General features: G+C 45.1%; 4 protein-coding genes across 6 annotated transcripts in view; 1 reads left to right on the top strand and 3 right to left on the bottom strand.

Moving 5' to 3' along the window:
• Nucleotides 1-3,852, bottom strand: part of LOC121103527 (aurora kinase C-like) — a 5,976-nt gene extending 2,124 nt beyond the window's left edge. The window contains 5 exon segments of the mRNA XM_040634376.1: nt 309-334; nt 336-404; nt 407-504; nt 740-983; nt 3,772-3,852. Coding sequence (XP_040490310.1) covers nt 309-334; nt 336-404; nt 407-504; nt 740-983; nt 3,772-3,852 — 518 coding nt within the window.
• A 3,362-nt stretch (nt 3,853-7,214) lies between these two features.
• Nucleotides 7,215-10,595, bottom strand: LOC103677270 (aurora kinase C). Its single transcript, XM_008706541.2, has 6 exons — nt 10,222-10,595; nt 9,792-9,983; nt 9,321-9,459; nt 8,426-8,574; nt 7,678-7,852; nt 7,215-7,506 (listed from the first exon to the last, which is right to left on the bottom strand). The coding sequence occupies exons 1-6, from the start codon at nt 10,398-10,400 to the stop codon at nt 7,336-7,338; spliced, it is 1,005 nt and encodes a 334-aa protein (XP_008704763.1). The 5' UTR covers nt 10,401-10,595; the 3' UTR covers nt 7,215-7,335.
• Nucleotides 10,596-22,627: 12,032 nt separating this feature from the next.
• LOC103677271 (zinc finger protein 264-like) lies at nt 22,628-40,548 on the bottom strand. 3 transcript variants are annotated; one of them, XM_040633738.1, is made up of 5 exons: nt 40,112-40,548; nt 38,833-39,016; nt 38,374-38,500; nt 30,017-30,112; nt 22,628-25,727 (listed from the first exon to the last, which is right to left on the bottom strand). In XM_040633738.1, the coding sequence occupies exons 2-5, from the start codon at nt 38,866-38,868 to the stop codon at nt 24,103-24,105; spliced, it is 1,884 nt and encodes a 627-aa protein (XP_040489672.1). In that variant the 5' UTR covers nt 38,869-39,016; nt 40,112-40,548; the 3' UTR covers nt 22,628-24,102. The 3 variants fall into 3 exon arrangements, with proteins under 3 accessions (XP_040489672.1, XP_008704765.2, XP_008704766.2); XM_008706543.2 differs by lacking the exon at nt 38,833-39,016; XM_008706544.2 differs by lacking the exons at nt 38,833-39,016; nt 40,112-40,548 and adding an exon at nt 30,572-30,715 and having other exon boundaries at nt 38,374-38,504.
• A 127-nt stretch (nt 40,549-40,675) lies between these two features.
• DUXA (double homeobox A) lies at nt 40,676-65,400 on the top strand. Its single transcript, XM_008706545.2, has 7 exons — nt 40,676-40,753; nt 46,111-46,257; nt 54,159-54,313; nt 54,949-55,057; nt 55,977-56,122; nt 61,200-61,317; nt 64,956-65,400. The coding sequence occupies exons 3-7, from the start codon at nt 54,170-54,172 to the stop codon at nt 65,006-65,008; spliced, it is 570 nt and encodes a 189-aa protein (XP_008704767.1). The 5' UTR covers nt 40,676-40,753; nt 46,111-46,257; nt 54,159-54,169; the 3' UTR covers nt 65,009-65,400.
• The last annotated feature ends 5,077 nt before the right edge of the window (nt 65,401-70,477 follow it).

The following is a 70,477-nucleotide window of genomic DNA, read 5'->3' as shown; positions in this document are numbered from 1 at the left end:
TCAGACTCAAGACCCAACTCCTGATACTATCACAAGTGACTGATCACACAAGGGGAAAATTGGGCTGGGACCAGAGTAATAGCAGCCTGATACTGGAGTGTGTGAGAGAATGGGAGCAGGCATCAGGATTTTGGTGTCTGAAACATGGAGGATTACACGGTGTAAGTGGAATGAACTGGGAAAAAAAAATCTTCAAGATGGTCTATTTGAGGGTAGTTTGGGGGAATGCTGGGTTCAGATGCCAGAGATGAAAGAGAAAACAGAAGAGTAAGAAGCCAGTGCCGAATTCTTGTGCATGCTGTCCTTACTGTAGATGCGCCTGGATTTCAATTTCTCCTGCGCAGTTGGTGCTCCAGTCCTTCCTTTTCTATCTGGGACTTGAAGAGGACTTTCAGGGCTACGCATAAAAATGGCTTTCCTTGAGCCGAGCCAGGTACACATTCCCAAATTTTCCCTTTCCCAGAGGACGCCCGATTTCAAAGTCATCAATTGCTGAGGCGCCGCCTGAGAGGAAAGGAAGAAAAGAGCCTTAGTTTGATAGGTGGGTGAGGGCATTCAGGGATTCGAATGCTCACCTTCCTCTTTCACTTCAACCCCTCTGCCCCTTGCCCTTCCTCAGGGGCACCAGGCTGTTCGGTCAACAGCTCTCAGTCCACGAGCCAACACTAGGCACGTGCAGCTTGTTCTTCACTTTCGCCCCACTGCCTTTCCACTTCCAGACACAGCGCGAGACACTCACACGGGCGGGATGCTGAGTCCACGTGGCCTGCTGCAGCTGCGTGAGTCAGACAGACAGAGGTCGACACTTCCTTCGGTGCAGCCTCCACCCCCGACGACGACACCAGCCCTTTGCAACCTTTCCTCTGGTCCTGGGTCCTCTCCCCTTCACCTGCGGCATGAACACCGCCCGAATTCATCGCAGCGTTTGGGTTTCCTGAGAAGAGACGGTGACAGGACGCCTTCCTAAGCCCTTTGGAAATGTCCTGAAAAGGGTGAAGGTAGGTAACAGTCAGGCTGACGCTCCTTGATGCCGACCTGCCCCTACGCGGCCTCCTCCGGGAGCGCCCACAGACACCCGGAGCTTCCCCCGCCCTCGAGGCTGGGACCCACCGAGCCCACGGAAAAACCTGGGAAGCCTGGACTAGGGCCTTTATCCTCATCGCCCCCTCATTGGCTGAGCCAGCAGCTCCTGACCGACTCCCCTATTGGTTGAAACTTCGATACGCGTAGGAGGCAGTGCCCAATAGAAGAGACAGAAATGGGAGCTTCCGCCCACCCTTAGCCAATGAGATTGCAGGCGCGGAGACCTGCGGGTCGCTGGGGCGGGGCAGGGTCCGGTTGAACACGGAGTCTGGGGCCTCGAGAAGGAAGGGAACCTCAGAAGACCGGGACGAGCAGAGAGCTGGGCAGGGCACGATGCCAAGAGGTCTCAATGGTTGAATACTACATAAATCCGTGACTGTGAGAATACATGAATGAACCGACAGTCGTGCACGTGGGAGTGAATAGACACCGACTGCAGGAAGCTGCCGGGTGCCCCTGCGGAGTCCCGCAAACCACGTGCTGCGCCCCGCCCCCCCCCCGTCCCGGTCGTGCTCACTTGGGCCACTCCACAGGGCCCTCCTCCATCACGCGTCTCCCCGAGAATTCTGAGCCTGCCTCCCCCGAACTGGTCTTGCAACTCTTGCTCTCCCCACTCCACCCCACAACCCCCGGAGCCTCCCCCAGCCTAGGACTTCAGGCCCATCACGGCACGATTACACAGAGCCGAGTCACCCCCCCATGGTTGGACCACAAAATGTTTACCAGCAAAAAAAAAGTTATTTGAAATAACAGAGAAACACATTAGGGACAAGGAAGCTACAGCAAAACCATAGGCTAGTCCCTCAAACATGAGAGAGGAACACTTTTATGGAGAAAGAAATTTGGGAGCAGTTGTTTTGAAGGAAAGTCCATTGGAGAAAAGCACAGATTAGTAAAAGACAGTTTCTTATCGGTTGAGTTGCAGGGGCCGTCGATTTCTTGTAGGAACAGCATGTATGTACATCTTTCCTCCTTGGAGCCTATAATTGATGATTCTTTCCTGTTGAGGATCTTCTGTTAGATCTGTAATTGACATCCATAGACAGCATGTGAGAGCTTCCCCTGGCCTGCCTGACTCCATTTTAGTGAAATTTCCTTTTTATTCACAGACCCTGTAATCAGTTTGCATTTGGGGTCTCCAAATAGTAGAAACAATCAACATGTCTATTTGGCAAATACAGAAGTTTCAAAAAGTTTTAAATGGCATTCTTTAGAAAGGTAACAATATAAATTGCTGGAGAAATAGAATTTAACAAGAAAAAATCTCCGAACCCAGGAAACCTCTCCACAAAGATAGTAGAGAAATAAAAAGTTTATTACTGAATGAACCTTAAAACCAGAATGTGAGGCCATATCACAGATAATCACTAAGAGATGGCAAAGTCAGAAAGATACCCTTCATATAGCCAAGCAGATACCAGTTTCTCAGTGTCTCCCATTACATATTTTCAACATAGGCAATAATTAGTCCTCAAGTGAAAAAACACGACAGCACCACTTGTTACACAATTCATCCTAAATTTACCTAGTAATTGGGTAGCTATCTGCTGCTACATTGGCTTTCATAAGGGAAAAAAACTTCTCATTACCTGAGGGTGGAAGGTAATGTTGACCTTAAAAATAAAAAGTTATCTTACCAGCAAAATGGGTTTATTCAGAAATAGCATAGAATTGCAATCACAGATCATGGAAGCTTAGTGGTAAAACCACAGGCAATCCAACAAAGAGAAAAGTTATTTTATGGAGTGAGGAGGAGGAAGTTGCTTTTGGTTGTCTTGAAACATAAACTCTTTTGGAGAAAAACAGTTGAAGGTGACGACAGTTTCTCATTGGCAGAGTTGCAGGGATGGTTGACCCTTGGTGGTATGCAGTATGTCTGTATTTTGCTGGGGCCTCTATAGTTGACAATTTTTCTGAGATTGACTTGAGATGGCTAGGTGAGAGGTCGCTACGCCCTTTAATTCCTCCTTTGGTTTGCACTGCAGCTCCAGGTCACCTTCCCACGAAACTGAGGTAGGGATGCTATCTTGCTTGATGTTTGCATTTCAAAGAGTTCAGCTCGAGGTCTTTGAGAAGACATTCTGGTTGGGAGAGCATGGAGTGCCCTAAGGAAAAGAAGGTTAGTGTATCTAGGCTGCAAATGCAGGGGTTCATGGGATGAAAGGAGTGTGAAAGGTAAATGGAGACAAACCTGTGTAAAACTTTGTCAGCCTTTGTAAAGAGGTTGTAATATTCCTCTAGAAAGTGTTCTAAAACGCACTGTTATTTGTTTAATCAGATATAAGGCTGCAGACCTGAAAGTGATCTCGGTCATGAAGGAAGTTATGCTCCTCATCCCTACATACAAGAGTCAGGGAATTCTAGCATTGTATGAATGGAGACCGGTTCTGATTCCCCATGAAAGATTTACGTGGGATCCATCTCAGATAGACAGCCAGAAGGAAGGTAGCAAGCACAAAGCAGTTTTATTAAGGACAGTACACTGTCAAGGGAGGGAGAGCAGGCAGGCCCAGAGGTTGACGGCTCTGATGGGAGTCTACTTCCAATCATTTGGGGACTCCTCCCAATTGCTTGGAAGGGGTAGTTTTGACCCCAAGATGTACCCAGAACCCTTCTTGGCAACCTTTCCCTTTGGGTGGAGGGACAAACCGCAATGCAAATGAATTATAATGACCCCAGGGCTCTTACCCTGGTGCAGAGGTGGAAGCGAGAGAGCAGGTTCTGCACCTGTGGCTCTTGGTCTGTCAGCGCTGGGATGTTGGAAGCCATTCAGGGTGTTGTGACCTCCAGGTTTCCCATGTGTAACCTATTTTATCACCACCCTGCCTCCGGCTCATGTCTGTCTATTCGTATCAGGCATACCGCAATGCTAAGTGTGTAGGGAGGCAAGAAAGAGTATAGAGAAAGCATGGCCCAGCACATTTATTGTGTTTTTTTGAAGGAAAGGCAAGGCAAGAGGGGTAAACAGTTAAGGATTGACTTGTTTGAATATAATATAGACTTTGGAGCATTCGTGTCACCCCCTGATCTGGTAACTGGCCCTGGAGTTTCAGGGCAGAGGAATGCTCCTGGAGTTTAGTTGTGCCAGAGAGAGGGGTTAGTTTGAATATGAAAAGGAGGTCTCTGGAAAGTTACCTAGTCCTGGAGGGGCAGTGTCTCTCCAGTCAGCAAGGCCCAGATGCCAGACCACAGAAATTTAAAAAATATATAGTTAGTACCCTGTGAGACAGATAACCGTCCTGAGGGTTTTGAGCTGAATGGTAATGTAATCTGATTTGTGAATTAAAGCATCTGGGTATTGTGTAGAAATTAAACTATAGGAAGGGCAAGAAAAGGGCTCTGTTAGGCTGTTTTCCAGGATGGGTGAGGATGCGACTTAAATTAAGGTAGTGACAGGGGAGATGGTTTATCACCAAGTACAAAGCCAGTTGACCAGAAGACAGGTTATCAAATTAGTAATGGACATGAATGTAATGGCTTCACAGTGCGATTGTTGTTATTGTATCTACCCCCTGCCCCACACTGCCTCCTTCACATGGTAGCAGATTTCCGGCCGATACTAGCAGCGCACCCTCACAGCAGTGCTTTACCTGCAGAGAGACGCTCAGGCACAGATCACTGTTCTTGCTGTCAAGAGCCGGCTGCAGTGGCCAGCACGGGGACTGTGCAGCAAAGTGTTCACTGAACAGGCTTCTGGCTGCTCAAACGCTGCGCATCGCCCCAGAGGAACTGGGCCCTGACCTGCTTCCTAAGAGACAACCTGAGTCCTTGACAAACATCTGGCCTGGTAAGAGTGACGCAGGGGCCTGAGTCTGCAGGCCCGCGCTGCATCAGTCTGACCTGCCTTTGATGCCAACAGTGTGACTCTCACAGAGAATGGTGGGTTTTGTATGCCCGAGGCTCTGAGCCACACTGTATCTTTGCCTTGTGCGACCCCACCGAGATCCGGTGGTCGTCAAGCGGGGACTGCATGCCTAGGAAGAAACCCTGGACACTGAAGCCTGGTGACTTCCTCATTGGCGATAGCGTGAACATACTCGTTAACATCTGTGCCGAGAGTTAAGCTAGCCCCTGTAGTCAAGCAGGAGGGAACAATCTGGAAGCTTAGCCGGCTTAGTTTCCCTGGACTTTTACCCTGTGTGCCTTTGCCCTTTGGACCTGACCCAGTGCCTCCATGTGCTGTCACAGACAGTAACTGTGAGTACAACAGCAGTTCGAGCTCGAGCAACTCCTTAGCAAACCATCAAGCAGGAAGGTGGCTTGGGGGAGCAAAGAACCCATGTATAACAGGTATGATCTAGAGGTGCTGGACAGGTTCCCTGAGGAAGTGCTATGTAGAGAGATGGGAGTGGCTAAGCATGCCCCTAAATGGGCAAGGTGGGGAGGGAAGAGACCATAAAGTAGGTGGGAAAGTGGAGGAAAGGGAACCGGAAGTGAAGAGAGACCAGAGTTAAAAAGAGAAAGGTAGTAAATTAGGCAATCCCACACCAGGTTAAGGTCCATGGATGGGCCATGTTAAGGATTTGGTTTTTGATCCCAAGATATAGGAGGTGGGACCTACGGTCCACGCCACTTTCTCCGCTCGGGCCTCGGAAAGGTGCCCGGCCCACCGCTCAAAGCCCCACAGCCGGGAGAAGACCTGCCCGGCACAGGCGGATGATGTACGCCTTATTGGGACCGGAAGTCCCGCCCAGCCGGTCCGGGCTGAAGGAAATGCCCCTGGCCTGGGCAGTCATTGGCCCAGCGCCCGCGCAGACACGCGGAGCACAACCTTCTGGGTAATGTGGTTTTTTCCTTACAGAAAATGGGCGGTGGGGGCACTTTCCAAGCGTGTCTTCTCCGGAGGAGTACGCGAGGTCCAGGGACCGCCTCAGACCCTCTTCTTCAGAGTGGGATCAAGGGGCGGGGCGAGGCCGTCCCTCTCATGCCCGGGGAAGTCGAGGCTCAGGAGGCGGGGACCTCCGCCCGGGGTCAGGACACGTGCCAGTTCTCGTAACCAGGCCTTTGGCTCGGCTGGTGACTTGCCCCGTGCGCCTCACCTCCTGGAGATCCTACTGGAGGGAAGACAGCTGCTCTAGCGGTAAAGTGACCGCGGAGACCAGGATGTCGGAAGCCCCCTCCCACGTGGCGAACGCGCCCCGCCCCGTCCCTCCTGGGCCTCCTCTGGGCCAGCGCCAGCGCCATGGGCTGCGGGGCCTTGACGCGCGGAGTGGGCCCCAGGAGCCTGAGGAGCGGTGTGCGAGCCCCCGAGGCGGGGAGGCCGCACGTGAGCGAGGCTGGGGGGAGGTCGGGACTCCAGTCCGGAGCAAGGGCAGTTTCAAGTGCCTGTTTCCCGTGGGCACATCGATCTGTGTCTGAGGGCCGGCAGAGGGGTCGTGCGTGGACACAGAAATTCGGGAGTTGTTAGCAGATGCCGCTATCTCAAGTGTCCACAAGAGTGAGACTAGGTGGAGAATGGAATAGACAGGGGCGAACCCTGAACCAACCCGCCGTTAAGAAGTTGCAAACAAGAAACCAACAAAATCATGTCAGGAATTCTAATAATCCTTTCAGAATTATATTAGGCAAAATCTTATAAGTCACCATCAGTGACTTCTTTTTTCTTCTCATGACTATGAAAGTGAGAGAATAAAATCTCACTTCTAATGAATTGAGAATACATATGGTTATGCAAATGGAAACTATGCAGAAATGCCAAGAGATTTAATTTTACGGAACATTACTGAGCCACGAGAATGAAATTTTGCCATTTCTAACAACATAGATGGAGCTAGAGTGTATTATCCTAAGCAAAATAAGTCAGAGAGAGTAGCACTGATGAACAGTGAACCATTTTGTCACACAGATGGTAGCATGCTGGGTATCAGTATAAAGAGGGTGGACCTCTGGGTTGATCAGAGTCCTGGTTTACAAATGGCATACTCCTGAAAACATGGGGAACAGTACATGGAGTCTAGAAGCAAATGTGGTAGGTGGTAGGTTGTATACCACCAGGGTGGTTACCTGCACAAAGTAGTAACTAGTTTTCAGGGTAGTTGAGTCACTATCCCTGAGGGCCAGGAGGGACATCATCTTGAGACACTCTCTTNAAAGAGTGTCTACAAGAAATAAAGATTCCACCCAGTCACACATCAAAATGATTCCACTTTTATTAATTAGCATCTTGCATCTTAGAAGAAACAAAAGACAGATAAGATAGTAGAGCCAGGAGAGCTCCCCAGACAAACACAATAAAACAGGTGCAGTCAGGGCTCAAGAAGCCATCTGAACAGATGGAGGGAACACCCTCTGAGAGTGGGCCCGGACCCAGGGGTGCTCTAGGATCTGGGCCAAGGGCAGCCGCTCGGAAGGCTGGTATCTGAGAAGCCTGGAGATCAAGTCCTGGGCCCCCAAAGGTAATGATGAGGGAAACCTTACATCTACCTGATGAGTCCAGAGAAGAAAAAAGAGAATGTGGTTAATTTCTGTTCTGTTTTCTCCATTCCTTAAGACCCTTCAAAGCACTGTTCTGGATCTTACTAGACAATCTTTGTGTGCACCCCAGGCTCTGCAGCCCTGGCTCCCTAGCGAATGCCCGGAGTGTAACCATCCTACCTTGAGGATGCGTCTGTAGGTCTCATTATGGGAAGGGCTCTCAAAGGGTGGATTTCCCACCAGCAGCTCATAGCACAGCACTCCAATGCACCACAGATCAACCTTCTCATCGTATATTCTTCTTTCAATCATTTCTGGGGGCAAGTAGTCCAGAGTCCCGCACATTGTCTTTCTCCTAGATGACAGCAGGGAAGGGAGCACTGTGCAGAGGCCCAGAAGAAGGGCAACCCTCCTTTTCTAGATTCCAGTGAGATGGGAGACCCTAAAAAGCCTGAGCAGTCCCCTCCTGAGTATGGGAATTTGGAAACACTAAGTTTTAATAAGGATCAAGGTTTAGGGAAGGCAAATATTGGGACCCACCAATTCCGTATTTTGGTATTATTCATACAGTTATGTAGCTGATGATCCAGGATGTTTTCAGAATATTTTGGGCATCAATAGAGATTTTGAACAAACTGATGGTGCATCAAGAGGGACCAAGTAAAATACCTGGAATTATGGAGCAATGATTCTTACTTACATGGAAACTTACTGGGAAAGTTACGTGTTAACAGAGATCAAGAGATGAAAGGTAAGATTGAGCCACATTCTTTCAATCTACAAATGCACATTAAATATATGCATATGAAAAAGTCAGTACTCAAATACAAAACCAAGTTTGTATCTGGGTCTTACACATGGAATGAATTAAATTGGATCATTCCTAAGTGGCACTCAGGGCCCATGCCGCCGCCACCACCTGACCTACCTCAGAGATGGGGTGTGCACAGACCAGCCAAAGTCTGCAATCTTCACCTCACCCCTGAACCCCAGCAGTAGGTTCTCCGGCTTAATATCCCTGTGAATCACCTTTTTCTCGTGGCAGTAGGTCAGAGCATCTGCCAATTCCTCCATTATCTGAGTGAACAAAGAAAAAGCCATCTGGAAATGAAGCCTGCCACAATTTCATATGAGATAAAATACTCCTCGTGCATTTTATAGTTGTAGTGGAATCTTTTAGTTCTTGCTTACCGACCCTGTTATTTCCTTAATGCCACCACAATTCTTGGTGGGGGAGGGATTCCTCTCCCCATTTTATGTGGTCTTATAGGAAGGATGGATGCTGAAGTAAACAGAACTGCCCTTTTGCCCTAGAACAGCAAGTAGCTCGACACAGGACCTATGCTGAGCTAAACAGATGATCTCCCACAAGACTTGAGGCTTGAAGAAAGGACACAAAAGCAGGAGGAAAATTGCAAGGTCACTCATTCTGACAGCAAGCTGACCCTGGGATAATTGTTGCTCTGATTTCCCATCCGAAGCCCTCTAGAAATCTCTTGCTTCTTACAAGCCAGTCTACTCACTTGTTCAGTGAACTTCATAGGCTTTTAACATGCTTCTCTGCATAAGGTAGTGGAATTAGACTGTCTTGTTTATAACTAAAGAATCAAAATTCATACACACTAATTATTAATATTGTGGGGTAACTAGGGTATCAAACTGTGAAGTTATGGGCTGTATGTGTCATTATGTAAAAGGTACAGAATTCAGAAATAAAGAAAAAAAAGAACCTGGACAATAATGACAGCCACAAGCAGTGACCCTGCCCCCCACCAGTCCACACTAAACTCATGGGCCCGAGAGCCACCAGGCCCCCAGCTCACCGTGGCTGTGTGCTGTTCATCCAATGTGTGGCTCTTCTGCAGCTTCTTGTAGAGCTCACCCCTTGGAGCATATTCCAGAATCAGGTACACGCGGCGGGCATCATGGAAATAGTTGTATAGGCGTAGGATATTGGGGTGTCTGGAGAAGAGACAGAGGAAGGGTCAGACTCAAGACCCAACTCCTGATACTATCACAAGTGACTGATCACACAAGGGGAAAATTGGGCTGGGACCAGAGTAATAGCAGCCTGATACTGGAGTGTGTGAGAGAATGGGAGCAGGCATCAGGATTTTGGTGTCTGAAACATGGAGGATTACACGGTGTAAGTGGAATGAACTGGGAAAAAAAAATCTTCAAGATGGTCTATTTGAGGGTAGTTTGGGGGGAATGCTGGGTTCAGATGCCAGAGATGAAAGAGAAAACAGAAGAGTAAGAAGCCAGTGCCGAATTCTTGTGCATGCTGTCCTTACTGTAGATGCGCCTGGATTTCAATTTCCCTGCGCAGTTGGTGCTCCAGTCCTTCCTTTTCTATCTGGGACTTGAAGAGGACTTTCAGGGCCACGATAAAATGGCTTTCCTTGAGCCGAGCCAGGTACACATTCCCAAATTTTCCCTTTCCCAGAGGACGCCCGATTTCAAAGTCATCAATTGTGAGGCGCCGCCTGAGAGGAAAGGAAGAAAAGAGCCTTAGTTTGATAGGTGGGTGGAGGGCATTCAGGGATTCGGAATGCTCACCTTCCTCTTTCACTTCAACCCCCTCTGCCCCTTGCCCTTCTCAGGGGCACCAGGCTGTCTGGTCAACAGCTCTCAGTCCACGAGCCAACACTAGGCACGTGCAGCTTGTTCTTCACTTCTCGCCCCACTGCCTTTCCACTTCCAGACACAGCGCGAGACACTCACACGGGCGGGATGCTGAGCTCCACGTGGCCTGCTGCAGCTGCGTGAGTCAGACAGACAGAGGTCGACACTTCCTTCGGTGCAGCCTCCACCCCCGACGACGACACCAGCCCTTTGCAACCTTTCCTCTGGTCCTGGGTCCTCTCCCCTTCACCTGCGGCATGAACACCGCCCGAATTCATCGCAGCGTTTGGGTTTCCCGAGAAGAGACGGTGACAGGACGCCTTCCTAAGCCCTTTGGAAATGTCCTGAAAAGGGTGAAGGTAGGTAACAGTCAGGCTGACGCTCCTTGGATGCCGACCTGCCCCTACGCGGCCTCCTCCGGGAAGCGCCCGCACAGACACCCCCCAGGAGCTTCCCCCGCCTTCGCAGGCTGGGACCCACCGAGCCCACGGAAATCCTGGGAAGCCTGGACTAGGGCCTTTATCCTATCGCCCCCCTCATTGGCTGAGCCAGCAGCTCCTGACCGACTCCCATTGGTTGAAACTTCTGAGCGCGTAGGCAGCGTGCCCAATAGAAGAGACAGAAATGGGAGCTTCCGCCCACCCTTAGCCAATGAGATTGCAGGGCGCGGAGACCTGCGGGTCGCTGGGGCGGGGCAGGGTCCGGTTGGACATCGGAGCTGGGGCCTCGAGAAGGAAGGGAACCTCAGAAGACCGGGGACGAGCAGAGAGCTGTGGACAGGGCACGATGCCAAGAGGTCTCAATGGTTGAGTACTACATAAATCCGTGAGTGTGAGAATACATGAATGAACCGACAGTCGTGCACGTGGGAGTGAATAGACACCGACTGCAGGAAGCTGCCGGGTGCCCCTGCGGAGTCCGCAAACCACGTGCGCGCTGCCCCGCCCCGCCCCCGCTCCCGGGTCGTGTCACTTGGGCCCTCCTCCACAGGGCCCTCCTCCATCACGCTCCCCGAAATTTCTGCCTCCTCCCCGAATGTCTTGCAGCTCTTTTTTTTTTTTTTTAAAGATTTTATTTATTTGACAGAGATAGAGACAGCCAGCGAGAGAGGGAACACAAGCAGGGGGAGTGGGAGAGGAAGAAGCAGGCTCATAGCAGAGGAGCCTGATGTGGGGCTCGATCCCGTAAGGCCGGGATCACGCCCTGAGCCGAAGGCAGGCGCTTAACCGCTGTGCCACCCAGGCGCCCCGATTGCAGCTCTTGCTCTCCCCACTCCACCCCACAACCCCCGGAGCCTCCCCCAGCCTAGGACTTCAGGCCCATCCGGCGCGATGACACAGAGCCGAGTCACCCCTTGCCTCCGTGTATTTGTTGGACCAGCAAAAAATGTTTACCAGCAAAAAAAAAGGGGGGGGGCTTATTTGGAAATAACAGAGAATTACAATTAGGGACAAGGAAGCTACAGCAAAAACCATAGGCTAGTCCCTCAAACATGGGAGAGGAACACTTTTATGGAGAAAGAAATTTGGGAGCAGTTGTTTTGAAGGAAAGTCCATTGGAGAAAAGCACAGATTAGTAAAAGACAGTTTCTTATCGGTTGAGTTGCAGGGGCCGTCGATTTCTTGTAGGAAACGCAATGTATGTACATCTTTCCTCCTTGGAGCCTATAATTGATGATTCTTTCCTGTTGAGGATTCTTCTGTTAGGATCTGTAATTGACATCCATAGACAGCATGTGAGAGCTTCCCCCCTGGCCTCCTGACTCCATTTTAGTGAAATTTCCTTTTATTTTCACAGACCCTGTAATCAGTTTGCATTTGGGGTCTCAAATAGTAGAAACAATCAACATGTCTATTTGGCAAATACAGAAGTTTCAAAAAGTTTTAAATGGCATTCTTTTAGAAAGGTAACAATATAAATTGCTGGAGAAATAGAATTTAACAAGAAAAAATCTCCGAACCCAGGAAACCTCTCCACAAAGATAGTAGAGAAATAAAAAAGTTTATTACTGAATGAACCTTAAACCAGAATGTGAGGCCATATCACAGATAATCACTAAGAGATGGCAAAGTCAGAAAGATACCCCTTCATATAGCCAAGCAGATACCGGTTTTCTCAGTGTCTCCCATTACATATTTTCAACATAGGCAATAATTAGTCCTCAAGTAACAAAACACGACAGCACCACTTGTTACACAATTCATCCTAAATTTACCTAGTAATTGGGGTAGCTATCTGCTGCTACATTGGCTTTCTATAAGGGAAAACAAACTTCTCATTACCTGAGGGTGGAAGGTAATGTTGACCTTAAAAATAAAAGTTATCTTACCAGCAAAAATGGGTTTATTCAGAAATAGCATAGAATTGCAATCACAGACATGGAAGCTATGGTAAAACCACAGGCGAATCCAACAAAGAGAAAAGTTATTTTATGGAGGAGGAGGAGGAAGTTGCTTTGGTTGTTTCGAACAAAATCCTTTGGAGAAAACAGTTGAAGGTGATGACAGTTTCTCATTGGCAGAGTTGCAGGGATGGTTGACCTTGTGGGAGATGCAGTGTCTGTATTTCCCTGCTGGGGCCTATAGTTGACAATTCTTTCTGAGATTGACTTGGAGTGGTGCTGTGTGAGAGGTCGCCCTTCTGGCCTCCCAGCTGTTTTAAATGTTTCCCTTTATTTTCAAGTTTTGCAGCTTGGAGCAAGGTGCCCCAAAATTAGGCCTCTACCTTCCCACAGAAACTGGGAGGTAGGGATGCTATCTTGCTTGATGTTTGCATTTCAAAGAGCTAGCTCTGAGGTCTTTTGAGAAAGACATTCTGGGTTGGGAGAGCACGGGGTGCCTAAGGAAAAGCAAGAAGGTTAGTGTATCTAGGGCTGCAAATGCAGGGGTTCATGTGGGATGAAAGGAGTTAGAAAGGTAAATGGAGACAAACTGTGTAAAACTTTGTCAGCCTTTGTAAAGAGGCTGTAATATCCTCTAGAAAGTGTTCTAAAACGTACCTGTTATTTGTTTAATCAGATATAAGGCTGCAGACCTGAAAGTGATTGTCATGAAGGAAGTTATGCTCCCAGATCCCTACATACAAGAGTCAGGGAATTCTGCATTGTATGAATGGAGACCTCGGTTCTTGGATTCCCCATGAAAGATTTACGTGGGGATCCACTCTCAGATAGACAGCCAGAAGGAAGGTAGCAAGCACAAAGCAGTTTATTAAGGACAGTACACTGTCAAGGAGGGAGAGCAGGCAGGCCCAGAGGTGACGGTCTCTGATGGAGTCTACTTCCAATCATTTGGGGGACTCCTCCCACTGGTTGGAAGGGGTAGTTTTTGACCCTACAAGATTTGTACCAGAACCCTCTTGGCAACCTTTCCCCTTGGGGGAGGGGACAAAACCGCAATGCAAATGAATTATAATGACCCCAGGGCTTACCCTGGTGCAGAGGTGGAAGCGGAGAGAGCAGGTTCTGCACCTGTGGCTCTTGGTCTGTCAGCGCTGGGATGTTGGAAGCCATTCAGGGTGTTGTGACCCCAGGTTTCCCATGTGTAACCTATTTATCACCACCCTTGCCTCCGGCTCATGTCTGTCTATTCTATCAGGCATACCGTACAAGGCGGTGTAGGGAGGCAGCAGCAGTGATAGAGAAAGCATGGCCCAGCACATTTATTGTGTTTTTTTGAAGGAAAGGCAAGGCAAGAGGGGTAAACAGTTAAGGATTGACTTGTTTGAATATAATATAGGGACTTTGGAGCATTCGTGTCACTCCCGATCTGGTAACTGGCCCTGGAGTTTCAGGGCAGAGGAATGCTGCCTCCTGGAGTTTAGGAGCCAGAGAGAGGTGGTTAGTTTGAATATGAAAAGTGAGGTCCTGGAAAAGTTACCTAGTCCTGGGAGGGGCAGTGTCTCTCCAGTCAGCAAGGCCCCAGATGCCAGACCACAGAAATTTAAAAATATATAGTTAGTACCCTGTGAGACAGATAACCGTCCTGAGGGTTTTGAGCTGAATGGTAATGTAATCTGATTTGTGAATTAAAAGATCTGGGTATTGTGTAGAAATTAAACTATAGGAAGGGCAAGAAAAGGGAAGCTCTGTTAGGCTGTTTTCCAGATGGGTGAGGATGCGGACTTAAATTAAGGTAGTGACAGGGGAGATGGTTTATCACCAAGTACAAACAGTTGACCAGAAGCGACAGGTTATCAAATTAGTAATGTGGACATGAATGTAATGGCTTCACAGTGCGGATTGTTGTTATTGTAATCTACCCCTGCCCCACACTGCCTCCTTCACATGGTAAGCAGATTTCCGCCGATACTACAGCGCACCCTCACAGCAGTGCTTTACTGCAGAGAGACGCTCAGGCACAGATCACTGTTCTGCTGTCACAGAGCCTAAGCCAAGGGCCAGCACGGGGGACTGTGCAGCAAAGTGTTCACTGAACAGGCTTTGGCTGCTCAAACGCTGCGCATCCCAGAGGACTGGGCCCTGACCTGCTCTAAGAAGACAACCTGAGTCCTTGAACATCTGGCCTGGTAAGAGTGACGTTAGGCCTGTATCTGCAGGCCCCGCTGCATCAGTCTGACCGGGTAATTTATGCCAACAGTGTGACTCACAGAGAATGGTGGGTTTTGTATGCCCGAGGCTCTGAGCCACACTGTATCTTTGCCTTGTGCGACCCCACCGAGTATCCGTGGTCAGTCACGAAGGGACTGCATGCCTCAGGAAGAAACCCTAGACACTGAAGCCTGGGTGACTTTCCCTCATTGGCGATACGTGAACATACTGTCACACATCTGTGCCGAGAGTTAAGCCAGCCCCTGTGCGACCGCACTGGAGGGAACACCTGGAAGCTTAGCTGGGCTTAGTTTCCGCTGGACTTTTTACCCTGTGTGCCTTTGCCCTTTGGTGACCCTGACCTGTGTCCTTGTGCTGTCACAGACAGTAACTGTGAGTACAACAGCAGTTCTGAGTCGAGCGAATCCTCTTAGCAAACCATCAAGCAGGAAGGTGGCTTTGGGGAGCAAAGAACCCATGTATACAGGGTTATGATCTAGATGGGTGTGCTGGACAGGTTCCCTGAGGAAGTGCTATGTGAGATGAGATGGGAGGGCTAAGCATGCCCTAAATGGGCAGCGTGGGGAGGGAAGAGACCATAGCAGAAAAATGTGGGGAGGGGGGGTAGGGGAGGGGGGTGGAGCCCTCCATGATCAAATCGGAGCCATATCTCCAGCTTCAGTTTGGAGAATCGACTGGACGGTAAAAGCGGAAGGTAAAGCAGAAGCTGGTGTCAGATGATGTTTGGATGGACCAGGGAGGGGGCAGTGGATTGCACAGTAGCAAGGTCCCACATGGGAAACTTCACAATGACAACACCTGCTTGACATAGACACAGACACAAGCAGAATAAACAGGGACTTAACAACAACAACAACAACAACAACAACAACAACAACAACAACATCCAGCAGCTAAGGACAAGGCCAGGAAGTGGAACCGGGCAGTCTGACTAGAGGGCCCACGCTCTTGACACTCCACTGCTCCAAGGAAGGCGAAAACCCAGTTGCCCATTTACAATTTAGCTCCCACCATTCACTTGTGAGATGTGTGACCTACCTGTGAGCGAGCAGATTACAGGTCATTAACCCTCAGAACTCAAGGATGACATCATCGAGCATCCCCGCATCGCACAACTGAGACAGGAAAGGCTGTCTGAGGGCAGGAGTGTGAGACCAGAGGGAGCTGCGCATAATCCCAGAGGCCAGAGTCCCACAGGCCTCCAGCATCAGGTCTCTACGTAGAGGGCTCTCCCAGCTGGAGCCCAACGCTCCCACTCCCTCCCGGTCACTCCCTCTGACAGATCCGTCAGCCTGACAAAGCCCGCAACACACTAATCCCAAATTGGGGTAGCACTGAATGATGCCCACATTCAGTTTTCTATTTGTTAAAGCCAGAGGCTGAGTATGAACAGCAGGAACAAAGATGAGAAATTGTTGACATGTAGTATAGAAAACACACTCAATCTGGCCTTTACATTTTTATAGATAAAGGTGATAACGGGTATATTTGCAAGTCAGACCACGTGAAGCCATACACACACACACACACACACACACACACACACACACGTAATACACATTATCTATCAGGTGTATACTTACCTATGTGTGTATATATTGAGTCCTAAGTGGAGTGTACAAACACATACACACACACAATCGGTATTTGGAAGAAGCTAAGTCCTTTCTCAGAGTCCTTTCCCTGTACCTTGTCATCAGTAAATTAAATCCTGGCTAGTTTCTAAATTCTACTGTGGCTTAGCGGTTTTTTGGTTACAGTGGTTATGCTCATAGAAGGCTCCAAAGTTATGACTCGTACTTGTCGCTGTAGGAACTGTATTTGCTTTAAGTTACAGAAACTTAATCAGCCTTTCAGTACCATTTCAGTCTGTATAAGGAAATAACACAGCAGGCCGGAGAACTCCTATCCTTTGAGCTTGCAAGGTTTGCCCTTGGCTGGGGTTTGAGACCTTAGATGTCAACAGGTTTTGCACCACACCTGGAACATGAGTGTCTCAGTGACATTTATGTAGGGTGTGGCTATAAGAGAAGGGCAGAGCTCACTGGGCATGTGAGGCAGAAAGTCAGAACCAAGATTCTGGTGTATCCTAGCGGAGGAGCCTGATGTGGGGCTCGATCCCAGAACGCCGGGATCACGCCCTGAACCGAATGCAGACGCTTAACGACTGTGCCACCCAGGCGCCCCCCCTAGTAGACTTTTTAAACTACTGTCATAACTGCTTGATGGAGCTCAAATTAAGCATGTCATGCAGGACTTCCCGGAGACAGGACTCTTGAAGCTTGTCTCTGATGTCCCCTGGCCACCTTCAGTCCTCATACCTCATCCCTTGGCTGAGTTCGCTTTCTATCCTTTTGCTATAATAGATCATAGCCCATGAGCATGACAAAATATGGAGTCCTGCACGTCTTCCAACTCAATCACTGAAACTGGGAGTGATCTTGATGATTCCTGACACAATCATTCATTGTGATTTCTAAACTTCTACCGATCTGGCCTTACAAGCCTGTGCGGATTCTCTTCAAGATCACCATGTCACATACCGTACCAACTATATAAACAGCTTGGTGTGAACACTCTGCGAGGGACCCAAACATTACAATAAAAAATCCCCTGCTGTGTGTGGCCATTCACTAAGACATACATATACTGAGTCTATAAGGGGGAGAAAAAGTTAAAATGAACATAATGGGACAATGGCTGGAAGAGGGGGTAATGAAAAATGGCTGCAAGCTGTCTGACTTGGGCAACAAGGCAGAAGACAGTGACATTCACTGAGATTTTGGGCACCTCAAACATGACTCCAAAAACCAAATGCATGTCTTAGCCATTCTTTACCTCCCCGGCCACCTCAAACCCCTTGTCTGTACTTTCTGCACAGTTGCAACAGATTATGCAGCCCTTAGAGTAAGTTTGGTTTATGCTGACCCATAAGGTTGGCCATGCATTGTCAAATGAGAAAAGTAATTTGAAGAAAATGACAGTGACTTTTCCATTTTGAAGGGGTGCACAGACGACCCTATGAGAGGCAGTAAAGTGTTAAGGGCATGGATTCTGCAGCAGGCCTACCTGACCTCTGGTCCCAAATCCCATACTTCCTAATCAATTATGAAACCTTGAGCAGATGTTTAAACTTAAACCTAACAGATGCTTTGTGCCTTCATTTTCTGATCTGTAAAATGGGGATAACATCATCTATCACAAAGAGTTATCACAAAGATGAAGAGTTGGTGTGTGTAAAACATTCAAAACAATGACTGAAACATAGTAACACACTGTATCTGCTTGCTCTCATGACTAGTACAGGTGCACCCTCATGGTGATGGCCATGACCACATGACACATGCAGACAGGCTCAGTACGTACGAATACTGCCAAGGCGTGGAAGGATGACCAGAAACATTCAACCTGGAGACAAGGATTTGGGGAACTCTGTAGATCACTGAGCATAAAATACCTTGAGGGGGGAATTAACTCACTCCTGAAACACCTCGCAGGTGAGAAAGCAAGGGCGACAGACAGATTCTGAGAAGCACAACTGTTTAACAGATGGAAGAAGACACAGATCCTCTGAAAGAGTAGGGCAGAAACTCATAGAAACCAGGAAAGTACCTTCAAGTCAAAGAGGTGGACAGCAGTAAAAAAAGGTCCAATAACAGACTGTTTGTGTTGGGGGTGGGGTGGAGAAGGGTGGGAGGACAAGAGGGAACTTTGTGAGACTTGCTTAAGTCAGGTGACAGTGGTGGAGACCACTGTTTAGTTGTCAGTAGGGTAAAGGGACATGAGTGGGTGGGGACAGTGGACAGAACATTTACATAGGGTGTGCCTATGAGAGAAAGAGAAGGGCAGAGCTCACTGGGCATGTGGGGCAGAAGGTGCCTGGGGGTGAGACTACAGACTTGAACACAGGTATAGATTAAGAGGACAGAAGGGGATTGAGAGAGAGAAGTTAAGGACCAAGCAGTGGCGGTATAAAAGAGACAAATCAGGGATTGGGGATATGTGTCCAACCACAAAGAGGAAGTAATCCTTGAAGAGGAATGACCCCTTCTTCTCTGGGGATATAACAAGGCTTAGGGAGCTGAGGAATTTTACACACAAATCTCCCCTGAAGACTAGAACCCTGAGTGACCTGCAGATCACCTTCAGTTTTAAGATCCATTTTTAGAAATATTTGTGGATAACAGGACTTCCATTTCTCTAAATACTTTAGGATTTCTATTCCAACATCAAGATAAACCACCAGAATATCCTGACTTTGGACTACATAGTTTTGCCTGTTTTCTAAGAGTCCTTCTTTGGTATTACAAAATGTAAAAAAGAAACAATTAGAAACTAAACGGGAAAAAAAAAAAGCCAAAATGAAAACTCAGTGAATAAGCTCAGCAGGAGAGGATGAGAGAATAGACAATCAGTGAGCTCAAAGAAAGATCAATGGAGGGGCGCCTGGGTGGTCCAGGTCATGATCCCGGAGTCCTGGGATCGAGGCCTGCATCGGGTCCCCTGCTCAGTGGGGAGCTTGCTTCTCCCTCTCCTGCTCCCCTTGCTTGTGCTAATAAATAAATAAAATCTTAAGGAAAAAAAAAAGGATCAATGGCAATTCATTAATCTGAGTAACAGAAAACAGACTGGATAAACAAAAAATCTGAGAACTCATTTAATTGAAGTCCCTGAAAGAAAGGAGAGAGTAGGGCTGAAAAACTATTTGAAGACATAATTGCTGGAAATTCCCCAAATTTGGCAAAGGACCTATATCTTCAGATTTAAAAAACTGAACAAATATTAAACAAGAAAACTCCAAAAATTCCATGCCAGGACATCGTAATAAAACTGATGAATTCTATAGAAAGCCCTTGACAGGATGCAGTACAGACAGGGGAACAATGGTGGAGTGGCAGTAGGTTTCTCATCTGAAACCACAGAGGACACAGGGAGGTAACATGTTTTTCTTGTACTGAAAGAACTGTAAATCCCAAGACTTTTATTCCACAAAAAACATCTGTCAGGAATGAAAGGGACATAGAAACATTTTTAGATGAAGGAAAACAAAGTCCTCTGTCAACAGCAGACCTACCCCAGAAGAAAGGCTACAGTAAATTTGCCAAACAGAAGGGAAATGTTAACAAAAGGCCTGGGACTTCAAAAAGGGAGAAAGAACAATGGAATGGGTAATAGAGGTTAACAGACCATGCTTTTCTTGAGTTTTGTAAAAAATGTTTTGACAACCCAGGCACAGCTTGTAACATCCAACATGGTGCTCAGTGTATGAAGAGAAAATACTTAGAATAATTATATTAAAAATGGAAAATGTAAAGGAACCTAATATGGAATTAAGGTTTCTATACATCAAAGTACTAGAATGCTGATAATATTAGACTGTAATAAGTTATGTACATACAATACCTAGAATACAAAAATTAAAACAACACTCAAAAACGTTATAGATCTATCAAATGGAATTCTAAAAAAATGCTGAAGTAACCCACAGGAGGGCAAAACAACAAACACCACAAAACAGAAAAGCAAAATAACAAAAGCAACCAGAAAACGAGACAAACACTTTAAAAGGAACACAAGGAAAAAAACAAATTAAAAAACGGTACACTTAAACCCTAATATACCAATAATTATTTTCAATTTAAGTGATGTAAATCTACCAACTAAAAGACAGAAAGTAGCAGAATGGACAAAAAAGTATGACCCAACTATATGCTATTACAAATTTAATGATACAGATATGGTTGAAAATAAAATTATGGAAAAATATAAACCGCGCAAACATTAATCAACACATGCAGCAGGGACTATTAATATCACTCCACGTATGCTTCAAAGGCAAGAAAATGAACAGGGACAAAAAGTGACATTACACAATGAAAGGGTCAACACACCAAGATAACATACCAATACTAAATGTGAATGCACCAAACAACAGAGTTTTAAAATACCTGAAACAGAAAATGGTAATCTATTTTTTTAGAAAGATTTTATTTACTTATTTGATGGGATCACGACCTAAGCCAAAGGCAGACACTTGACTGACTGAGCCACCCAGGTGCCCCAGAAAATGGCAGAATTTAAAAGATGAACAGACAGTTACACTCCAGGACAGTTCTACATCAGGACTTCATCATCCCTCTCTCTGGAATTGACAGAAATACTAAATGGAAGGTCAGTAAGGAGATAGAAAATGTAAATACTGCTCCAACCAAGAGGACTGTGCAGACATTTATAGAAACTCCACCCAATGACAGCAGAAAACAACACTCAAAAACGTTATAGATCTATCAAATGGAATTCTAAAAAAATGCTGAAGTAACCCACAGGAGGGCAAAACAACAAACACCACAAAACAGAAAAGCAAAATAACAAAAACAACCAGAAAACGAGACAAACGCTATAAAAGGAACACAAAGAAAAAAACAAATTAAAAAACGGTACACTTAAGCCCTAATATACCAATAATTATTTTCAATTTAAGTGATGTAAATCTACCAACTAAAAGACAGAAAGTAGCAGAATGGACAAAAAAGTATGACCCAACTATATGCTATTACAAATTTAATGATACAGATATGGTTGAAAATAAAATTATGGAAAAATATAAACCGCGCAAACATTAATCAACACATGCAGCAGGGACTATATTAATATCACTCCACGTATGCTTCAAAGGCAAGAAAATGAACAGGGACAAAAAGTGACATTACACAATGAAAGGGTCAACACACCAAGGTAACATACCAATACTAAATGTGAATGCACCAAACAACAGAGTTTTAAAATACCTGAAACAGAAAATGGTAATCTATTTTTTTAGAAAGATTTTATTTACTTATTTGAGAGTGCGAGTGTGTACAAACAGAGCAGCAAGCAGAGGGAGAGGGACAGGGAGAAGCAGGCTCCCTGCTGAGTACAGAGTCCAGATGGGGGGCTCGATCCCAGGACCGTGGGATCACGACCTAAGCCAAAGGCAGACACTTGACTGACTGAGCCACCCAGGTGCCCCAGAAAATGGCAGAATTTAAAAGATGAACAGACAGTTATACTCCAGGACAGTTCTACATCAGGACTTCATCATCCCTCTCTCTGGAATTGACAGAAATACTAAATGGAAGGTCAGTAAGGAGATAGAAAATGTAAATACTGCTACCAACCAAGAGGACTGTGCAGACATTTATAGAAACTCCATCCAAAGACAGCAGAACATACATTCTTTTCAGGAGGACTTTTAGAACATTCGATAAAATAGACTGTATCTTGGATCATAAACATTTCCAACAAATTTAAACAGACCAAACTAGAAATTGGTAACAAAGTAATGAAAATACTCCAAACACTAGAAAACTAAACAATTATCCACGAACCCATTAAAATCTCTAGAGAAATCTAGAAACAGCAGAGCTGAATAAACTGTAATGAAAACTTGAGGGATGAAGCTGTTACAGTGCTGTGAGGGAACTTTCTAGTACTAAATGCTTACATTAGAGAAGAAAAAAAAAAGTAAAATGCAACCAAAGCAAAGTAGAAGATATAGAGACCAGAATGGAAATTAGTGAAATTATGAACAGCAATAGAGAAAAAACAATGAGATACAGTGTTGGTTCTCCAAAATGATCAGCAGAATTGATAAATGTCTAAGAAGATGGACAAAGATAAAAAGAGAGTGGACATACTTCTAAAATCAGGAATCAAATGGGATATAAGTACAGATCCTGCTCCCACTGAAAGGGTAGTAAGGAAATATTTCAAACAAGTCTAGAAACTAATTAGAAAATTTAGAGGAAATGGAACAATTCCCTGAAAAGGACAAACTTCAAACTATCCAATGTATCCAACATCAAAATTATTCTGAATTCAAGAAATTAGAGGAAAACTTCCTCAAAAAAATACAAATGGAATGTTTTAATATATGATATATAAAAAAATTCATACTCTGCAACCAAGTGAGATTTATTCCAAGGATGCAAGGCTGGTTCAATATTCAAAACCAGTCAATGTAATACATTATATCAACAGGCTATAGGAGAAAAATCAGATGATCACGTCAATTGATGGAGGCAAAGCATTTGACAAAATCTAACGCTCATTCATTGTAACCAAAAAATCTCAGCAAATTAAGATTAGATGGAAATTCTCTAAACTTGGTAAGAAAACTTGGGGAAAAAAAAAAACCAACTTCAACTAACATCATACTTGATGAAAACCTGAACATTCTCCTCCTAATAGGAGGTATCTGTCAAGGGCATCCTTTCTTACTATTATTCAACATCATGTTGGAAGTTCAACTAGTGCAGTAAAATAAGAAAAGAAAGTAACACATATACAGATGGGAAGGTAGAAATAAAACTATATGCAGCTGACATGTCTGCAGAAAAGCCTGAGGATTCTACCCAAAGAAATGGCTACAAATAATGTGAGTTCACCATGGCTGCAGGATACCACAATATCACTCCAAAAACAATTATCTGTGTACTACTAAAGATCATATGGAAAAATGAAAGTGTAAAAATCAATGCCATTTATAATCACTCACACACACACAAAAACACCCCTCGGTACAACTCTGTAACAAAAATGTACAGAACCTGTATGTTGAAAATTATAAAACAGTAGCAAAATATCAGGAATTACTTAAATAACTGGTGTCATACCATGTACGGTGTTCATGATGCTGCTTTTCAACAAACATCTACAGATTTCAACCAATTCCTATAAAAATGCAAGCAAGATTTTTTGCATTCTAAGATTTATATGAAAAGTCAAAGGAACTAGGGAAGCTAAATCAATTTAAATAAGAATAAAGAGAGAGGAATCACTTTCCCCAATTCTGAGGTTTACCATATAGCTACAGAAATTAAGTAAATAGATTGGATCAAGAACAAGGTGAAAAAGTCTGTTTGGTGTTTAAAACCAAATAAAGAACGTTTGTTTTCTAAAAATGTAAGCTTTAGAAGTCTTAACTGGTGCAATAAGATGTGCTGTTCTTATGTGTACATTTATCGCTTTCATACCTGTCCTCAAGTGTCTAACCCTTCTGACACTGGACAGCAATGAGTATCTATATGTGACACATACAGGGTCAACACCCACACCTCGGAAACATCCCCCTGGCCCCAAGTAAACTAAGGAACCCATGACAAAGTGCTGTAAGCTGGACAGAGAAGTCTCAAAAGTTTTTCATTTCAATTTGCTCTTCTACATCTCCACCTTTTTATAAAAATTCCTGAGATAACACTGCAGCGTAAACAAAGGAGAAACATGTAGCTGAAGGTTTTACTTCGTGCACAATAAACACTGCTCTCCCCCCTCACGGATGAATTTTCAGATGCAGAATAAGGCTCTCGGCTCGGTCAATCTCTAAAATGCGACTCTACGTGACTACTGATGATCTGGGATGGAAGATTTTCTCACAGTGAAGACACTTGGGGGGTTTCTCTTTGGTACGTCCGATCAGATGCCACGGTAGATGTTTTATCTGGCAAAAGGGTTTCCTCAGTGGTTACATTCAAGAAGTCTTTCCCCAATAGGAGTTCTCGGAGGGTGACTGAGGACTGCCCACTCGTGAAGGGTCTTCCCACTTCCGTTACACTGACAGGGGCTCTCCCAGTATGAATCCTCTGATGCTGAGTGAGGGATGAGCTGCGACTGAAGGCTTTTCCACACTCACTGCACTTATAGGGCTTCTCTCCAGTGTGGATGATAGCATGTCGAATGAGGTTTGTGCTCCAGCAAAAGGATTTCCCACACTCCATGCATTCATAGGGCTTCTCTCCACTGTGAATCCGCTGGTGCCTTGTGAGCCCTGACCGGCGGTTAAAGGCCTTCCCACACTCTGAGCACTCAAAAGGCTTCTCCCCAGTGTGGATGCTGAAGTGTCGAATGAGGTCCTTCCTAGTGCTAAAGGCTTTCCCACATTCTTTGCACTCAAAAGGTTTTTCTCCAGTGTGGGCCCTTTTATGCAAGATGAAAGTAGAGCAGTGGGTGAAGGCCCTTCCACACTCAGTGCACACAAAAGGCTTCTCCCCAGTGTGAATCCTCTGGTGTCTCTTGAGGTATGACCTGTGGTTGAAGGCCTTCCCACACTCCAGGCACTCAAAGGGCTTCTCCCCAGTGTGGATGACATAGTGGTGAATGAGGGCTGCACTCTCACAGAAGGCTTTCCCACACTCACTGCACTCATAGGGCTTCTCCCCAGTGTGAGTCTGCTGGTGCCACACAAGGTATGACTTGTGTTTGAAGACCTTGCCACACTCGAAGCATTCATAGGGATTCTCACCACTGTGGATGATGTGATGTCGAAGGAATCCTGGCCTATGTCGAAAGACTTGTCCACATTCTTTGCACACAAAGGATTTCTCTCCAGTGTGTCTCCTCTTATGCAAGACGAAATTGGAGCGGTGGGTGAAGGCCTTCCCACATTCGTTGCACTTATAAGGCTTCTCTCCACTGTGAATCCGCTGGTGCTGTGTAAGGTATGACTTGCGGTTGAAGGCCTTCCCACACTCCATGCACTCGTAGGGCCGCTCCCCCGTGTGGATCATGTGGTGCTGAAGGAGGTGTGTGCTCTTAATAAAGGTTTTCCCACACTCGGTGCATTCATAGGGCTTCACTCCAGAGTGAATCTTTTCATGTCCAGCAAGAAGGTGCTTCTTATTAAAAGTTTTCCCGCATTCATTGCACTTAAAGGTATTTTCCTCTTCCTGAATCATGGGATCTTTACCTGAACCACATGAGTCATGGTCACGGACAGCACCTGGATGGATCAGCTCCTGTGCAGTCCGCAAACATACACGATCAGCTGTCCCTACACCATCATGCTCAGGGTTTGTTTTCTCAGGGAGCTTCTCCCTCTGGGGTTCTAACCCTGGTCTCAAGTGTCCTTCCTGCATTTCTGATGGCCCACTCTGATCTGTGGTTTGGACCAGCTGGAAGTTCCCTGGGTCTCCCTGTCTTAGTTCCTGGAACAAGGCCCCCTCAGACAGGGCTGGTGCACAAGTGGAAAGTTCTGTGGTCTTGGGTTTTCCCTTGTCACCTGAAAGAAACCCAATATACAAAAAGGCCTGTTAGTAATAACAACACAGAAAAAACAAAATCAGCATTTCAGTGAAAAAACTGAAGATGAAAACAGTGCCTGTCTCTGTGATGTTTTATTACCTATGAATGTCAGGACTGCAATTTCTTGGACTGTTAACACCTTGAAAGGGAGACCCAGGAGAAGCTGGGTGAGGGGACAGGGGGTCTTGAATGGAGACACAATTCCATACTGGATGTGGCCAGATAGACTAATAAGAATGCTGTATGTTTGGTCTCCTCTAAGCAAGGACGATGTTGTAAGAGCACTAAGAAAGGGCACCTAATGGAGCCCTGATAGAAGATAGAAAGCGTGTAATGGAAAACTAACTTTCCCCTAAAAGAAGTCTGGTCTTTGTCCCAGCTCCAAGGAAGTAACCTCTCAACGCTGCATAGTTCCGATAGACCTGTCTTTGTCATTCATGGTGAGTGCCTAGGAATGCACCTGATACTTTATGTCAAAACATAACTCCTAGTGGGCCCCTAGTTTATACTAAAGAAATGACTCAGGGTAAGGTCTGGAGACATCAGAAAAACCAACCATATAATCGGAAAGTTGCGGCTTTGAGGCACGAGGTATCAGCTGGAACTCTGGAAAGGAAAAAAGGGGCTAGAGACTGAGTCCCATGGGCAGTGACTCAATCAGTCATGCTTATGTAATGTAGGCTCAATAAAAATCTGGATACTGAGGCTCTGGCCAATTTCCTGGGTTGGCAATATCCATGCACCTATTGTCACACAGGATGCCCGGAGGTAACAAGTCACTGAAGACACAGGAGTTTTCTATTTGGAGCACCTCTGGCCCCTCTGCTAAGCTGTACCTTTGTTTGTAACAAACGTGATTGAGAGTACAGTATAACAGCTTTTAGAAAGTTTTCTGAGTGTTTCTATCAACTCATTGAACCTGAAGGTAGTTCTGGGAAATCTCTGAACTTCCAGTGGTTTTGGATGACCTGGGCAGACTTGGCGGTCTTGGGACTTCTGTGTTCCTAGCCTTGAGTTTGCCTGGCTAACTGTGTGCAGAAAGAGATCCAAGGGAGCTTTCCAGTAGGAGGTGCCCATGATGTGAGTCCTACTGGCATCACATGAATTACCACAAAAGAGAAAGTACAAAGGGCACAGTGGCCTTAGGAGACAGAATGTACACAGGCACCGAGAGCACAAAGATGGTACTACTGAGGATCCAGGGAAAGGTAGGAGAGAAGGAAAACAGGATTCCCAAGGTTCTGACAGGGGTGACAGTGAGACCTCTGAGGACAAGGCTCATAAGGCAGGAGGTGAGCAGGACTGGGCTGGACATATGCAGTCTGGTTTGCCTGAGGAGCAGTCTGGTGAAAAGACTCAGAAAATACGCATGGCTAGATGAGAAAATGATACTAGCGTACTTGAAGACATTAAAGAAGAGCTATATCAATGAAGAATTTAACGTGCGGGTTAGAGGAGTTGGAGAAAGGTGGGTGGAAAGGTACAAACTTCCGGTTACAAGGGAAGTACTAGGAATGTAATGTACTAGGAGGACTACAGCTCACACTGATGTTATGATATGTAAGATAGTTGAGAGAGTAAATCCGAACAGTTCTCACTACAAAAAGAAACACTTTTTTCCTTTTTAATTTTCTTCTTTCATTACTTAGATTTATATGAGCACCAGTTTTCACTAACTGAAGGAAATTCGAAGATTTTCAGTTTTATGAAAAAATCACAAAAAGCAACAGTGTTCAGTGTTGTTCCGCAGCAAGCTGTGACAGAGGCAGCAAGCGCGTTCAGCAGCCAGAGCGGCCCATCAAGCTCCTTTACCAAAACTACACTCAACACCAAGCCAGCACAGCTTCGAACGGTATCTGTGAGCATCTGTGCTTTCATCTCAATTCATTCTGTGCCTGCACTAGCAAGAGGTGTCCTAAGATATCCGAACCCTAACGGATTATTTTGAGTCTGAGAATGGTCAAAAAATTTTCAATATAAATTAATGGTAATTTCTTTTATGCTTTATGCCATTTCAGCTAATGAAAAGCTTCCCAGAAACACTCTAATTTCATACAGTGGGGAAACCTGTACATCAATCATTACTGAACTAAAACTGGCGGGGGGGGGGGCTTAATAATATGAAACTGCCAGTTCTACCCAAGCGAATAAAAAGAATTCAGTACAACTCCCTATAAAATGGCAACTGGGTCATCAAGGAACTTCACAGTCTGATGGTAGGACTTGTAGGGAAGATCAAACAGGGAAGAATAAGGAGGATACCTACCGTCTCAGATAATAGTACTGTGATGGAATTACAGACTCTCAGACACTCTGGTACTGGCACAGAGAGAAGACAAATGGACAACAGAAAAAGAATAGAGAGCTCAGGAAACACACACACACGGAGCTCTGGTGGATGGCGGAGGAGGCAGAACAGCTCAGCAGTAAAAGGAGAGAAAACATAGTAAATGGAGCTAGAAAAATTGGTGTGACCCTGGGAAAGTAAAAACTGTATTCCTCACACCATATTCAAATCCTACCTCAGACCAAAAAGAGTTAAATGTCAAATACCAAGTTTAAAAACCTTTAAGGATAAAATAAACAATATGTTTTTGATGTTGGGGGATAAAGCAAGATTTTTATACAAGACAAAATCACTAATTATATAAGAAAATTACAGTAAAATAAGAACCTCTATTCAACAAAATATACTTTAAATAAGTGAAAAAACAATATTGAAAAGTAGAAAATTATATCTGTAGTACATATAACCAATGAAAGGTAAGGAGCGCCTGGGTGGCTCAGCCGTTAAGCGTCTGCCTCTCCTCTGCTGGGAGGCTGCTTCTTCCTCTCCCACTCCCCCTGCCTGTGTTCCCTCTCTCGCTGGCTGTCTCTCTCTCCGTCAAATAAATAAAAATATTTAAAAAATAAAAAAACAATGAAAGGTAAGTGTAAAGAATGTACAAAGAATCCCTACAAATCAAAAGCAAATGAATTAATAGAAAAATAGGTATTTATCATGAAATTACATTTCAAAGGAGAAAATACAGACTGACCACCAATCATATGATCAGGTGCTAAAGCTCCTCAGCAATGAAGGCAAAGCAAACCAAGACCACATGAGATACAGTTTTGTGTTCAGTTGACTGTCAACGATTGAGGAGCCCCGGAGTATCAAGTACTGGACAAAGTACAGAGTCGAAGGAACCTCCACGCTTTACTGGGGAAAGTGTAAATTGGTACACGTCCTTTAGAACACAATGGCAATTATCCAGTAAACTTGGAAGCTTGCATAGCCTATAATCCAACAATTTCACTCCAAGAAACAGCAGAGACACCGTAATCATGTGCAAGACGACCGATACGGGACGGCTCCTGGCAGCACCGTGTATGAGTCAAAACACGTGAGTAACTGAACGCGCAGAGAGTGGATGAAGACGATGTGAGACAGGAACTTTTTTTACTGATTCTCTTCGACTGTAAGGAATTCGAGCCTATTTTTATGTTGAGTAGAGAAAGGATGAAGTTACATTATACAACAAACAGAATATGAATGAAGAAAACATTTTCCTGAAAAGGTGTGCTCTAGACTCTGGGTCAGGAACCGGCCAGGGCCGGGCCAAGACCTTGCCCGCCAGATGGAAGGGGAAGGTGCAGACACCGGAGCCCAAATGAGTGCGGGAGGATCCAGGATCAAGCAATGGAGGAGGCGCACTTGACTTTCAACGCAAAGACCCCTCAGGGGTCATATGCTCAGACATCTGCGGCTGGGGAAGTGGTAACCATCCGGAACAAAGTCTGAGCACCGGGGTAGCTCACGCAGGACGCAGAGCTGACTAGAGGCCCCAGCAGATGCAGAGGCCGGTTAGGAGACGAGCAGCATCCCCCAGAGCAGAGATGATGGTAGCGTGTACTGAGTGTGGGGACGGGTCTGAGGGAGGTGAGGCAAGTGATGGATTCAGGAGACGTACAAGATGTGAAATGGACAGGACTGGGGGACGGCTGGATGTGGGGGAGGTGGAGGTGTGAGGAATCCTCTGAGGCTGTATCCCGTCTCCAACCTGCTTGGGTGGCAGGACCATTCACTGAAGCTTGGCAGGTGGAAGGAGTGAGCAACATTCTGGGTCCCCTGCCAGGCACGCTGACTTCGGGTCAAAGGGCTCCGTGGCTTCCAAACTACCAGAGAGGCCAGAACAAGAAGCTTCCCCAGGGAACCAGGACCAGTGGCCTCCCCCTGGTCTCGAGCCTGCAGGGTCTCCCACGTGCCCACATCGTGGCTCCTACCTGGATAGGCGCTTTGAGACAGGTCTCTCTTCACCGTCCACAGCTCCCGCCCGTGCTCCAGCTGGTAGATCAGCTCAGGTCTAGGAACAGGACACCCTGTTCACAAAGAAAGAAAGGAGACACTAGGGTTTTTGTGAAAAGAAAGAAAACCTCTCCATCTAGTCTGGGACTTTAGAATGTGGATATGACCTCAGAATGTAGCTACTCCCATCCACAAACAAAATACTAACCTGTCACCTGGAAATAGGCACAAACACCACTGTGGGATCCAACGACTTTAGACAGTAGTGCTGGCTCTGTAGACAGCACCTACTCCCTTTGACTTCCAGCACACAGAATCCCAGGGAATATGACCCCCTCCTTCCAGAAAGTGTTTTCTAATCAATCCAAGTAAGTGAGTCTCAACCATGCGTTTATCAACACCTCCTGGGATGTCGGGTTCACATCCAATGGAAACGAAATCTCTGCAGGTGAGGCCTGGATATTGGTAGATTTTAAAACCTCCCCAGATGATTCTGGCATCAAAGGAAGGTTGAAAAACCAGTCTCTACCAACCTGCAAGTGGCATTCCTCAATCACCAATAGTTAGAGGTACGCAACTTTAGAGAGCTCTATCCAGGATGGCTGAATGAGGGGATCTGCTGCTCCCGTAGTCTGGCGGCATCCCGGGACTTTTGTGAGGGAACCTGCCTAAAAGACCTAGACCACAGAGAGGAAGTAAAGAAACACACAGCTGGATTATCACCCAACAACCTGGGAGGCAGTCCCACCTCAGAGCTTCCTGTTACGTGAGATGATAAACTTCCTTCAGGGTGAAGCCTGAGCTGCTCTGTCCTATGCAGCCAAACACAGATGCAGGGGAAGACAACACAGGACTCTGTAGAGGAGTCAAGGGCAGAGGCCCCAGGACCCACAGAAGGTTGCTCTGGCAGACACTGAACAATAGCCCAAGATTATCAGCTGTCACTAAGCAAATCTTGCTCGTGTCTATTGCATGCTCAGCACAGGGCCCAGTGATAGGGCAGTGGAAAGGAGAGGACGAGTCCCCTTCAGCTACCAGGAGTGATGCTCTCTGCAACCCCAGGCCCTTCTACCTGGAAGGCTCTTCTCTTCCCGCCTCGTGCCTCAGGCTAACTCTAACTCTTCCGGTCTCACCTCCCAGGTCATTTTCCTGACAAGTCTTCGCTGAAGTGTGGCTCCTGAGTCCAGGTGCTTCACTAATCTGCCACATTAAGGAATTTTTAATCCTAGTAGTAAATCCTAATAGTAAATAGTAAATAGGGTGTAACCATATCCCAGGGACTGTGCCAAGCTATTCAAATACATTACGTTGTTTCAAGTGGAAATGAATTTATGGAATAATTTAAAGAACTGACATTTAAAATACTGACTCTTCATTCGAAACAAGGTATGTGTCTTCATTAATCTAAGTGTTAATTTTAGATCCTCAGCAAAGTCTTTCTGTAATTTCAGGTGTGATAATCTGGGTCTGCAAGGGCTGATTCCCTAGTTGCCACTTGATCTGGAAAGATGGATCTCATCAATCTGTCTTCCACGGTCAAGTTGGGGGGGGTGCCCCCAGGGGCAACGAGGATAACTGGCTATCGTGCAAGGCTGAGGTCCCCCACAGACTACCGGGGCACAGGTCTGACCAACTGGGCCAGAAGCTGGTGGGCAGCTCCACTGGGTTACCTGTGAGAGACCAATCTCATTAGCTCACCCTTCTCGAGGCATCCCTGGTGGAGAGTCCCGGCACTGGCTCCTTGCATGATATAAGGGATCTACTGGCAACACGGCATCAGCGCCCTCCTCAGATGCCATGGCACAACAGGCTCAAGTTGCTTCAAGGGCAAATCTCGCCACTGTTGCTTAACTGACTGTTGTAATCTGACCCCCCACCCAGCAGGGACCCCAGTCCTGGAGACGCATGATTCACTGTATAGTGGAGGGGGAAAATGTGTATGGGATATCTTGTTCCTGTTCCCCCTTAAGACACCTCAGGATGTTTCTCACCTTATTCCAGATTGTACAACCCCTGGCCAATGTGTTTGGGCACCCCTGACGGCTGCTGCCCATTAGCATGCCAAGAGTCTCCTCCTTAAAATCAAACTGACACAATCAGGATAATGCTGCTGCCACCACTGTTGCTCTAGAAGCCCCAGCCCCTCTGGGGTTGTCTGGGGCACCCTAGAAAGGGAGGCCGCCACTCACAGCAGAGGCCACTTGGGACTGCCAAAAGCTTCTCAGGTAAATACCCAAAGAAAAGAAAAATGACCAGGAACAGAGAGGTGACAAAAACAATTATGCTGTGGATCAGGGCCATCCCACGGAGGCTGCTGCCCAGAGGCCCCAGGCCCTCCCCGCTCCTCCTCTTACCAGCAGGAGACAAATTCAATATGTGGCTTCAGGAAGCTGAAAGCCCAAGGGAAAAAGGAGGGGGGTGCGCTTTAAAATTTATGTACCAAGCAAATACCAGGTCTAGAACACATAATACTCATTCTAAACTGTGTATTCTTTTAAAAATAGTAACAAAAACAAACCCCTAGATACAGAGAGAGGAAATAAAAGATAACTAAATAAGACAAGGTATATAACTAAAACACAGTCTATGATTTGACCCAGTTGGAAATGCAAAATTTATATACCAGAAACTTATATAATAAATTGTATATAATAATTACATACAGCATAACAAAATTTATATTCCAAAGAAATTATACCCCCACCAAATTATATCCCCAAAACAAAACACGGCACTGATCGGCTTTTCTGGCTCTACAATACAGGTTCTGAATTAACTTGAGAATTTGCTAAAATGCACTAACTGACAAAACTTCATAAATTTAATCCATGCTGGGGCTCAAATCATAGTTATACCTGGAGATCCCACTAAAGTTAAATACTGATCTGCCCAAACTTAAAAAGTAGCTAAATACAAGGAAAAATAGGTATCTCACTTTAATGTAGACTTGCCTATATTTCCCCTACTCACAATACCCATGTCCTAAAATACCCCATTTTGGACATGGATGCTCTGACACAACACATTAAAGTAAATTTTTGGTGCTTACAAACTGACTTGGTAAAATGGGACTCACAGACACCAGTTAAGGTAGTGAATATGGCCCAAGGGAAGCTGGAAAGGGGCCTCCAGGGAGTAAAACTTCACATAACAGCTAAGCAATAAAGGAATGACTGCTCTACTGCTTTTCCATCTGACAGCCCAGTTGTATCTGTTCTTAACCCTGGGAAAAATAAAGGGCACCTCATGGTGGGTTACCACAATCTTAACGCGGTGGTCCACCCATTAGAGTTCCTGCTAAGGACCGAGTGTGTGTGCTCCTAAATATCATTACTAAGCCCAAACTCCCAATGTGATCGTATCTGGAGATAGGGCCTGTAGGGAAGTAATAGGGTTAAATGAGGTCACGGGGATATGGTCCCAATCTGGTAGGACTGGTGTCCTTAAAAGAGGAAGAAGGGGTCTTTCCGAGCCAGAGGCAAGGCCACATGAGGACACGGCACGAAGGTGGCAGCCAGGAAGAGATCATCATCAGAAACCTGTCTGCTGGCACCTCGGGTCTGGGACTTCCAGCCTCCAGAACGACGTGAAAATAAAGCTGTTGTTGAAGCCACACAGTCTGGCAGCCAGAGCTGATTCACACAATCCACACACCCAATAAGAGCCAATATAAATTAATAACGTCATCCAATCAGCAACCTGGTAATTATCTTGGGCTTACACATCTGCCTACCGTGTTCTGTTCAGCGCATGTTTCAACAGCTTCTCCGCCAGCCTGCCTTTATCCGAAGGGGAACACTTCTCTTTTCCCAGGCTGCCTGTGAGGCTGGCTCCACAGCTCTGCCACTGCACACCATCTCTGCGCACAAGATCTTAACTGCGCCCACCCTTCTCGAGAAGCACGGGGACGACGGTACATCGATGACAGCCTTGTCCGAGGAAATTCATTCAACGCATTCATTATGGATACATAAATCCAACGTCTTTTAGTCCCATTGTGGGGACAGTTTCAGCTAATACTACTACTTAGTATTATTTGGGGGCTGGTGACTACATTCCTCATTTGTAAATTTTATTTAATCTCACTGCTGCTGTTACAAATCAGCCCACCTTAAATGGGGTTCCCTCCAACAAAGACTCTAAGATCTATTCGAAATACTGTTAACTGCACAAGCTCAGCACAGCTCCTGAGGACTCTGTAAGACAGAACGGAACCCATCTGGGCCCTCTGGCATAACTCCACTTGTAGGAGGGGGCAGCTTCTCCTGTCCTCAGTCTCTTGCCAGATGCTATGGTGCTGGAGGAGGTCAGCCCTCCCTCAGACCCTCTGGCTACCTGCAAAGTCCCTTGAGATTAACAGAGTGAATAGTTAACGAGAGTTTGTGGACCATCAGAAAGACACTGCTATCCACCATACACGACGGAGCTCAGTGGAATGTTGCTGCTTTCCATCCCTTGGCCAGAGTGTTCCAAATAAAAAATGGGACCCTAAGAAATATTACTTGGACAAACTTCAGGGGGGGTTATCTTAGCGCTGGATGCCTGATTAGCAAATGGCCCCATCTCCACATTCATTATAAACTGCTGGGCCATTGTCTAAAAATGGTCTCCTTTGGGGTAAAGCACTCTTAAAAATCTCTTGTCTCACAGACACTCCAAATAGAAGTCAAAATCACACATCTCTACACATACAAGGGTCACAATACAAAGCACCATCAGGACATTCCTTATTCCCTTCAGAGTTGCAGACAATACTGGTAAGAGACACAGGTTTCACTTCTCAAATTACGCAATGCTACGTACACTCTGGGAAGAGACATTCAACAGAGCTTTCATGGCCCAAACGTGCCCCAAATAGCTGGTTTAAGTAAAATACATAATGGTCACTTCAAACAACTTTTCAAATTCCAGTGGGACAAATAAACCCCTAAATGAGTCTCTATCTTGCCCTAATAAAAGGCCTCTTAGCCTATGTACACCCCACACTAACACCACTGTTTCAACTAAACATGACAAAACCCCCAACTTGAGTGGGCACTCACTTGCAAAGGATACCCCAGTCGCACACCCAGACAACATCGTCCCAGACCAGCACCTCAACGATGAAGACGACTGACTCCACTCTGATGTTAAAACCTTCACCCCAGCAAATGTCCATAGACTGCCTCCCCTAACACAGAAATAGACATGAGAGTTTTTTGCTTTCTTCTATTAGGAATACTATTATGTTCCTGAGGTGACTTTAAAAAAACACCTAAGGCAGAAGGGTCAGGGGAACAAATCATGTAATTATAACACTGGAACATTCAGTTCCATCCCTTAACCTCTGTGGAGGCACGAAGGGCTGGAGATTGAGTCCAATCACTAACAGCCAATGATTTCATCAATCATTGGCCTATGTAATGAAGCTTTCACAAAAAACCCTAACTAAAGTGGTTCAGCGAGTTTCCAGGTTGGTTAATACGATGAGGTGCTAGAAGGGTGGCAAGGCTAGGGGGCATGGAAGCTCAGTGTCCTGTCCTACGTACCTTGTCCTTCGCATCTCTTCCACTTAGCGGTTTCTGAATTAAATCATTTATAATAAACAGGTGATATTAAGTAAGGTGTTTTCCTAAGTTCTGTGAGCCACCCTGGCAAATCATCAACTCTGAGGAAGGGGTCCTGTATCTGATTTCCAGCCAGTTGATGAGGACAGGTGACACCCTGGACTTGTGACTGGCATGTGAAGTGGATGGGTGGGGGGAAGGGGCTGCCCTAGGAGACTGAGCCCTTAACCTGCAGGATCTGTGCCAACTCCAGGTAGTCAGTGTCGAACGGCATGGTGTGAAAACAAAATTTTTATATCAGAAGTGTTGCTGAGTAGAGGAAAAAGTTTTTTTCTTTTATACACAACCACCACACACATACAGGCATGTGTGTACAGGTGTGTGCCTGTGTATATATACACAAAAATACACACAAAGATACGTAAAACATACAATACCATTAACCTCCCTGTGTCGTCTGTCACTAAGTCACCTCTACAAATTAAAATCTTACAAGTGCAAATTAATGCGGGGGGAATGCTGTGGAACTTAAACAAGTGGAGCATGAATAGGCCTGAACAGTCCTGCTTGGTCAGTGCTCAGTGATGATTATGAACTGCTTTTTAACATGACCCATGTTTAATTTTTCTTATTTTCTTCAAAGAAAGAATCTTGCATCACTCTGGTAAATGGGAAACCTAGAGTCACTTCCTTTGGTGGCTGGTCACCACGAACACTCAGCAAAATGAAATCAAAATGATGGTAAGTCCCAGTGAGATCCTGTGCCTACTCAGGGCTACAAACCCAAGGCTACTCCCTCTGTTTTAAAGCGCAAAGTACTAACAATTGGAGGGGGGGGGGCAGTGAAGAAAGTATAGTAAGATTCAGCACTAAAACCAGACTTGCCATGAAAAACAATCAGAAGGCAGGAAACGATTATATCAGGGTGTCTCTCAATGCCAGTTGATGAAGTGTTCCTACGCTCTCTGAAACAAGGTTTCTCAACCTGGCATAATTACTTGGGTTCATGGGCATGATTATCTAGGTCAAGCTAATTTTTGTTGGAAAGGCAGGGAGGAAACTGTCCTGTGCTTAAGAATGTTTGGCTGTGTTCCAGGTCTCCACCCACCAGGTGCCTGTCCCACCCCTATCCTACCTGTGACAACCAAAAATGTCTCCAGACACTGCCCAGTGTCCCCGGGGAGATGATATCATCCCTCGATGAGAACCACTGGCATAGAGGTTATAACCAGGAGGATGAGAGAAGTGAGAGGGATGGGGGAGGGGCCTCCAGGAGATCCGCTGGTCAGGACACAGCAGCGAGGTGGTGATTATGCACAGAACGGGCGACCGTGTGAGAGGCTGAAATGCCCAAGAACACTCACCAGGCAGACACAACAGCAAGCAGAGGCCCGAGGCAGGTCTGGCCGTGGGGAAATCACTAGACGCCCAGCACAGCCGAGCACAGTGAGCTCAGGGAAAGCACTGAAGGTGAGGGAGGAGGTCAGCAGGAAAAGAGAGTGGACTTTTTATTTGGAAACATTTTGTTGTGAAATATTTAATCTATCCAACTTTTCTAATTTTGCTTTTTCTCTTCTCACTGACAGACAATTCCAGTTCTCCAAGAATAGGCATGTCTCATCCTAAGCTCTGATTTATAGCCCTCCTTTCCCTCAAATTGAATGGCCTTGAGGTGACTCGCCTCAAACACAGAAACATCTAAGCTGGTATTTCTCAACCGTGCCACTCTGGATGCTGCAGGCGGGATAATTGATGATTCTTCACTGAGGAGGGCTGTCTTGTCCAGCGAAGGACGTTCACAGCACCTTTGGACTCTAACCACTAGATGCCAGTACCACCCTCACCCAAGGCGGGACAACCCAAAGTGGCTGCAAACATTGCCAAATGTCTCCTGGGGGCACAACCTCTGAGAAGTTTACTCTAACTTCTCTCTCTTGTACTGGCAGAGGATGTCGGCCCTTGAAACAAGTGACAATCACGAAGGCACACGAACACAAAGAAGCCCCATAACCGAGATCACGTCGTTTGGAACAATACCTGTTGGCACGGAAGGCAAAGGCCTCCCGGGGGCCTGCCTGACTCACCCTCTTCTTGGAGATCATCCCATCACTCACAACCCTGCTAAGGACACCTGAGCCAATCAGGCTCATGCAGTCAGCTCCCTCTCTGGAATGTGAAATAAGAACCTCGGATGGAGGCCAGTCTGTGCTGGGCACTGGGGTGAGAGGTCCAGAGAAGTACCGGCTCGGGTGGCCATTCCTGCCTCAAGGACAACCCACACAGCCCAGCAGCAGACAGAGAAAGAGGAACAATATAAACACGCAAAGACGCAGAGACGAGGAATCTGGGGGCCAGAGAGGGCAGAGACTGGGTGGCTAGTCATGTCACACTTTGATGAGGCAGAAAAAAAACCTTTCTGCATACAGTGACATGAGCAGAGAGAGCCAGAAAGAGAAGCCAGGACGACAGACCAGAAGCCAGGGCATAATCGTGGTCATTCCCAGTACCTCTATCAGTCCCTCACAGGACCCAGCTGGAAATCCTCCCTTTCGGTTCTGCAGAACACCCCCCTTTCCTTCCTTTACTTTCTAGGAGCCAAAGAGGAACTGCTGCTTGCCCAGACACAGGAGAGCAGGCCCAAAGAGATTCATGTAGAAAATGACTGAAGCTGCAGGGATGAGGGAGAGGAGGAGGGCTCCAGAGGCCTGGGTGCCCAGCCAGGCCGGAGCCACAGGATGCTCTGACAAGGAGGTGGCAGGTCTCCCCATGGTGGAGTGGGGAGGACTTACCCAGAGACACCAGAAGTCCACAGTTTTCCAGCATCACCTCCTGGTACAGGGTCCTCTGGGCCGGGTCCAGCTGCCCCCATTCCTCCTGGGTAAAAGTCACGGCCACATCATCGAAGGTCACCGATATCTGGAAAGTCAAACAGAGGTAGTAGCGTTGGCCTTGGGGCTGCTGGATGGGATCAGAGCTCATCCCTACATCCCTGGTAAAGATGCAGAGTGATCAAGGCTCGAATCACCTCGTACCTCCCGAGGGCCAAGCTCTGTGCTGGGCTCGGGCAATGCTTTGGATGTACTACGGCAGCGTAAGGGAGAAAGAAGCCTCCTCTGTGGGAGCAACTGGAAGGTCACACAAGACAATGGAAATGACATGAGGACTGGGTGATGCAGAAAGCAAGGGCTCTAGGACGTCAGAGGAATGAGTGAATGTGATAATAACAGTATCAGTAACAACAGCAGTACCTGAGCCTCACTGGTCCTGCTAGCTGCCTGCCCCATGCTGAGGGCTTCACGTCCTCGTTAAAGGGACTACAAGTCCCCAGTTCTTAAGTCAGTCTCCTGTGGCTTGCATCCAAACTCTTGAAACCCGACACTTGCCAGCTGTGTTACCTTGAAGACATCACTTCATTTCTCTGAGCCTCGGTTTCTGGATCAATACAATAATAGTTCCCACTTCACCAATAACAGTTGTGAGATTTAGACAAATTACTCAATGCTCAGTGTGCTTTGGGATAATCATTGTTTCTCCCAGAACCATAAGGAAAACATCTCATCACCTCCAGTCTGTGAAAGGCTAAGGGAACTCCACCAATTCATGCTAAGTCTTGCATCTTACAAACCAGAAGAGAGATTAAGACAGACTACTCTAGCAGTATTGAAGAGAGTAAACTGGACACTCCTCCATAATCAGAGTGATTACAAAGTAAAAGGCTATGAAGCATTTGCCCCAGTTTTTGCTGTTAAATACATTCCCATCACCCCAAAATATTTCTGTGAACATGGACAGAGGAGCAGCGCCCTCATCACTAACCTCACAGGAAAGTCACCTTGAAGGGGTGGTACCTCCTTCGGTAAATGGCAGGGCCCAGACCTGCTCCCCATCCCGCCTGGGCCTCCCCAGGGTCTCCCAAACTAGGGGTGATGCCATATGAACCATAAGCCTCTTTTTCCTTCCTGAGCTCTGACAGCTCTTATCCCTGAGGCCAGGATACCTCAGGACCAGGGAGCACAAATGGCTGCAGATAACACAGGAACTGGCCACAAAGCGTGCTGGCTGTGGAGCATCCTGCAGAGACCACAGGATCTCGCACTCCCAAAGGCACTCAGCAGCCGGAAGGAACCATGGCAACCTCACCGGCCCTCATGGGCTTCCGAAACAATCAACGTACTTTGCTTTTGTCCATGCACTTTTGTCTGAAGAGCTATTCCCCCTCCGCCCGATGACCAAGGTCACGTGTTGAAGGAGGACAGGTGGGGCAGCGGGGATCAACTCAGGGTATGGTGTGTGTGTGTGGGGGGGATTTATTTTAAGAATGACAGGAGTCCCCCGCGGAAGCATCATTCATTCTTTCCACTTCTTGAGCAAGTCAGAAACTGCACACCTTATGAAATGGGGGATCAATTAAGTGGTACGCCAGCCCCGCACGCCAAAACACACAACTGCGTAGACACATCCAAGCCCTGCAGAGCCCGGGTCTTCCCTCGCAAAAAAGAGGCAATCCCGAAACCAACTTCCACTGACCTGGGCCTGTCCGGTCGGCGGCGCCGCCATCACGGGGCCTTGCGGGTCGAGCAAGGCTGGGAGCGGCGAGCGCCGGGGCAGCCTGCCGGCCACACCTCTGCTCTGCGCGCCCTGGCGACCTCGACGGAGAGCGGCAGGCCGGACCGCAGCGTCCCCTGAGTAAAAGGCACCACGACTCGGGGCGCCGCCCTCGGCGACTGCGAGGATGAGAGCGGCTGCAGAGGCCGCGGCCCAGCGGGCGGCCAGGGAGGGACACCCGCTACCGGGGGTCACGGCCCCTACACAACGCGAAGGTGAGGTCTATCCTGCTTCCCAGCTCGTTCCCCACGGAAGGGCTTAGATGTGGCGCCGGCCAAGCCCTCATTAAGTCAAGGCCGTTCCACGGCAAACGGCAGACGCTAATGGCGACGGCAGTGAAACACCCGGAAGTCCCGCCCACGTACGTGTGTCGCAGGAAACGTCCCTGTCCGGTGCTGTCATTGGCCAGAGCCGCCTCAGATGCCTTCTGGGTACTGTGGTTTCCCTCCTCGGTATCCAACCGTGTGAGGCGGGTCTTCAGCAGGAGTCTTATCCTAGGGGAAGGAGCGCAAGCAACTGAGCCACCGATCTGCATTTTTACAATTCGAGAGGACCAAGGGGCAGGTGCGAGAGCCTTCATTCTGTGCCTGGGGAAATTGAGTCTCGGGAGGCAGGGACATTCGTCAGGGTGGAGGCATACGCAAAGGCACAGAACTCGCCTTCGACTCGAGGCTGGCCTGGTGACTTCCCCTTTTTGGTACCACCTTCCCGGATCCTCTTGTCCGGTAGCGGACCAAAAAAGTAGTTCAAAAACCCTCCTACCGGAAGTCCCCTCTCACGGATTGCATACTCGCCTGGGCCTTATTTGGCCCAGGGCCTTTTTCATAAGATAAATGAATTTCTGAGTCATGTAATTGGCTTATATTACCACAAAAATGGATTTGCCATTCTGTGAAGTGGGGAGGAGCAATTAGAGGAAGCTTGGAGGGAAACTCAGGACTCCAGTTTTGAGCATTGCCAATTTGAAATGTTTGAGACCACAAGGCATGTATTAAGTAGGCATTTCAACCAATGACTGAACATTGGAAGAGAGTTCAGCCCTGATAAATAATGGAAAGTTTCAACTTTTCGTGTTTGTGGGCCCTGCTTTTGGGCTCTCAGGGAAGCTATACTTTAGCATTTACCAAAGTCAAAATGACTTGTCAAAACCTCAAAGCATGGACTCTATTTCTGCCCCCAAGCACACATTGCACATCTGCTTTGTTGAAGAAAAAACAAAACAAAACAAAAAACCCAAAAAGGAGCATTCCAAACATAAAGATAAGAAAAAACAAAAACAAGAAACCCCCACAACCCTCCTTGGTTCCCATAAGATTAAATCATACGGTTTTGCACATACTAAAAACATAAGACAAAGTCTGTAACTTTCTGGAATGCCCTTGGTCATGATAATTTGTAACTCTTTATGTAAAAACAAAATATAACACTGCACCAAATGTTCCTTCCCCAGAGCACTCTCTTCTTTGTGAAGATTGTGTATACTGGTCAGCTGTCCTAACTTGAATTTAAATAAAACTCTCTAAAATTTTATTTTAATTTACTTATTTTTAAAGATTTTATTTATTTATTTATGAGATAGGGAGAGAGAGTGCACGAGGAGGGGGTGCAGCAGGCAGAGAGGGAAGCAGGCTCCCTGCTGAGCAAGGAGCCTGATGCGGGACTCCATCCCATGACCTGAGCTGAAGGCAGATGCTTAACCGACCGAGCCATCCAGGCATCCCCTCTCTAAAATTTTTTAAATTGAGAGTTGTTAGCTTACACTGACATTCCAAATCATGATACTAGGTAAGAGCACCGGGGGAATGAATGTAAATTGAAGAGAATGGACAGAGCATGCACCCTGGCCCAACCTGGCTTTGTAAACTGGTTGATGTCAAGAAACCAACAAACTTCAGGCTCCCTGCTTATTGGGGAGTCTGCTTCTCCCTTTCCCTCTGCAGCTCCCCCTGCTTGTGCTCGCTCTCTCTTTGTCAAATAAATACATATGAAATCTTTAAAAAAAAGAAAGAAAGAAAGAAAGAAACCAACAAACTCATATTAGGGGTTCTGATGTCCACCCAGAGGTACATTAAGCAACCTTAGAAGTCAGGTGATTTTTTTTTTTTCATAACTGTGGAGCTGAGAGAACCAAATGCATCTTTTTTTTTAAAGATTTTATTTATTTATTTGACAGAGAGACAGCCAGCGAGAGAGGGAACACAAGCAGGGGAGTGGGAGAGGAAGAAGCAGGCTCCCAGTGGAGCAGGGAGCCCGATGCAGGGCTCGATCCCAGGACCTTGGGATCAGGCCCTGAGCCAAAGGCAGACGCTTAATGACTGAGCCACCCAGGTGCCCCTCAAATGCATCTTTGATGATTTCAGTATGCATACAGATTGAGAACTGGAATCAGGGAGTATAGAAATGCCCTTGAGATAATATTTCTAAGATGAGAAAGAATCATAGTGACAAGTTATTGATTAGGTCAAGGAATGAAAAATGTAGCAAGAGTTCTGCAGAGAACTAGTAAGATATATGCTTTATAAATATTTACACATATACATCTTTTGTAACTATATGGTGTATATGTGTGTATTGCATATGTGTGTGTGTGTGTGTAGGTGCAATATGTATGTGAGATTTAGTTCAAGAAATTCACTTACGTGATTGTGGGGCATGGCAAGTTTTACTCTATCCATAGGGTAGAGTGTAGGCTAATGGGCTGGAAAATCTCCAGATATAGCTAATGCTGCAGGCTTGACACTGAATTTATTCCTCTGGGAACTCTTACTTAAATCTGTAAGGCCTTTTCACTGATTGGATGAGGCCCACCCACATTACCAAAATAAAATTCTTTACTTAAAGCCAATCAATTGTAGGTGTTAAGTATATCTATAAAATATCTTAACAGCAACACTAAATTAGGGTTTGATTCAATAATTGGCTAGTATAGCCTAGCTAAGTTTATACATAAAACTAGCCATCATATTCTACCTCTTGTCAACTTGGCACCCACATACATCTCCTTAAACCATACTTAATTTCCAAATAAAAACATTAAAAAAGTCATACTTCTGCCTAACTAGATCAAATCTGATATTGGCGCATTGCTACGCTGGACCATATTACATATAATGGACTTTATATGATGAATGCAATATGATCTGAATGAATCTATTGATCAAACGTTAAATTCCCTGACATTAGAAATTGTCCTCTGGTTGTGCAAGATAATATCCTTGTTCTCAGAAAATACAAACGAATATGAGACATGAAGTATGAAGCTCTTAAACTATTCAGAAAAATATAAATTGATGGATAGTGGGAGGGAAAAGGATGAGTGATAGAGACAATGTGACGAAAATACACTAGGAGGAAAGAAACATTGTTATCACCCGAGATGAGGAGTCAAAACCCAAAAAATTCCATACAAACAGACCTCGTTAAGATAACTTTTGGGGCACCAGGGTGGCTCAGTCGGTTAAGCGTCTGCCTTTGGCTCAGGTCATGATCTCAGGGTCCTGGGATCCAGCCCCATGTTGGGCTCCCTGCTCAGCGGAAGGCCTGCTTTTCCCTCTATCTATGCCACTCCCTCTGCTTGCGCTCTCCCCCCCCCTCAAATAAATACATAAAATCTTTAAAAATAAAAGACAACTTTTGTCTTCCTTTAGTCTCCCCATTTATTTTAGCTACATTTGAACAACTGCCTCTCTTTATATATTCAACTTAATATATAAGCACTTAGGTTTTGCTAGTTCTTTGGGTCTTTGTTTCCTTATGAAGCCTTGTGTATCAGGCAAAACTTACATTAAATAAATTTATAAGCTTCTCTCCTATTAATCTGTCTTATGTCAATTTAATTCTCAGGCCCATCCAGAGATCCTAAGACGGTAGAGGTAAAACTTTACCTCTTCTACATAAGCCAAGAATCTGAAACAAAAAGTAGAATATGACCAATATATTTAGTTAAAAGTATTCAAAAACACTAGTACTCAAAGAAATTGAAAATAAAGCAATGAGATATTATTGTTTCATCAGTAAGATTCATAATGATTAAAAGATTGACAATGCAGTGTGTGAGCAGGTATGAGAGAAAATATGAATAAAATAGAAGTGGCATATTACATTTTTCCTGAAATTAAATGTGAAAAATTTAAATTAAAAGCAAAAATAATGAATGTGACAATTTGTTGAAAGAAAAATATACTGATCTGGCACCTGGTGATAGGGGAGTTCAATTGTAAAAATTCACCAAGCTTTACACTGATGATATGTATACTTTCTTTTTTTGTTTTAAGATTTTATTTATTTGTCAGGGAGAAGGAGGGAGAAGAGAGAGAGAGCGCACAAGCAGGGGGAGCAGCAGGCAGAGGGAGAAGTAGGCTCCCCACTGAACAAGGTGCCCAATGCAGGACTCAATCGCAGGACCCTGGGATTGTGACCTGAGCCGAAGGCAGATACTTAACCAACTGAGCCACCCAGGCACCCCTAAAATTTATTTCAAAAAGTATCTTCTTGTTTTCTTACTCATATTTCATGTTTACTAGTTTCTGAAATTCTGGCATTTCTGTTTCTTCATAATTTCCTCACATGAGGAAAAGATTTATTAGTTAATTCTGAATTTGATGACAATTCTGCTTTAACAATGTCAATATTGGATATTTGATCATTTTCAGTTGTTAGAATACGTTTTTTCAAGTCAACCTTGCAACTGCTCCTTATAATTTTGATCCATTTGCACTCATTTTTCTTTTCTTGAACATTGCACTGGTTGGCTTTTTAGATGCCACATATATTTTTAAATTTTTAGTATAAATTTAAAATATACATTTTAAAATAAATACAATATTTAATTGGAGTAAGTATAACAACATAAATATTTAATTTATAATCAACAAATCATACAAGTTATGATATTTAAACCCAAATAGGTATACATAAAAATATGTACGAAAAATAGAAATATTAATAAATACAAATGGCAGAAATTTGTGCTCTAGGTTTCCAGACAAATTTGGTGGAAAAAAATAGTGGAAAAGATTTAATATACAGAAGTGAATAACATACAACTTATCACTGTTTTATAAAGTTTCCTGATAAGTATGTATTGTCCTGATTAAAAAACTTTCAGGATGGGGCGCCTGGGTGGCACAGCGGTTGGGCGTCTGCCTTCGGCTCAGGGTGTGATCTCAGCATTCTGGGATCGAGCCCCACATCAGGCTCCTCCACTGTGAGTCTGCTTCTTCCTCTCCCACTCCCCCTGCTTGTGTTCCCTCTCTCGCTGGCTGTCTCTATCTGTGTTAAATAAATAAATAAAATCTTTAAAAAAAAAAAAAAATAAAAAACTTTCAGGAAAGTTTTAATATTTGATCACACTTTGTTAAAAGTCAAATATCTCATATGGAGTGCCTGGGTGGCACAGTTGGTTAAGTGACCGGCTCTTAGTTTTAGCTCAGATCGGGGTTTCAGGGTCATGGGTTTGAGGCCCGAGTGGGACTCCTCGCTGAGTGTGAGGTCTGCTTAAGATTTTCTCTCTCCTTCTGCCCCTCCCCCCTCTCAGATAAATAAATAAATCTTTTTATTTTATTTTTTTTAAGATTTTATTTATTTATTCGACAGAGATAGACAGCCAGCGAGAGAGGGAACACAAGCAGGGGGAGTGGGAGAGGAAGAAGCAGCCTCCTAGGGGAGGAGCCTGATGTGGGGCTCGATCTAGTAACACCGGGATCACGCCCTGAGCCGAAGGCAGACGCTCAACTGCTGTGCCACCCAGGCGCCTCTAAATAAATCTTTTTAAAAACTAAAAAAACTAAAAATTACAAAATAAAAGTCAAATATCTCAATAAATAAAACTTGTATTACTTATCTAATTCCTCTTTAAAGTGTTTTAAAATCACACAAACATGTATGTGTAACAAAACGAAACTTTCCCTTTTATCCTGCAGTACTGTGGATCACAGCTACAAACTATGACAAGAATTTGTCAACTTCCGTCAAGGCTGATCGATGACCTTGAGAAGAGATTGCAAGGCAGAGACCTTTATGTTCATTGCACAAGCAACCTCACCCGAAGCTACTCCCGCCAGCGTAGGGTAGGATCTTGTTCTTATTTATGTCTTTTATATCTTATATACATGGACTTTTTGCAATTAATTTTTGTTTTTTTAAGCATCACATTCAAATATGATTTATATTGAACACAGAATTTTTTGCACCCCTTTAAATTGCTCCTGAGTTGAGAACTTCACTTTCCACACCCTAATCCTGGCACTAATTAAAAGAACCCTTTTAATTTTTGTTTTGTTTCTTATTTGTTTGTTGTTTTCTTTAAATAAGCTGTATGCCCAACAAGGGGCTTGAACTCATGACCCCAAGGTCAAGAGTGACATGCTGTGTAGACTGAGCCAGCCAGACACCCCCTCCCACCAAGAGCCCTTTTAATTTAATAAGAAAAGGTCACCACTTCAAAAGATAAGGGAAGAGCATTAAAAAAGGAATTTAAAAAATGTATATAATAAACATTGAAAAAAAATGTGTGAATACAGTAGTACTCAGAAATGCTTCTGTGACGGTTTGGGTGTACAGGTTAGTATAAATTATTAAATCTCTGTTAATGGAAGACTAGGAGGCTTATCTAGCCTTCCCTAGATTAAAAGGGTCTATGGGGGGGCGCCTGGGGGGCGCAGTCGTTAAGTGTCTGCCTTCGGCTCAGGGCGTGATCCCGGGTGTTTCGGGATCGAGTCCCACATCGGGCTCCGCTGGGAGCCTGCTTCTTCCTCTCCCACTCCCCCTGCTGTGTTCCCTCTCTCACCGGCTGTCTCTCTGTCAAATAAATAAATAAAATCTTAATAAATAAATAAATAAATAAATAAAAGGGTCTATGGTTCTAAGAAGTGATTCAATTGGTAAAGATAAACCTTCAGAATCACTAAAGATTAAATAAGCAGGAGGGGCCATCCAGGCTGATGATATAAAACCATCCTCGAGGCTGTCTCCCAGTCTGATCCCTAGACTGCAGAACTCTCTTCCAACATGGCCCAAGACAACTCTCCAAACAGTAAGTTCCCCACACACCGACCAAAGTTTCCATTTTGTTGTTTTGGGGAGGAAATTGGACTAAAAATTAGACTGAAAACCTACTGCGCTTGCCAGAGGTTGTGGGAATTCCACTTTTATACCTTGAAAAGACTGTACTAGGGTTAGGGAAAACCAGTTTCTCTCACGTGAGATGGAAATATGCTGTTTCCTGAGCATTGAGCATTGGGGATTTCAGAAAGATACAGGCATTCAAGATAGATTCTTGCTTCAGGAAGGAGAGGGAGAGAGACACACTTAAAAAAAGAAACTATGGGAGGCATGAGAAATTTCAGAGACCAGAAAATCTTTGTAATCAAAGAAGCTTCCCGATTTCTCTCTCCAGATTCAACTTTTCTCCTGAACTTTGGATTTGTCTATGTAACCGGTTTACTTGTCTCTAACCAGCATCTCAAACTCAGCATGTCCCAAGCTGGACTCTCCATGTTTCCACCCAAACTCTCCCTCCCCGAGTTTACCCTCACTCAGGACATGCCAGCTGCTCATGCCAAATAAATCTAAGAAACATCCTCAACCCATTTTTCTCTTATGACCCACATCTAATTAGACTGGGAGTTTCGTTGGTTTTAACATTCCAATATTTTAGGAATCTGACCATTTCTTGGTCCATCCCCACATGGCCCTATGAGGCCCTATACAATCTGCTTCCTGCCCCGCCCCCCAGCTAACGTCTAGGACCTCACTTGCTTATGCTTTATTTCCTCTTTTCCAGACTACCTAATCTTCTTGCTGTCTCTTAAATAGGCCAGGCAGGCTCCCACGGCTCTCCCCAGTTCCTGCAGCGTGTCTCTCTAAATGTCAACATGGCTCCCTCTCTCATTTGCTTCAAGTCTTTGCTCAAGTCATTTTCTCAGTAAGGTCTTTGCTAATTACTTCATTTAAAATTGTGACCTTACCCTATGCATTCTCTCCTTTCCCTCTTTCCTTCTTTTTTGCCATGGAAATATTCACCATCTGACATACTATATATTTTACTTGTTTAAACTGCCTCTCCATGAGGTCAGGGCTCTCCTGTCTATTTTGCTCACAGTGCCTAGGATAGGGTCTGGCTTTTAATAGGCACTCTAGAAATGTTTTTGAACAATTAAAATCCCCACGGTTGCAAGCATCTGGCTTTGTCCAATTTTCTAACTTTTGAACTGCAGTTTTCGGTTATGGTGTCTTAAGTTCCAGCAATTTTTCCCACTGCATTTTGGCATTTTATTTACGTAACTCTTTTCTGTCTCAGTGTAACATGGGTTTTCTTGTACATCATCTTCCGTTTACTGTTACATTTTACATGTCTTCAATTTGGCATTTTAAAATATACTGTATATTGCGTGGCTCAACTTCATTTTTCTTCATACAGTAAGCCACTTTCTTTACCCAGCACTAGCTTTTCCCACTGATTTTTGGAGGCTATAGCCATCCCAAGTTCTCACATATAACAGCCTTTCTGTTCTTTGGCTTTCTGTTTGGTTCCATTTGTCTACTTGTCTGTTTCTGTATGAGTACCATAGGAAAAAAAATTTTTAATAAATCATTTTTTAATTAACGTATAATGTATTATTTGTTTCAGGTGTACAGGTCTGTGATTCATCAATCTTACACAATACACAGGGCTCCCCACAACACATACCCTCCCCAATGTCCATCACCCAACCACCCCATCCCTCCCACCCCTGTCCACTCCAGCAACCCTCAGTTTGTTTCCTGAGATCAAGAATCTCTTATGGTTTGTCTCCCTCCCTGGTTTCATCTTGTTTCATTTTTCCCTCTCTTCCCCTATGATCCTCTGCCTTGTTTCTCAAATTCCACACATATCAGTGAGATCGTATGATAATTGTCTTTCTCTGATTGACTTATTTCGCTTAGCATAATACCCTCTAGTTCCACCCATGTCATTGCAAATGGCAAGATTTCATTTTTTGATGGCTGCATAATATTCCATTGTATATACCACGTCGTCTTTATCCATTCATCTGTCGTTGGACATCTGGGCTCATTCCATAGTTTGGCTATTGTGGACATTGCTGCTATAAACATTGGGGTGCACGTGTCCCTTCAGAACATTTGTACTTTGGGGTCCAGTAGTACAATTCCTGGGTGGTAGGATAGCTCTATTTTCAACTTTTTGAGGAACCTCCATACTGTTTACCAGAGTGGCTGTACCAGCTTGCATTCCCACCAACAGTGTAAGAGGGTTCCTCTCTTTCTCTGCATCCTCACCAACATTAGTCATTTCCTGATTTGTTAATTTTAGCATTCTGACTGGTGTGAGGTGGTATCTCATTGTGGTTTTGATTTGAATTTCCCTGATGCTGAGTGATGTTGAGCACTTTTTCATGTGTCTGTTGGCCATTTGGATGTCTTTTTTGCAGAAATGTCTGTTCATGTCTTCTGCCCATTTCTTGATTGGATTATTCCTTGGGTGTTGAGTTTGATAAGTTCTTTATAGATTTTGGGTACTTGCCCTTATCTGTCATTTACAAATATCTTCTCCCATTCTGATGGTTGTCTTTTGGTTTTGTTGACTGTTTCCTTTGCTGTGCAAAAGCTTTTTATCTTTATGAAGTCCCAATAGTTTATTTTTGCCCTTGCTTCCCTTGCCTCTGGGGATGTGTCCAGGAAGAAGTTGCTGTGGCCGAGGTCGAAGAGGTTGCTGCCTGTGTTCTCCTCAAGGATTTTGATAGATTCCTGTCTCATATTTAGGTCTTTCATCAATTTTGAGTCTATTTCTGTATATGGTATAAGGAAATGGCCCAGTTTCATTCTTCTGCATGTGGCTGTTCAGTTTTCCCAACACCATTTGTTGAAGAGACTGTCTTTTTTCCATTGGATATTCTTTCCTGCTTTGTCGAAGATTAGTTGATCATAGAGTTGAGGGCCCATTTCTGAGTTGTCTGTTCTGTTCCATTGATCTATGTGTCTGTTTTTGTGGCAGTTATCATACTGTCTTGATGATGACAGCTTTGTAACAGAGCTTCAAGTCCAGAATTGTGATGCCACCACCTTTGGTTTTCTTTTTCAACATTCCTCTGGCTATTTGTGGGCTTTCATCCTCCCTGTACCTTTTAGGTTGCCCTCAAAATCCTATTTGGTTCTTTAGAAAACACAGCCCTAGTCTCATCATAGAAAAATATCAGATAAACTCCAATGAGGTTATACAAAATATCTGCTCAGGACTCCTCAGAATTGTCCATATCATGAAAAACTAAGAAAGTCTGAGAAACTGTCAGAGCCAAAGGGAGTCTAAGGAGACATAATGACCCAATGTAGTATGGTACCTTGAATAGCATCCTAGAACAGGAAAAGGCTATTAGGTAAAAACTTTTTTAGATAGAAACTTTAAAAATGTGAATAAAGTATGGACTTTAGTTACTAATAATGTATCAGTATCGATTCATTAGTTGTGACAAATATACTGTGCTAATATAAAATGTTAATTATAGGAGAGGGGCACCTGGCTGGCTCAGTTGGTAGAGCATGCAACTCTTGATCTTGGGGTCATGAGTTCAAGCCTCACATTGGGTATAGAGATTACTTTTTTAAAAAAATACAGTGAATAATAGGGGAAACTGGGTGTGGAATATATGGGATCTCCTCATACTATCTTTTTAACTTCTGTAAATCCAAACATTCTAAAATAAGGTTTACTTCAAATATCTTCTTGGCATTTTCACTTGGAAATGCAGTTCCCTGTTGGTAGACATTTGAGATGTTCACTACTACCAACACTATGTCAGTGATTATCCGTTTGCATTACCCAGATGTACATGTTTTGTCAGATTCTCTAGGGTATAGACTCAAGAAGGGAATTATTAAGCTATAACTCTGTCCAGAACTTTGTGCCCCTGCAGACCCCTTACCACTCCCCAGTCAGAGGTGAACTGGATCTTGATACTGCTCTCAAAGAGCATTTAGCTTATTGGGCTTAAACATGCTCCTGGGTTGATGAAAGAGATCTTACTGTGACGCCTGGGTGGCTCGCTCAGTTAAGCATCTGCCTTTGGCTCAGGTCATGATCCCAGGGTGCTGGGATCGAGCCCTGAGTTGGGCTCCCTGCTCAGCGAGGAGCCTGTTTCTCCCTCTGCCTGCCTTTCCCTCTGCTTGTTATCTCTCTCTCTCTCTCTCTGACAAATAAACAAAATCTTAAAGAAAAAGATCTTATCCAGCTTTGATCTCTTTGCTTTCCTCCTTCCTTACCTTTCATCTTACTTTTGCTCTTCCTCGTCTCCTCCTCCCAGCCCCGCCTCTACCTGTCAATGTCTCAGGAAGCCCTCCTCTGCTTATCCTCTTCCCGTACTCCCTAGGGAGTTGGTCTGGCTTAGTTAGAAGTCTTACTACAGCTACTTAAGGGCTTTCCTTTAAGTTTTTTTATTGTAAAGGAATTTTTCCTTCTAAGAACGGATAGTCAAGGACCTGTGCACAGAGAATAATTTAAGTGATGGTATCAGATGGGTAGGGTCTTGTGAGAGTTTTTTAACCCAAGGCCAACCTCAGAGCAGATCACGTTGCCATCAGAAAAATTCCATCACGGGGACACCTGGGTGGCTCAGTTGGTTAAATGTCTGCCTTCTGCTCAGGTTATGATCCCAGGTCGTGGGATCCAGCCCCAAGTTGGGCTCCCTGCTCAGCGGGGAGCCTGCTTCTCCCTCCCCCCTGCCCTTCCCCCTGCTTGTTCTCTCTCTTTCACGAGCTCTCAAATAAAAATCTAAAAAAAAGAAAGAAAAATTCTGTCACAGCCTATTTGGAGCATGGAGCCATGGGCCTTAGACTGAGAGTCAGGGAAGGACTCTGAGAAGATAGTGCTCAAGCTGGAACCTCTTCTAAAGGAGCAAGCTAGTCCATCACCATGGGAAGAGTATCACAGGAAGAGAGGAGCAAGTACCAAGCTCTGGAATGGGACGAAGTTGGCCTGCTTGGGGGACAGGGAGAAGTTAGGTGTGGTGGCTGGTGGACACTTATTCCAGGGTATAAGGCCAAGTAGGTCACTAGGTGATGATGTCAATGATACAGGTAAGGGCCTGATCAACATGCTATGACTTAAGAGGAATTGTGGGTGATAGTAAAGTTAACTTTCCCCTTTCAGGGTGACTGGCTGGCTCAGTGGGGTAGAGCAGATGACTCTGATATCAGCATTGTGAGTTCAACCCCCATGTTGGGTGTAGATGTGACTTTAAAAAAATTTCAAAATCTAAAAAATAAGTAAGGAAAAATACGTACATAAAGTTCACGTTGCCCTTTCAGTGAAGTACAATAGACCAGGAGGTAGGAGACTGGTACGCAAGTGAAGATTTAGGCTTTTAGGGGGGACATTCGCGGCTCAAACAAGAAGCATCCTTATAGACTGGAAATCCAAAGGAATTCTTTTGCCTAAGGAATGTAATGAGTTTATACTGGATTTTCTTTTTGCATAAGTGTGGAGTTTGACTTTTCTGAAAGTGACCTCAGAAATATTGCAAAACTGTACCAGAGACAGAAAGGAACTTGCTCTTTCCTATGAAGTGCCAATCAAAGCAACTCAGTACATTTAAGTCTCCTCGCGTATGAACACAGCTCTTGTGCTTCCAATGAACCTCCAGCATCCCCAGTAACTTCTTCTCATCTCAGTTCACTAAGTCTAATTTTGTTACAAAATCCTATGTTCCAAACAAATGCCCAGGCTTTCCAGATTTGGCTATTTCAAGGTGCTGTCCCATATCTAAGATCATGTGACGTGGGGCACCTGGGTGCCTCATTTGGTTAAGCATCTGCCTTCGACTCAGGTCAATATACCCCGGTCCTGGGATTGAGACCCATGTTGGGCTCCCTGCTCAGCGGGGAGTCTGCTTCCCCCTCTCCCTCTGCTGCTCCCCCTGCTCATGCTCACGCTCTCAAATAAATAAAATCTTTAAAAAAATAAAAATTAAAGTAAAATCATGTAATGTGGTATTTATTCCCTATTTGAAAATTCTACTGAAAGTATGGAATCTTTTTTCAATTAATTTTATACTCCCCACAGAGTTTTAAAACACATTTTGGAAAGTGATCCTGTTTATCTGTGACTGAGGGCAGTGGACTTCAAAATGATGTAATAATAAGTACCAGTCTTTTAGCCAGAAAAACTGAAAGGGGCTTAATGATACCTCATTTGTTCTTCATTTCTATGGGCTCAAGTATTCATGCTTGTAATGTAATTGCAATTTCCTTGACTCATTGTTCTTAAACCATACGAACAGAACACATCAATTTTTCATGGTTTTTGAAAATAGAAGACCTTGACTCCCCAGTCATGGCATTCAGATCACCTAGAGAAGTTCAAGAATCATCCTTTTGGGGGCGCCTGGGTGGCACAGCGGTTAAGCGTCTGCCTTCGGCTTAGGGCGTGATCCCGGCGTTATGGGATCAAGCCCCACATCAGGCTCCTCCGCTATGAGCCTGCTTCTTCCTCTCCCACTCCCCCTGCTTGTGTTCCCTCTCTCGCTGGCTGTCTCTCTCTCTGTCAAATAAATAAATAAAATCTTTAAAAAAAAAAAAGAATCATCCTTTTGGGGGCGCCTGGGTGGTTCAGTCAGTTGAGCATCTGCCTTCAGCTCGGGTCATGATCCCAGGGGCCTGGGATTGAGCCCCATGTCGGTCTCCCTGCTCAGCGGGGAGCCTGCTTCTCCCTCTCCCTGTGCCTGCTGCTCCCCCTGCTTGTGCTCTCTCGCTCGCTCTCTCTCTCAAAAAAAAAAAATAAATAAATGGAATCTTAAAAAAAAAAAGAGAGATATCACCCTTGTGTGTTTAAGGGCTTTATAATTGTGGCAGAGTTCTTTCCTACTGGGTTCTGGTGGATTCCAAATGAAAAGAGGAAATCAGAGACTAGCTTGAGCCTGAAGTTTGAAACATATAAGCTGGCCTCTTAAATGCTTCCTCTCTCCTAATCTTTCCACAGACACCATAGCAATGAATCAGAGACGCAGCCGCACCAAATTCACAGAAGATCAACTGAAAATCCTCATCAAGGCATTTGACCAAAATCCTTACCCAGGTTATGCTACCAAACAAAGACTAGCTTTAGAAGTCAACACTGATGAGTCTAGAATCCAGGTAAATTACAAATTCTGTATCTCTAAGACTAAAAGTAGAAAGGGAGGAGAGGAAACCACTGATCAAGCACGTGTTATGTGCCAGTCTGCTAAGGGCTTCGTGTGCAGTCTCTCTCTCTCTCTCTCTCTCTCTTTTTTTTTGGTGGGCAGCAAAGCAAAGTTTATTGAGGGGTAGTAAAGTTTATTGAGCGATAGTACAAAGCTCCTAAAGAGGGAGGGGACCAGAGACGGTTGTCCTGGAATATCTTGATTGACACCCAGAATGAACTCACAAGGATGTTGCTCTTTGTCTCACCTCACAAATGTGGGTACTGAGGACGAAAGAGCCTACAGAAGTGGGAAGGAAGTGCAGGTGCTCCTTCAGAGAAGAGGAAATGCTTGAGCTGGTTGTTAAATGCATAATTGCAGCATCCATTTATTAACTTACAAAGATTATTATTAGTCATGTTGGGACCAGATTGTGGAGATGCTAACTGCCAGGCCGTGACATAAAACTTAGTCAGGTGTGACAGGTATCAGTAACAATCCTGAGCTCTGATCTAATAAGAATCACACACACCCTTTGAAGAAAGGCAGTGATGGGGTTGAGGTGACATAAACATGCTTAATTCTCTCATTTTCTTTTCCTCACTTAAGATTTGGTTTCAGAATCGAAGAGCTAGGCACCAGTGCCAGAAAAAATCAGAACCCGATGAGGACTTAGAATCAGGCCAAGACCAAGATCACTCTGAAGAGGAGATTCCAAGTAAATAGTCTGCTCCAGTCCTGTTCCCCAGCAGAGGCTCTTGGGTACCCAAGTGCCTTTCTGCACTGGAGCTAACTACTACTCTGAGTGGGAAAAGAATGTTCTCTCTCTGGAACTCCTGTTCAGGTCTTCCGGCTCAGGGTTCAACATAGCCTGTGGAAATTCTTCCCTGCATGGTTCATGGACCTTCTTCTTTTTTTTTTTTTTCTTTTAAAGATTTTATTTAAAAAAAAAAAAGATTTTATTTATCTGGAGTGCCTGGGTGGCTTAGTCGTTAAGCGTCTGCCTTTGGCTCAGGGCGTGATCCCAGCATTCTGGGATCGAGCCCCACATCAGGCTCCTCCGCTGGGACCCTGCTTCTTCCTCTCCCACTCCCCCTGCTGTGTTCCCTCTCTCCCTGGCTGTCTCTCTCTCTGTCAAATAAATAAATAAAATTTTTAAAACAAAACAAAACAAAAGAACAAAAACAAAAACAAAAGATTTTATTTATTTATTTGTGGGAGAGAGTGGGAGAGAGAGAGAGAGAGAGCAAGAGAGCAGGGTGAGGGCCAGAGGGAGAACCAGACTTCCTGCTGAGCAGGGAGCCCGATGTGGGGCTCTTTCCCGGGACTCTGGGATCGTGACCTGAGCCAAAGTCAGATGCTTAACCAACTGAGCCACCTGGGTGCCCGCGTTCATGGACCTTCTGAGACTCTCTTCTGCTTATGTTCTTTCCAGTGGAAAGAACCAGCAACCTAAGCATATACTGCGTCTCCTCTAGAACCTTCTGCCTGGAACAAGCTGGGGCAAGGCCCTCTTAAGGAGAGGCAACAGGTTCCAAATTAGATGGGAGACAGAGTGGGATGTTTGGGTTCCTTGTCTGAATGTGTAAACTGACGTCTGAAATGTTCCTTGACCCTCAGTCTTACATCTGTCCCAGGTAGAGAAGACAGACGGTGTCGTACCAGCTATAGTTCCTCACAATTACACATCCTCATCGAGGCATTTACAAACAACCCTTATCCTGGCATCGATACCAGAGAGCAACTTGCTAAAGAAATTGGCCTTCCAGAGTCGAGAGTCCAAGTAAGTGTTGAAGAATCAGCTACTCCATCTCCTAGGGATGGAGATGTTTGGGAAGGGGAGCCACAGGGACAGGACAGGCACATTTCCACTCCAGGGCCTTTCCACAAGCTGTTCTTTCCATCTGGTAGGTTCTAACCCAGGTTCCCCCACAGCCAGCTCTCACCCCCTTCAGTTCTTTTTTTGTTGTAATCAAATAAAAATTTTTTGTGTGTTTTTTTTCTTTTCACCGCATTTATTACTAATATATTTTTTAAATTTTTAAAAATTCATTCTCAGTTCTCCAGTGGCTCTCATCCCTCTTGCCCACATACCTGACCCATTTCCTCAGGACCAGTTCAAAACTGAACCTGTTCCACTACTATTTTCACAGAAAGCAAACCAGGGCAAGGTGTGTAGCAGAAGGTTGGAAGAAGGCAATAGTATTGTCCAGGTCCCACCCAAAGGTCAGCTGGGTGGAGGTTCACAGAATTCAGACAAAAGGGCTAGTGGCCTCATAGTGACATCGTCTAACTAAAGTGGGCTGAGGAGATCGGGTACCCACCAATATCCTTTAGTGAACGCCTCAAAGGCTTGCATCAATCCCCGAAGAAACGATACCAGTAGAACAATGGGGAGGACCAGGAAGGCAGTCTTCTGGAAAGTTCCACAATTCTCCCATGTTGGGAAGTGTGAAAAGTCTAGAGGGCACCAAGAGCCTCACTCATTTTGGCAGAAAAAAACTCTAGCATTAGGAAGTCACAAAGATGCCACTCACGTTGAGAAAGGCTACAAAGGGATGCACAGTTTCACAAGCACGGTGATCGCAGACCAGAGTGGTGGGGATCACACTACTGACACAGAAACTACGAAATGCAAAAGGAAGGAGAGTGGCCTTTCGGGGGGTAACTCCACCGGTCATTCAAACTTGAGCTGAGGTCAGATGACCCGGTGAGTATCACAGAGCAGCTGGCAACACTGGGGGTACAGGGTGTCACATAAAAAGGACTTAAAACAAGCAGCTAGAAGAAGGGAATGGTAGGAAACTGCTCCAGAGCTCTCAGGAATTGATAGCAGTACTGGGGACAGGTACCCAAGCAACAACACCAAAGAGGTTTCCTGTTCAGCAGTCAGTTGGCGAGGGGGGAGAGGACCCAGGAGGCAGATGAAGGGAGCAAAGATGGGGTCCTGAAAGCGAGTCTGGAGGCTGATCAGAAGGAGTGCACACTGCACACCACTGATGAAACAACTCTGGACCCCAGGGGAGGAGTCAAGATGGCAAAGGAGTAGGGGGACCCTAAGTTTGTCTCATCCCTCAAATACAACTAGATAGTTATCAACTTATTCTGACCACCTGAGAAATCAGAGTTCTGAGGAAACATACTGCCAACCCTACAAGTAGAAAACCAACCACCTTTTGAAAGGTAGGAGTTGTTTTTGTTATTTTTTTCTCTTTCTTTCTTTTCTTTTCTGGACAAAAAGTGAGAAGGAGAAATTCATCCCACAAGAAGGAACAGGAGGTAGTTCTCATAGCCAGGGATTTAATCAGTACGGATATAAGTAAGATGTCTGAACTAGAAGTTTAAACAATGATTATAAAGATACTATCTGGGCCTGAAAAAAGCATAGAAGATACTAGAGAATCCCTTACTGTAGAAACAACTCTGGACCCCAAATGGGGGAGACGGCAAATGCAGGTCGGTGTCACTGACTGAGGGAGGTGGGGGGACAGCCTCACAGTAGCCACCACAGGGCCACAGGGAAATGTACGGCCTTCAGGTCACAGAGGGCTCTTCCCAGCCTGGATGGGAAGGCAGTCTCACGGGGGAGGCCCACTGATGCCTGACTGGTGAAGGTACAGAGGACCTCATATCAACAGTGGCCTTTTTGGCTAGTGTCAGCATACAAGGCGGTTGGATTTGTCTTCCATAACCTGGGGTCCATCCTTGGGCAGGCAAGTATTCTTGATGAAAGATCAGCTTTTGAGCCTTCAAGAGTTTCTCTGCTTTTTGTGAAAGCCTCTCCTGGAGGGACCCCCATGGCCTGGTCTGGGAAAAGGAGATTCAGCATCAGTCACCCCTACCAACCACTAGCATTTGGGCCACACCGGGGGCCTTGGCCTCCCTGAATTGGGCCTTTGCCCAGGGGAGGAGGTGGGAGACTCAGCAGTGGCCCCCTTGATTCTGGAGGACCTCTGTGAAGAGCTGGCTTGGGGTCATCAGGCTTTCCATTGGCCAGGAGGCCAGGTGGTGCAATGCGACTCCATCCTTCCCATCTGCAGTCTCTTCCCTCCTGCTCTGGCAGTGACAGCTGCTGCTGCCACCTCTGCTTTGTCAGCTTCGGCTCATGCTTGTGGCAACGGTTGCAGCGGGGTTTGGAGGATGGTGAGGAAGGGGCACGTTGGGATTGTTTCCTATTTGTTTTCGGAACAGCGCCTGGCACATGACAATAAGAGTTTGTGAAAGGAAGGAAGGAAGGAAGGAAGGAAGGAAGGAAGGAAGGAAGGAAGGAAGGAAGGGTTACTTTACATTGAATACAAGCCAGGCATTTGGCTAAAGTCTTTATATCTATCCTATTTTCCAATCTTTCTAATTACCCCATGAGGTTGGAATTATTTTGTCTACTTTAGGGATTTAACATTCAGCTTAGAAATATGGGATCTTTTTTTTAAGATTTTGTCAGAGAAAGAAAGAGAGCACAAGCAGGGGGAGCAGCAGACAGAGGGAGAAACAGGCTCCCTGCTGACCAAGGAGCCTGATGTGGGACTCGACCCCAATACCCCGGCATCACGACCTGAACTAAAGGCAGAAGCTTAACCAACTGAGCCACCCAGGCATCCCAAAAATGTAGGATCCTGATGGAATATAATTCTGTCAGAGTGGTGTACTGTGTGTCTGTATTTAAACCAGTGCTCCTTCCAGTAATCAGGAAGTGAATGCACATCAGAGGGTCTAATGCTCCTTTCTCTCTCCTTTCTTTCTCTTTCTGTGTTTTTCACGTTGCATTCATACCAAGTACCTACTGTGTGCTAGGAACTGTCCTACCTAGTGAGGTATTCATAAAGAAGAACAGAAGCTTGGAAAATAATAAGGGAGATGGGCAAATAAACAATTTCGATGGTGTGATTAAATCACACAAATTTACCTTCTAGACAAATATAAGTGAACAAATGTGTTTGGTATAAACAGGGAAGCAGATGTGTCTGGTCAGAAATAGTTTCACAGAGGAAAACTTGATCCGAGGCTTGCAAAGCAGGTGGAAATTCCCTGGGGGGAGACCAGAATAGAGGGGGTTAATAAGGGCAGCATTTGTGGCAGACTGGGTTCCTAGGAGCAGCCCTGTGGCTTCCAGAACATTGAAAATTTGTCTATGGGCTGGTGAACTAGGGTGTCATAAAGATACTTAAGGAGGCCTCAAGTCTGAACCAGCTGTTTGTAGCCAGTTAAGATGGTGGACACAAATCCTGAATATAACATCATTCATTAGCCGGTGAGCTGTGAGAAGGCGCCCATCTCTGACTAATCCCTATATGCTGAGCCATGTTCAGAGGTCTTGAAATGAATTACACACTTGGAAAATGGTAGAAACGCGCTTGAAGAATTAAGGCAGAAAAGAAAGCATGCTATGGTTACAATTTGAAATAGCTCCTCTTCCTCCAGAGTGAAGAATGGATTCCACAGTGAAGACAGGAAATAAGTTTGACAATCAATGAATAGTCAAGGAGGCTGAAACATGGAAATGAGTGTTTAAGAGACAGCACGGACATAGATTGATAGCATATGCACGGATGGGGTGTGGAGGACAGGGATGGCATGGAGAGGGAAAGAAATGAGACAAACAGGAAGATATGGCGGGTTTAGCTTGGATGGCTGGCTGATATTGGTGTTATCCAGCAGGAGGATTGGGTTCTAGAAGAAAATAGGGAGATCCCCCAGGGTTGGAGGTGTCCACCAGAGATACCTAGAATGAATACGAGGCAGCTTCCACGAGACTCCAAAGCTCTGGGGAGGAGAGGATGTGTCCCAGTGAAGGCTATATGGATATAAATGGCAGACTGACCTTTGAGTAAATGGTTTGGTGTGATTCTGAAAGAGCGTGAGTTGAGAGGGAAGAAAACAGAGGTCAGCAGTGAAATACGAAGCGAATCATGTCCTAATATACCCATTCCAATATTCTTTGGGCTAGTGTTCTCCTCAGAATTCAAAGCTGAATATATTTTTCCTTAAGATCAAGATATGGGTAGGTGCAGAAATAACGAGAACTCTCTGAATGACTTTGTCAACAGAGGACTAATTTTTATAGATATCACAAGCGTGGCAGATGGAGAAAGGGGATTTATGATTTGGGTGTAGAAGCCATATGCAGGGCTACATATGTGCAGGCCTTCCAAAACAAGCGTGTATCTGCAGAGTGCTCTGTACCTTCAGGAAGGTGAAAGTTTCAGTGATATAATGTCACTTTTCCAAAACCTGGTTTTTGGACTCTAGACCTGTGCTTTATTCTCCTTGCAACCTCTGTGAAAACCAAAAGCAGCCCCTGTGGAATGTGAGTGTGTGTGTGTATGTGTGTGTGTAATACATAAATACGTGTTTTTCTAAAATTATATTATAAATTATGTAGACATATATTTAACATATGTGTCTAATGTGCATATATGTGTGTAATTTATGGGCAGAGGCTAGGGGTAGCAACCAATTATGTATTGCGGGATGAAAAATATTTTCCTAGACAGACGTACTATCCTGGGTCATGGAAGAAAAATAGGCATTTTTGAGAGTAAGGAAAAAAGATGGGAGAAGAATTCCACGCAGAGGGAAGAGCTTCAGTCTAGGCACTTTAGAGAAAAACCAGCCCTGGTCATAATGAGGGGACCATGGGGACTTCGAGGATATGAAACCCATCATGAAGGTACTAGGCGTGAGGTTCAGAATTTTGGGCTTTATCTCCAGACTTTCCCAGATGTCATATGGAATGTCAGTGATTTTGGAATTAGGTCTAAAACAAACCATCTCACTCTTCCTTCTGCCTTATGAAAAAAGCAATGGTGAAGCTTACATGACATCACTTGTCTTAATTAATTCTCAATGTTTTACCCACTTAGATTTGGTTTCAAAATCGGAGATCCAGATTCCATGTCCAGAGAAAAAGAGAACCTGATGATCAAGACTCAGAACAGAGACAAGACCAGGACCAGGCTCTCTGGGACGAGGGAGTTCAAGGTAATCACCCTGTTGTCCTCATCTTGGCTCACAAGCAGAGCCTCCTGACTGTCCAGTCCTTCCATATGGTGGATTCAACTCCAACTATCTCTTGGGAAGTAGAAGATACTCCTACTCAATGCCTTATCAGGTTCCATAGAGTAAGGGGATTGGTTATAGTCTCTGAGGGCTCTTCCCAAGTCAGGGGTGACATTCCCCCAAGGAATCCCACTGGCCACTTTTCCAGCCAGAGTCCAGAAACCCCAATAGAATGTGAATTTTGTTCCCTGATGTCTTCCCAGTGCCTGATACATAGTAAACGATCAGTCAATTTTTGCGGAAGGTATGGTTGACTTTATGGAAGAATCAATCCTTCAGTGTGTTCTGCCAGGGGCCGCATAGTGCATGGCTTTCCCAGGAGGTAATAAGTTCCATATTGGACTAGGAAGGTGGGAGCGAGTTCATTTTCATGTTTGAATGTATAAACTTGGCTTCTTCCATTTCTCTTTCTTCTTCTTATCTTTCCCCCTTAGGCATAGAAACCACACAAAATGGCACCAATCTCACTCTCAGCTGTCTTATTTCTCCATTCAGTATATCTGATGTCTTCAGCCTGGGCTCTAAATCTCTCTCACTCTTTTTGGGAACGGGAGCATGTCGTCTAAACATACCTTCGGCTTTTCCCGAAGCTGAGCCTGCTGGAGATGGTAAACAGAACTTCAGGAGGCAGAGACGGATAGATACCCGGCACCACACAGCCCTGCTGACTGACCGTAGAACCAGAGTTCAGCAGATCTTGAGGACAGTGAAAATAAACTTATTAATAGCATTTTTCAGTCATCATAGTAATTGTGCTTTTTAGGAAGAAACGATTTATTTGGTCTTCATCCCCATTTCTGGCACAGAGCTTCTGAAACCTTTGGAATTTCCAGTGATGAGAGAAATTCGAGGATTGGCACTTTGAGTTCTTCCTCCCCGACCTCCAGGAAGGGCAGAGGGCCTGCAGGTTGAATCATTTGCCAACGGCCAATCATTTCTTATTTTTTTAATTCCAGTGTAGTTAACATAGTGTCAGGTGTACAATATAAGGGTCCAACAGTTCTATACATTATTCAGTGCTCATCATCCGTCCAGCTCCCCTCTGGTAACCATGGGTCTGTTCTCTATAGTTAAGACTCTGTTTTTTTGTTTCTCTTTTTTCCTTTGTTCATTTGTTTTGTTTCTTAAATTCCACATATGAGTGAAATCATATGGTATTTGTCTTTCTCTGGCTAATATATTTTAACATGTGGCTTTTTAAACAGTTTTTTAAAAGACTTATTTATTTGAGAGAGAGAGAGAGAGAGAGAGACCACTCTCTCCCAAGAGCTCCAGTGGGGGAGGGGCAGAGGAAGTGACTCTTTCAAGCAGACTCCCTGCTGAGCTCGGAGCTGAACGCGGGGCTCAATCCCATGACCCATGAGATCATGACTTGAGCTGAAACCAAGTCGGATGCTTAACCAACCGAGCCACCCAGGTGCCCCCTCTTTTTAAAAAGTTTTTATTTATTTTTTTTTAGTAATCTCTACCTCCAATGTGGGGCTCAAACTCACAACCCCAAGATCAAGACTTGCATGCTCTACTGACTGAGGCAGCCAGGCTCCCCTTGATTTATTTCACTTAGCATGATACTCTCTAGATCCATCCATGTTGTTGCACATGGCGAGATGTCATTCTTTTTTATGGCTGAGTAATATTACATTATATATACACACATATATATTATTCCATTATATATATAGTCTTTTTATATTTATTATATATATTCCATTATATATATTCCATCTATATACTATTTCATTATATATATCCCATATCTATAATATTCCATCATATATGCATATATAAAGTATATATACATATATATATCAGTTCTTTGGGTCATATATCCAGAAGTGAATTGCTGGACCATATGATGAAGAATTTTAAAAATAAACAGATATTATGAAGGAGATATGTTATTATTTTTAAAAAATATTTTATTTTTTTAAAGTAGGCTCCACACCCAATGTGACCTCGAACTCATGACCCCAAGATCAAGAGTCACATCTCTACTGACTGAGCTAGCCCGGTGCCCCTGAAGCAGATATTTTAAAAAGTAATATATCTGGTCAAATAGGGATTTCTACAAGGAGTGTGGTAATTTTAAATATTCTGAAATTTCAGACCCAGTTAATAAAGTTACATTCTATAAAAATTAAGAGTTAAAAAGGTCTATATCATGGAATAGATGGAAAACCTTTATTGATGTATACCCGCACACACACATGAAGATACCTGTGACATACGTACTTTGTTTTTAAATAAGCTCATATTCCAGGTCAATACTATCCAATAGAAATATCTGTGTTGCTGGAAATACTCTTTATTGGTGGTATCTAATAGCCACAAGCCACAGTAGACTCCTGAGTAGGACAGATATGGCTAGTGTGACAAAAGGAGCTGCATTTTTAATTTAAAAATTTTAAAGCTTTATTTATGTATTTGAGAGAGAGGGAACACAAATGGGAGGGGCAGAGGGAGGTTGAGAAAGAATCTCGAGCAGACTCTGCACCAAGCTCAGAGCCCCGACGTGGGTCTTGATCTACGACACTGAGATCAAGACCTGAGCTGAAACCAAGAGTTGGACGCTTGACCAACTGTGCCACCCAGGTGGCCCATAATTCATTTTAATTGAAATGTGTATAGTCACAATAGGAAACAAACTGACGTTTGCTGAACCTCATGGGGGGGAAGGGGGAAAGGGGGTGATGGGCATTAAGGAGGGCACTTGATGTAATGAGCATGGGGTGTTACATGCAACTGGTGAATCACTGACCTCTACCTCCGAAACTAATAATACACTACATGTTAATTAATTGAATTTAAATTTAAAAAAATAGGGGCGCCTGGGTGGCCCAGCGGTTAAGCGTCTGCCTTCGGCTCGGGGCGTGATCCCGGCGTTCTGGGATCGAGTCCCACATCAGGCTCTTCCGCTATGAGCCTGCTTCTTCCTCTCCCACTCCCCCTGCTTGTGTTCCCTTTCTCGCTGGCTGTCTCTATCTCTGTCGAATAAATAAATAAAATCTTTAAAAAAAATAAATTAAAAAAAATAAAGGCAAAAAATGTGTATAGTCACATGTGGCTAGCGGTTACCCTATTGAACGGTGCGGATCTAGAAAGCGTTTTGTGAACTATTTCATTCAACATTGCACAGGCAGCATCTTTCCAATTTTATAAATGTGCTCCCCAAACACCCGTACCTACGTATTTGATGGCGTTAGTAGGTTAGAAAGTATAATGTAAAACTATATCTTTTTTTTTTTAAAGATTTTATTTATTTACGCGACAGAGAGACAGCCAGCGAGAGAGGGAACGCAAGCAGGTGGAGTGGGAGAGGAAGAAGCAGGCTCCCAGCGGAGGAGCCCGATGTGGGACTTGATCCCGGAACGCCAGGACCACGCCCTGAGCCGAAGGCAGACGCTTTAACGACTGCGCTACCCAGGCGCCCCCAAAACAATATCTTAATCACAGCAGAACTGAAACAGTGCCCCATGGGTTCATGAGGTTGAAACTAGTAGCAGAACATTTTAATCTTGTTAGACAACTGCTTCCCCCAATAAGCTATTGTGCCTTTTCAGACCCCACTAACAGACCCACTGGCTGTCTCTGCACAAGCCTGGACTCAGGGTGAACGGATACAGTCCCAGTCCATGAACAAGGAAGGCCCTGCATTTCTCACTCAAGAAAACGAGCCCAAGATCCCGTCCAGCGTATACCAGCTCCCGGAACATGCCCTAAGTTGCTTCCCCTTGTCCTGACAACAGGGGCTGGGTTTTGCTTCATTCCGGTGTTGTCTTCACCCCGAAATGAACATGGGATATATGTTCCGCATGTTTGCTCAGTTTGCATGCTCCGTCTTTACTCACGAAAAAGTCATGCTTCCCCACCCTTTTCATCAATATGCATGTAGCCTCAAGTCTTTTGATTATAAAAAAACTTGTTCTCCCCCCTTTCCGGAAGGCAGAAGGCGGGTTTGAAGCTCTCCCTCCCCCCTCCTCCTCTCTTCATCTGGCTGCCTCTTGAATAAACCCTTCCTTGCTGCAAACCCGGTGTCTCGGTCATTGGCTTTGCTGCACGTCAGGCAGACGGACTTGGGTTCGGTTACAGAACCAAAACTGTAAGGATACATTTTAAGAGAATGTACATGACCCAAACGAAGAAACTTATTCACTAAGGCGCCTAAAAAGAAGACGTGAATATTAGTAATAGCTGGCTGGCATCGAACCCAGAAGTCAGAAAATTAACTAAATAAAGTGAAAGCATAAATACTAAAAGAAGATAAAGTAACCTGGGTGGTTTTGGGGCAAGGGCTCCTTAAAATAACTGAGTCAGAAAACACTCCTGGTGAGGTTGTACTTTGAGCCAACATTTTCAGTAGAAGAGTGCATGAACTCCGTGAGAATCTAGAGAAAAGATTTCAAGACAGTAAGTTTGAGTTCTGAGGTGAGAAAGGAGCAAAATGTCCAAGGACCAGGACAGGCTGTCTGACAGGTATGCTGTTTAGGAAGGAAGTGCTCAGGGGGTTTTGGGGGTGGGAGGGGCAGCTTTCTAAAAGAAAGGGGAAACAGTGAGCCAGTGAGAGGTTTCCAGTCTGCCTTAGGTTTAAAGGCGCATGGATCTGGGGAATAAACAGCCAGTAAGGCTCATGAAAAAGAAGTGAGCTGTGTGTTAGGGATCACGCCAGTCCTGGACACTACGGGGTTAAGAATGTGGATTTTCTCCTCCACCTATTTTGCTATGAAACCCCTGGATCTGTCTACGGGACAGCAACTTCCGAGACAGATAATAACGAGTCTATGCAATTACTTTGTGCCGGGTGCCCTTCTGAGTTCTTTCCGCACCTTAGACCAGTTAATCCTCATTGTTACTCCCTTCACTGCGACTATGGTAGACGAGGCAATCGAGGCCTGGAGTGATAATGTCATAGGTTGTTGGTCCGACAGCCTAGTGCAGGGTGGATCAGAGGCGGGGCACTGGAGTGCGCTCCCTCAGCCACTGGCTACCCTCCTGGGGGGAAATGTCACAGCCTCCTGGAGATTTCCACAGTAGGTGGCCTTTAGTCCAGAGGAGTGCTCAGCGCTGGACGGGTATCAGTTTGAGGGCCGTGAGCTGACCTATGACATGGTAAGGAGATGCAGTGGCAAGTTCTGCCATCATAATTCTCAAGTGTTAGGTTATAATTACTACCGAATTGTTTTATTTTAAAAAGATGCTTTCTAAAGATTATTTTATTTGAGAGAGCGAGTGGGGGGGGAGCGGCAGAGGGAGAAAGAGAGAGAATCTCAAGCAGACTCCTGCTGAGCGCGGAGCCTAATGCAGGGTTTGATCTCGTGATCCTGAGATCATGACCTGAGCCAAAATAGAGAGTCGGATGCCCAACCCACCGAGCCACCCCAGAGCCCCTAAGAGAAATGCTTTATCCCTGGAATCCAGTTCTGCCGTTTGAGAACAATTATCTACAGTATGAGATGTTGCGGTTACTTTTAGGGAGTGGATGGCAGTTAGCAGAGGTATTTTCAAGTGAATTTCCACACAGACAGTAAACCAGCGTGTGTTGCTTCTGTATGGGGGGAACCAACTCAACTGTATCCCCACTGTTAGCACCCAAAGTAGTCTGAATCTTGCCATGTGGAGATAACGGCGGTGCTGTCAGATTAGATCTCGGGACTCTAAACTCCAGGTTGGAATATGTCTGCAGGCTCAATCACCATTCAGTTTTCAGTAGTCTTAAGAAACCCTCTCCACTGACACTAAACTCACACCCTGACGCTTTGGAAGGATGATAAAGCAACCTTCCCACAGCAATTCTCACCTTTGCCACAGTTCGGGGGGGGAATAATGTAAGTCATTCCTTTTGTTTCGCCCCCAAATCAGGGTTGATTAGTAGAATCAATTTGGGGGCGCCTGGGTGGCTCATTTGGTTAAGCATCTACCTTCAGTTCAGGTCATGATCTCCTGGTCGAGCCCCACGTCAGGCTCTGTGCTCAGCAGGGAACCTGCTTCTCCCTCTCCCTCTGCAACTCCCCCTGCTTGTGCTCTCTCATGCGAGTGCTCTCCCTCTCTCTGTCTCTCAAACAGCTCAAACATTATTCCATCAAGACAAAAACTCCATGAGCATGACTTAAGTGGAAGGAGTTTGAAAAATAACTTAGATTTACTTAAATCTGAAGAAAGAACTTTTTTTTAAAAAAGATTTTATTTATTCGACAGAGAGAGAGACAGCCAGCGAGAGAGGGAACACAAGCAGGGGGAGTGGGAGAGGAAGAAGCAGGCTCATAGCGGAGGAGCCTGATGTGGGGCTCGATCCCAGAACGCCGGGATCACGCCCTGAGCCGAAGGCAGACGCCCAACTGCTGTGCCACCCAGGTGCCCCTAGAAGAAAGAACTTTTACAAATTTAATGGAGATGAAAAAATTGTTCCGTTATAGTTAATTTCAAATGAAGTGTGAGAAAATCGACACGGGTAAGAAAACCTATGAATATGGTGAACGCAGCCGTGTTCAGTCTGAAGTTACACCTGACTGGACACCAGAAAGGACATTCTGGAGAGAAACTGTAAAGCTGTAACGGATGTGAGAAAGCCTTTACTGACCACTCATCTCTCATGAAACACACGAGGTCTCATACAGGTGAGAGACGCTATTAATGTGGGTTCTGCCAGAAAGCCTTTAGGAGAAAAGCACACCCATTTTACACCAGAGAGTTCACACTGGTGAGAAACCCTATAAATGTAATCAATGTGGGAAGCTATCTACAATCTTCAAATCATCAAAATACTTGGGCAAGAAGAATTATGAAACTTTGCCTCTTTTCTAAATTTGCATCAGTTAGGACTCCTTGTGTTGGAAATGACAGAATATTAAAACCAACTTCAGCAGCAAAATAAAATTTATTGGGCATGTCACTGAAAAGTCCAGTATAGCTCCTGGAAAGGAAGAGATAATGTTTGGTGATTGAATGATTGCTTAGAAAACCAAAGAGAAACAAACAAAATGAACAGTGTCTTTATTGCGGGACACAAGCAAAACTGACAGTAAATATTTCATTGGGTTGGGTTCAAATAATGTTAGAAATAAATAAATAAGGACCCGAAGAAAAAGAGGCTTGCCAAAAATGTTATAGATGACGGTGGGGGGAACCCCTATCATTTTAACAGAAACTGGTTTCTATAAACTACCACTGAAATTAAAGTCTGATTCTTTATCTAAGTGCTGATTAATGACATGATTTGCACACACTTTGAATAAACCAGGGTGTGTGGGTGGCTCAGTTGGTTTAGCGACTGACTCTTGGTTTCGACTCAGGTCGTGATCTGGGGTCCTGGGATCGAGCCCCAAGGAGTCTGCTTCAGTTTCTCTCTCTATCTCCCTCTGCCCCCCTCCATGCTCTCTCTCTCTTTCTCAAATAAAAATAAAATAAATCTTAAAAAAAAAAAAAAAAGCCAAGCAGCATTAGTGTTCTCATCACCAAGGAAGGCTGAGAAGACAAGATTTTCCGGGATCTCCCTCCCCACAACTATGGGAATTTGTGGGAGGCAGACATGAGATCTCATCTGAATGTGGAAATTATAATGTCGTCGGACTACCCAGGAGTGATCAAGCAACCCTAGGTAGGTCCTGGGAGAAACATGAGTCAAAAGAAGGAACAAAGGAGAGGACCTTGATTTAGGACAGATACGGTAATGCATGTAGTTACTGAAACTCCTGGGTATTGCTCACTGCGCCCAAACTTCCCGTGAGTTGGTCAGTCAGTGTAAATAGTAATGAGCAATACTGAGGTTGTTCTTGGCTTATTCTAAGCGCTTTACATAAACTGAATTAGTTTATTGAAAGCGGTGAGACCCTTTGAAAGAGATTTCATGCCTAAGCCATTTTATAGCTGAAGAGATTAAGTAATTCAGCCAGGGGTCACCCTCCTCCAGGCCACTGTTGAGACCTTTCCACGCGGCTCCCTCAGTTTTCAGAACCAGCAGTAGAGAATTGTATGTGTCAAATCCTCCTAATGCTTTGAAGCTCTTGGGCATCAGGACGGGCTCCACCGCTGTCAAGGGCTCTCGTGATCAGACCAGGCCCACTGAGGATGATCCCTCCTTTTAAAAGTCAACGGCCCCATGTAACGCAACCTCATCAAGCAGTAAAATGCCGTAGTCACAGTCCTAGGGATTTAACAGAACATACACACAAGGGAGTGGGAACCTTGGAGCCCATCTTTGCACTCCGCCTGCACACGAGGGAATATTTATTGAATATTTACTCTGTACCAGGCCCTGCTCTTTTTTTTTTTAAGAATTACTTATTCGTTTTAGAGAGAGAGAGAGAGAGGGAGGGAGCAGGGGGAGGGGCACAGAGAGAGAGAGAGAGAGTCTCAAGCAGACTCTGCGCTGAGCATGGAGCCTGACACGGGGCTCAATCCCAGGACCCTGAGAGCAGGACCTGAGCCAAAATCAAGTCAGATGCTTAACCGACTGGCCCCCCCCAGGCGTCCTGCCAGGCCCTGTTCTAAGCACTCACTGAATCCTCACGGTAGCGCTATGAGGTAAAGCTGAAAAATTATCCCCATATCAGAGATAAGGAAACTGGGGCATGAGGAGGTTGTAAACTTGCCCAAGGACACAGTTAGCAAACTGCAAAGCTTGGATTCAAACCCAGGCTCCCGAGCCTGGGCTCTTAACAGTAAAGAAATGTGTGCTCACTGGCCTGGCCGCCGTGTACAATCGTGCAGTTGGTGTATTTCATGAAAACTCCTGCCTGGACAAAAGTAGGAGCTGAGATCCAGCTGACTGTCTGCTCACCATGCCGTGGTCGCTGCTCCCTACCCCACCTACCTGGAGGAATGGATGCCTTTTTCTTCCCACAAAAGTGTCATCTATAAGCCAAGCCATATATCTATGGGTCCGTCTGACCAAAGGGTTTTTTTCCTAATTTGCACACATTCATTCTAAATCCCAGCAGCTCTGGATGCACAGTTGTGGGGCTCTGGACACACTGGTTTCCCAGTAAGTAGAGCTTTTCCTTAGATTCCCCCAAATCCCACCTTGGCTCCCAGATCGATTTTTTTTCTTTTCATCTTGGAGCTTCCAAGGTTCCTAGGCCTAAATATT

Source organism: Ursus maritimus, unplaced genomic scaffold (assembly GCF_017311325.1).
Source record: "Ursus maritimus isolate PB19 unplaced genomic scaffold, ASM1731132v1 scaffold_19, whole genome shotgun sequence".
Classification (NCBI taxonomy): domain Eukaryota; kingdom Metazoa; phylum Chordata; class Mammalia; order Carnivora; family Ursidae; genus Ursus; species Ursus maritimus.
This window is presented reverse-complemented; position numbering and strand designations above follow the sequence as displayed.

Excerpts from the sequence above, each read along its gene's own strand:
- LOC103677270 (XM_008706541.2), bottom strand. The coding sequence starts at position 10,400 with ATGAATTCGGGCGGTGTTCATGCCGCAGGTGAAGGGGAGAGGACCCAG. Across the intron at positions 9,460-9,791 it reads GAAATCCAGGCGCATCTACA|ACACCCCAATATCCTACGCC; the intron begins GTAAGGACAGCA and ends TCTCTTCTCCAG. Across the intron at positions 8,575-9,320 it reads ATGAACAGCACACAGCCACG|ATAATGGAGGAATTGGCAGA; the intron begins GTGAGCTGGGGG and ends TTGTTCACTCAG.
- DUXA (XM_008706545.2), top strand. The coding sequence starts at position 54,170 with ATGAATCAGAGACGCAGCCGCACCAAATTCACAGAAGATCAACTGAAA. Across the intron at positions 54,314-54,948 it reads CTGATGAGTCTAGAATCCAG|ATTTGGTTTCAGAATCGAAG; the intron begins GTAAATTACAAA and ends TCCTCACTTAAG. Across the intron at positions 55,058-55,976 it reads CTCTGAAGAGGAGATTCCAA|GTAGAGAAGACAGACGGTGT; the intron begins GTAAATAGTCTG and ends CATCTGTCCCAG.
- LOC103677271 (XM_040633738.1), bottom strand. The coding sequence starts at position 38,868 with ATGGGGCAGGCAGCTAGCAGGACCAGTGAGGCTCAG. Across the intron at positions 38,501-38,832 it reads GCAGGACCAGTGAGGCTCAG|ATATCGGTGACCTTCGATGA; the intron begins GTACTGCTGTTG and ends TTGACTTTCCAG. Across the intron at positions 30,113-38,373 it reads TGGACTTCTGGTGTCTCTGG|GGTGTCCTGTTCCTAGACCT; the intron begins GTAAGTCCTCCC and ends CTTTGTGAACAG.